Source organism: Centroberyx affinis, unplaced genomic scaffold (assembly GCF_046629955.1).
Source record: "Centroberyx affinis isolate AG114_WGS23_722 - 3 ecotype Tasmania unplaced genomic scaffold, CSIRO-AGI_Caff_v1 ptg004359l_1, whole genome shotgun sequence".
Lineage (NCBI taxonomy): Eukaryota > Metazoa > Chordata > Actinopteri > Beryciformes > Berycidae > Centroberyx > Centroberyx affinis.
In genome coordinates, this window is record NW_027282055.1 from 609,580 (window position 1) to 680,741 (window position 71,162).

The window sequence follows — 71,162 nt, forward strand, 5'->3', positions numbered from 1 at the left end:
AGTTTGCTAAGCATTACGTATTCTGAACAACACACATAAATGGCTTAGTCACAGAACTTGAATTAAATTAGACAACTAGAAAGTGACATTTTTTAGATTGCTTTAATGGAGAATCGGGCCAATACTGTAATTGAAACTGCCGAATAGATCTGATCTGCCCAGTCTGAGAAAACCGCAGTGTTCTGGTATATGCATTTGGCATCTGATACTGTTCTGTGGGTTGTATCACCAAGCAGCTCAATGTCTCCGTCACTGGTGTTTAAAACTGATTGATAACGGTCTGCTCTGTTTGTCTCAGGTGGATGAGCTGATGAGACAGGAGCTGACTAACTGGAAGCTAGCTGTGGATAAAGACAAGGGTGGCAAAACCAAAGCAATTGCCAAGGTATTAACACGTGAAAGAAAAATATCAAAAATCCACAACTTATCTTTTATAATGCTTGGCATGTTTGGTCATGTTTTACATTGATTACCTTGAGCTGTGTGCTGACGGTATTTATTTTACTTCCCAGAAAAAGAAAGGATCAAAGAGTGGGAAAAGGAAAAAAAAAGACAAAGATCTGACGGCTGATAGGTGAGGTTTGACTCACTTCACTAGCATATCACTTTAAGCAGAGCGTTGAGATGTATGCAATCCATTTCATTAGTTTCAGACTAATGTTTCATTAGTGAAATGCAAATGCTGGAGAACATGATCACATCATTTATTCACGTCTACTAGGACTCTTGAGTCTCTGTGTCAGGAGCTGGTGGAACAGGGCTTGTTGAAACAGACAAATAATGTTAAGCTGCAGGATTACTTGGGTAAGATACTGTATATTGCTTGTGCAGATTGGTGTGCCATCTTTCAGAGCTCCATTTGTCTTGTTATGTTCAGAATCATATGTGATATTTTGATCTGAATTTGATTTTCAGCACTATAAAAACAATTGAAATTGATTGTGTAGACACGCAGTGTAGAACTGTTACAAACAAGCGCTGTGTAACGCTCTTAAGGAGTCTGGACTTGATTTAGTAGTGATGTGCTGCCCTCTTCTGGTTGACAAAACACTATGAATGACCAATGTCATATGGCTGCAATAATCTCTTAGATCAGGACATAGATTTTAAAATCCTTTCTTGCAGTTTTCCCAAATCCTTTAGAGATGCTGATGAATAACTACTGGTCTCATAGTTGTTTCCTCCTGTTCCTAGGTGACTATAGCTACCTTGGGACCACACTGAGGCAAAATGACATTGAGCCCATGCCGTCGTTGTCCGATGTGCGGCAGGTCTTATCTCTGTATGCGGTTTTACCTTTAGGTATGAGGGCGATTCAGTTCCTACTGGGGCCTGACGGTGGCTCAGCAAGCTAAGGCATACACTATGTTGCTTGCATTGCCATCGGTTTGAATCAAGCTCTTGAGCTTTCTTGCACACCATCCTCTTTATCATTTCCTGTTGTTCTCCTCTGTATACTATATAATAAAACAGAAATGCAAATATATATACATATATATATATAAAAAACATCTATGGTTATTGGAATTCATGGAAATTCTGATTGATTTGATTGAGTTGATTTGCCTTATACGCTTTCCAATACAGAGCACCATAAGCAACGTTGTTGTTGATCATGAGATGTGTGCTGTTTGCAGGCTCCCAGATCATCCATGAGAAGGCTCCTCTGATCAAGGCCATCCTGCTGGCAGGGCCGGCAGGTGTGGGTAAGAAGATGTTGGTCCATACCATCTGCCAGGAGACAGGTGCCAACCTGTTTGATCTGTCTCCTCTGAATACAGCAGGAAAATACCCAGGCAAGAGTGGCCTCGCCATGATGCTTCACATGGTCTTTAAGGTAACACGCTGGTATCTAGGCAAAAACAACCCAATGCCACTGACATTTTGCATTCATCAAGCTTATGATGGAAGCAGTAACTCCAAGGTTCTTATCCCTCCAGCCACCCTTTTCATTTTGAGTGTCTCCTGAACTTCTATACCTCACCCTGCTTATAATTGTAACCTTAACCTCACTAGAGACCTTAGGACTAACCCTAACCTTAAGTAGACAAACAATTTGATCATTGATTTTTGAAGGCAAAGTGATTTTTTATGTTCCGCCACCATGGTACATGTAATCGGGACATTATGTTGTCATGGTGGCATCTCTGTGTGTGTCTTCGTCTGGCTGTGTGTAGACACATTCTTGTGAAGACACTAACTCAAAAACAATACATGACAGAAGCCTCATACTTACACCATACTTGCATCATACTTGCATAGGAAAAACAGATCTTCTTGCAACTGCTATAACTCCTTAATGCTTTCAGATATGGTGATCATATTGATACCACCCATGTGTTATGTGAAGACAAATACGTTGATAATATTTGCTAATTAATGCATTAATTAGCTTAAGTAATGACTATATTAGCATAACTGTTAATATATAATGGTGATTATGGCGGGACATTAGGCAGCTGAAGTGCCTCTTGTTTACTTTGTGGTTCGAAAGGAACACTGGAAACTCTCAAACTGCGCCTCAAACAATCCAAACGTTCAATCAAAAGTTACCTTGGGTGCGTCGGTTGAAAAGTAACAAGAACATCTAAAGGTAGAGCAACCCACACACCAACTATGCAGGGCCAGGCAGCCTCAAAGGACACTCAATATGCTGAGATCAATGTAAAAATGTCTTAATTTATTAGGTGACAAAAGTGGTAAAAAAAAAAAGCAGAAGGCGTTTCAGGCCACATTTAGATTTTCTTCACCAGAAAGTAAAAACTTTTCATAATCGTCTCTGTTCAGGTTGCGAGATTGATGCAACCTTCAGTGATATGGATTGGAGATGCAGAGAAAATGTTCTACAAGAAAGTTCCCAAGGAAGAAAAAGAGGTATTCCTGAACAGGATAAAGACTGAAAGCCAATTTTATCATGTTGTCTTTCAATTTTACAGTTATCAGAGTAGAACTGATAATTGAAAACATTTTGCGTTGTGTACCCAGTTAGATCCCAAACGCTTGAAGAAAGACTTGCCCAAGGTCCTCAAATTGATCAAAGGGGAGGATCGCGTTCTAGTGGTGGGAACAGCTGAGGACCCACTAAGTGCTGATATCAAGTCACTGTGTAAGGTGTACAGCAAAATCATCCTCATCCCGAGACCCGACTACGGCTCAAGATACGGTAAGAATAGACTCACTTTGAGGCAAAGTTTAGTTTTGATGCTTCGCATGACGATTCTGTTGGTATGCCAAATGACCTTTGACTCCGTTTGTCTTCAGTCATGTGGAAGCAACTGATCAAAAAGAACGGAGGTGAGGTAACCGAAGCCCTGGACCTCAGCTCCTTGGCCAAGATTTCGGACGGCTACACCCCAGGTCACATGGTCCAGGTGATCCACGGTATTCTGACCGAGCGCCGCATCCTGCAGCAGGCGAAGAGGCCACTGACTGCTGCTGAGTTTGTCGCTCCGCTGGCCAAGATCGAACCTGTGTTTCAGGATGAGGAAGAGGCCCTTAAAGTACAGTGGATATGTCCTATTTATGTCTTTGTTATTTTTTCATGTTTGTAACTGTTTTAGTGGTACTTGATTTTAATTAATGTGATTGAATTAATTTTGTAGTCACACTTTATTTGGATAGCCCAATGTTGATACTCAACTTAACGATCATCTGACTATAATGTATCACTAAAAAGTCTAGAGATTCAAGTGATACTCCTACTAACAATCTACTTTTTGTCACCTGATAGTTGAGTATCAACATTAGACTATCCAAATAAAGTGTTACCATTTTTTTGTGCTTTCATTGTTGATTTTGTCTGTTTTCATGTTTGTCACCAGAACTGGTATGCAAAGACTCCCCTGGGAAAGAAGCGGATTAAGGCCGCCACAGGAAAGGAAGAAGAGGAGGCAACGGTTAAAGGCAAGGACGCAAAGAAGAAAAAAGGGAAAAAATAATTGTGTCATCATATTTATACCACAACGGAATGAACTCGAACATTCAGATTAAAGCTTTTCGTTGAAGTGGCTTTGGGTGAAGTGTATGCGACCCTATTTATTCCCTACAAAAATAAATAAACTTGCAAAAATAAACTTTCTGTTGTGTGATTTGTTGCTATTTAATAGTGGTCGCCAGTTAGGTGTTGGTGGGGTTTTCCACCCCTAGAGAGCAGGGGCGTCATTCTTTATGGAGGATGCAGTCAGAGTGACAAGCTAGCACTAGTGCTGTGATGGTGGAAAATATGCTGACAAAAGCATCCTGGTCCTGTAACTAAAACCCCATTAGAGGAGATCTAAGGCCACAGCTCTCACATTCCATATGGGACTGGGGACAGTCTATATGGGATGGTGCTAACCCCTGTCTCGTGACCATCGTATATATATACACTACAGTTCTAACTTGGGCATCGTTATAATTTTTTCCAAAGAATGACAATTTGGTTGTGTTTTTCTCACCAAAACTAATTTCTCTCTGCATTGTGTTTAGTTTTCAAGTTATAATTTGAGGTTGTGGTGCTTTGAACCATGTCATATTTATGTACTACATCCTGCATTTATGTTTAGGGTTAGGGTTTGTTTGTTTTGTTTGTTTATTTGATAATCAAAAATAATGCACAGCCATAAGTCACACATTAATTAAAATCGTCAATTACTTTCAAAAACGTATTTCCAATGTGGTCCTCTTTTAGGGTTAGGGTTGATCTACTGGACTACTGATCGCTGCTGAAGTTTCTTACCCCAATAAGTTAACCCATCATAGACACCCATACACAGCCAGCCAAACAGTCTGAATATCAATTGATAGAAATTCAGTGGCCCGGCTCTGTTGCGCAGCCGACTCTTATGGGTACAGTTGTCTGACCCAAGGCCACACCGTAATTAGACTTGCCAAGACTGGCTGTTACATTGACTTCAGTCAAGGGTATCTAATCTTATTCCACTATAGGGCTATGGCTGCTTGGGTATGAATCTGGGTTGTGGTGATGGTGATGTTATTGACATATAAATTAAATAGTAGCTTGTTTTAGTTTACTCAATCTACCAAAAACCTTGATCAAGCTGCATTTTAGGTTACCTAGCCTGCATTATATCCTTAGGGCTCATAATCCTACGACTACTGTACGCACGGCATGGTTGTGATAGGATTTATGCGTTGAACAGACCTAGATTCCCTTGTTAAGACCGCTGTCAGGTGTGGAGGGCCTGGACCACAGGAAATGTGAGACACAGGGAGAGTGTTTCCAAACAAGGACCCAGAGGCTTAGGTGGAGTGTTCAGCTGTTTTGTCGAGTTCTAAATTCACTCAACACATCCTCACATTGCCTCGGTTCCTTTAGCATTACTCTATTTTTAGCCTTCTTGCACCATCAATAGGATGCTGCACACGTTAAGGTCCCACCTTTTAAGCAGGATCTGAAGTTGATCTGCTGGTCATCTTGATGATCCAGGGACATGGTTTTGGGCTTTTCTTAGGCTTTTCTCTTATCTGATTTGGCCCCCCGGAGATAGAACATCCTGTTTAGAAATTATCAGTCCAAAAAAAACATGCAACACTAAAAATATGATAGAATAAATTGTTATAAGTTTTGTTATACATAACCAAAGGTGTTAAGGTACCTAAATAGATTGTCTATCCCTTCCCACCCATATCCCCCAGAAAAATGTTTAAGGCTTTATAAGAAATGGGGTGATAGAAATCTGAAAAGTGAGATTGTTTTGCTGCTGTAGGCCGCCATTCCACTCTCAGTGATGATGGGTTGTTTTTTCTGCACCAGCAGGATGGCACAGAGATTATCCTGTTGCTAGAGTTTCACTGGACTTAGTGGGACTCAGTGGCACATGGCCCTGTCTGTCAAACAGAGGGGGAAACAATGCTGGGGAGCGCTGGCTTTGTCCCGTCTGGCTGTCTGGACCAGGGAACCTCCACAAATTAAAACCTGTATGAACTTCCAGTGCTACCTGAACACCTTAGCCCGAGGTATCTTGGAGTAGGAGGAGCAAGAGGGGGGTGGGTTGGCATTATCGGGCTCTTTAATGGAATGAACGTTTGCAATGCATGACTGCTGTGTTATTATTTAATGTTTTTGTATGTTTTTCAGCTGTTATCCTTTGAGCCCCTGTTATTGAGAGCTCGGTCATTATGGGTATACAATTGCGAACCAAATTATCACTGACTATAATACCTATAATAGAGCTGACAAGGGAATTCAGATCAGGTGTTACTGAAGAGAGAATATGTGTGTTTCTGTGTGCGTATATGTGTGAAGGGACAGATCCCATATGCTTTCATGTGTGAACTCATGGGTGATGGCCCAGTGAAACGGAGCTTAATATCACTTAATCTCTGGTGACCTTTCAACTGTGGCTGTAGTGGAAACTCCCTATGGAGGTCCATGGAGTTTGATCTCTCTAACATGAGGCTTAGGAGACTGACAGATATGGGTCAGCATTGCAAACAGCGCATGATTAAACCACATCAGTCATCTTTAGTGAGCAGAATGTGCTGCTGCTGTCTTGGCCGGGTCCTCTTGGTGAGAGAGATCTTTGATCTCAGTGGGATTAACCTGGTAGTAAAATAAAAAAGGTTTTCGAGATAATTGTGGGTCAAAGAACTGCAGTCAAAATACATCATAACACATTTAGCTGCAGATGACTCAAATTATTTAACGCACTCAGTTACATCCCTTGAATGTTTTATACCTGGGTCCAAATTGAAGGTCATTTGCAATAAAGTAAACTTTCACTGATTGCGACATTCTCATCAAACATGATAAAATGCCGTAGAGGTAGGCCTACACTTTGCACTGAGCCTGTCCCTAACTCATTCATACGAATTGGAAAATCATCAAAATATGTTTAGACTATTATATATAATTGTGTTGTCGGTGATAGTTCCATTGATGCTGGACATGAGTTACCTCACACCATTAAAGCCAAGGCTATCTTGGCCCTCATAATGACAGAAGGCTATTTTGGAGGCTAGTGTGCGTGGAGAGATATGTCAGCTGTTCAGCACCAGGCTTCAGGAAAAAAGAGAAAGCACTATAGGCTGTCTGCCTTGGGACCGGGACACAGCCCGCTAACCTGGGCATGCTCTCCTCTGGCCAAACTTTTGTTGCTAATCTTAAAGGATTTGTGAGAAACAAGACAAGGCTCGGACAGATCTGTTGCAATGGTGGATGTTTTTTCCAGCTTTTTGTCCAGGTGAAAGCGGTTTATCAATACGGAAAGAGGACATGCAAGGAGATAGCTTTCCTAGAATACAGCTGTCCAAGTTCAAGGTGGGTATATCGCTGCAGGTGGTGTAGTATGTTCCTGTATTATGTTGGTGTTATTGTTGGTGGTATTTTTGTATCTTTAATTGTTATTTCTTATGATTGTTTGTATACTTTAGCAGAACTGGTGGGACATAACTATAACTATGGAACATGGTATTTATGGAACATTCTTTAAATCAAATTTTGTACAATTTTATTTAAACATTTAGTTTGAAATATAAGTGAAAGGTCTTGATGTATGTATTTCACTTGTTGATTAGCTGTTTTGAGTTTGCTCAACTCATTGTAGATGGATTGTTTTACTGCGTGAGATTAAGTTATTTTACTGGCCTTGGAAATTATCTTATTGGACATGCATCACATCATATCATTCCTCTGGAGGTAATCTGGATAATTGTTTGCAAAATGCAGTGTTGCTGTATGACGCATGATGAAATGACACACAAGGTGAGGTAATGATGTAGGATGTCCCTCCCCTTTGAAGTACTTTAAAAAAACGTCATATCCCTGATGGTAGTGGGAGGAACCAGCCTCTCAAAAGTGTTTCATATTCTCAAATGTCATATCAACCAGTTCGGTGATTGGCAGTTCTCATTTAGCCTATTGTTTGCTTTTGGAAGCGTCCTCCTCCTCTGAGTTTGGTGCATGCAACCTGATGGAGGAGGAGGCACCACAGCTGAGTCTATATTGGTGGTGCTGAGCTGACAGAGATTACTCTGCTCTTCATTACGGAGGAGGACTGGCATGCCAAAACTGGGATCAACCAGATGAGAATGATGCATGTGTCTCCACCTTGATAGACCAAAGCATTTCCAAGTGCCCAAGATGCCATTTTGAAAGAGAGAGTTTGTAAGAATATATCATTATTACCCTGAGACAAATTTGTCTTGCCGTGCTCAAAACAAAAACAGGGCATACATTACTGACAACAGTTCATCCACAAAACACAATTTCTGAAGGACATTTGAAGAGAATTCTGCAGTTGAATGCTAATAAGTATGAATGAAGTATGAATAAATCATTGTTTTTAATTGCTGGAAGCTGGTAAGATTAGATATCCTTAATGACAGGGATGTGACAGGTCATTAGTGATCGTCTTAGCCAGAGACATTGCCTGATATATTTATATTTTATCATATTATAGTTCCAGCCCTAGTCTCATCCTAGAGAGTAACGTGGCGGAAAGCAAAAGAGATCCCACAATCACTGAGAGAAGAGGAACTTGTTGGCAAGAGCAGGTTAGGCCATTCAACCAACTCAGCCATGGGAGACAATAAAACCGGAGGAATAGTAGCGGCTGCAAGTAAGTGTTCTTCATACACACAGCTATGACTTCAATTCGATTATTGTAACATGAGTGAGAAGCTTTTGACTCTCTGACGCTGTGTATGTGTCTTTGCGTGTACGTGTGTCAGAGAACCGTCTGCAGGTGGTGAAGGGCTTGGAGGACATGGAGGTGTGTGAGTGTGAGAGCTGCTCCTTCGAGGTGAAGCTCAACCTGGCCTACATAGAGGGTGCGTGGACCCGGGACGGGGCTCAGCTCAAGTCCAAGCCCAACTGTCGCATCAGCACCCACGGGAAGAGACACACCCTCATCCTGACCAGGGTGGCTTTGGGAGACGCCGGCCTGTTCTCTTTTCAGGCCAACGGCATCCAGACCTCAGGCAGACTCATCGTCACAGGTAAGCAGGTACTGCAGACAAGGCTGCAGTCAGGACCTGGTCAGGTCCAGGTCCAAGACTAAGACTTGAGTAAATCGAGGCCACAGCATTCAATTGATGGGATAATTGCCAACTGATTCCATTTCAGTCATACTATTTCAGGTAAGGATTTTGTGCAATAACCAATTTAATATGTAAAATAGAGAATGGATTAAAAATAGGTCCTAGAGTCCTAAAGTCCAGTACCATCCAACACAGCAAAATCATCAGTGTTAATTTAATCAACACTATACTATACTATATGTTAAAAGATCCCACCCATCAGAGTTGATTTAACACTTTTCATAGTTTTGAACACCTGTCCCAGAGCCATATCAGCTCTATGAGTGAACAAACAACACTCCAATCAACACTTATCAACTCCAAATAATTGTCACTGAAAAATCAACATTTGTTAACACTGGAAAATTTGCTTTGAAGTTCCCAAAGTCTTAATCCAACAAGTCCAAGACCACTGAAATCTGGACTCGAGACCAGTCTCAAAATAAAGACCAGACTTGAATACTACAGCCCTTGATTGAGTTCACAGTCATGGTTTGGTCCCTTTTTTCTGTGTGTCCTCTTGTCATCCTCTGCCAGCCAGAGACATCCACATAGTGAAGGAGCTGGAGGATGTTGACACGATGGAGCGTCAGACCGTGAGCTTCCTGTGCGAGGTCAACCAGGTGGATTTGGACGGCCGTTGGTACAGAGACGACAGCAGGATCCGACCTGGGGACAACATCAAGATCAGACACCAGGGTCAGTCCACACCCACATGGGCTTTTCTGAAGCTAAAGTGTATAATATTAATATGATGAATGTTTTGGTGTCATTTTTCTTTTTTGGTGTTGATCTTATACCTATTATTTTCTTTACCATATTACCTCAAGCTTTGGGTAGTCGTCATGTTCTTAGTACATTCATCCTCTCCAAAGGCCTATGGTCAAGGTGCTCCTACGGAAGGCATTAAGTGTTTATTGGTTCAATGGAGCTGCTTAGTGGTCAGCAGTAGAAGAGTGTGGTTACACTAAAAATATTTTGCCTTGATCTGATTGCAGGTAAAACACACACCCTCTCCTTCAGGTCAGTCAGGCCAGAACATGCTGGAGAGATCAGATTCACTGCAGAACGAGTCTCATCCTATGCAACTCTCACAGTAAAAGGTGAGCCACCAGACTTTCTACTTTCTGACTTTCATCCACCAGTCGTTACCAAAGCTGTGTGACGTCCCACAAAATATGCTTAAAAAACAGAACCTACATTTACATTCAAGTCATTGAATTAGGCTAGCTCACATTATTCTGTCTTCTAACTGAAACTTTTAAGGGATAGCACACAGGTAATCAGCCTCTTGGTTAGCACAAATTGATTAAACTGAATTAACTGTAATTGCAAGATGCGAGAAAATTGCGAGAAGGTGATACATTAGACATTATTTTTGGCAATGTACTGTGGATGGGCAAAGGTCCAAGCAACTATCAACAAAGAGAGGCACAGGATCAAAAATCTGTTTAAATGTTTTCCTTGGAACAAAATGCCTATGTGCACAAAGTAAGTTCTGAGAAAAAAGTTCACATGTGTATCATTGCCATAAAGCCTGTTCCTTCCTTCTTCAGAGCTACCAGTCCAAATAGTGCGTCCTCTGAGGGTCAAGATAGCCATGTATCGCCACCGGGGTTTGCTGGAGTGCCAGGTATCGCGGCCCAACGCTCAGGTCAGATGGTTCAAGAACAGGAGGGAGCTCCTGCCTAGTAAGAAGTACCAACTAATCAGCCAGGACGTCTACAGGCAGCTGACCATCGATGACGTTTGCTCCTCAGACGAGGACACCTACACCTGCGATGCAGGGGATGACAAAACCACTTGTCAGCTTCTGGTGGAGGGTGAGATGCTCACTCTCATAGGAATTCCATCAATCACTATGTTAAATCTATTATTTTCAACATGTGCTTTAGATTTTCATGTAACCACACTTGAAAAATCCTTATACTATCATACATAACTCTAATAAGATGAGAGAAGATACTTGTAAAGCCCCAAATTTCTCACTAATATGCACAATATACATCAAATCAACAATGGTCCATTTTTGTTATCTAATGTCTAATATTATGAGTCAGTAGTTATGTCAGTGGTAGTAACATGTGTTCTGGCTGTGCATGCAGAGCAGGCTATCAGCATAGTGCGGGGGATGAGCTCGGTGGAGGTGATGGAGCCAGAGCCAGCTCAGTTCCAGGTGGAGACCAGCCTGAAGTCGGGGCGGCCTCCCAGGTGGACGCTGAGCGGGCAGGTGCTGGAGCCCGGCCCCGCAGTGACGATCGACAGGGAGGGCACCCTGCACAGCCTCGACCTCACCTCCACAGACAGCTCCATGTCCGGGCCCGTGCTCTTCATTGCTGGCAAGAGCCGCTCCACTGCTCAGCTTACTGTCAAGGGTGAGGGGCCAGCCGTCCTTTGAATATTAGAGGGGAACCCTGGGCAGTGTAATTTGATGATGTCATAGGATTGCATTTTTCTTAATCTTGTGCACTGTAACTTTAAAACTTATTAAACAACTGAAAAAGAACATTTTTTGGGGGGGAAATGTCTGTTTTTGTAGAATAACAAACACTGTCATCTCACGGCAAGAATGACCTGGGTTCGATTCCCTGCTCTCTCTGTGTGAAGTTTGCATGTTCTCCCTGTTTTTGTGGGGTCCAAAGACATGCAATTTAGGTGGACTGGAAGCTCTTAGTTCTTCTGTGGTGGTATAGAATAGGTAGAGTGAATGAATGTTGAACTTTTTTTAGTATTGTCTCATTAAGCCGGTTTTTGTATCTGCCCCCTCTAGAACGCCCTCTTCGGGTTGTCCACCACTTGGATGATGTGGAGGTGAAGGAGAACAGCTCAGTGACTCTGAGCTGTGAGTTTGCCCCCTCTCCCAGGGTGGTGCGCTGGTTTAAAGGCCGTACGGCTCTGAAGATCTCCAACAAGTACAGCATGAAGAGAGAGGGGAAGCGAGCAGAAATGACCATTCACGGGCTGACGGGGATGGACGGAGGGCAGTACCGCTGCATGGCTGGAGGGTCACAGAGCACGGCACAGGTTACGGTAGAAGGTGAGAAAAACCGAGTTGTACTAATACTTGCTGTATAAACACAAAGCTCAAAGTGGAATGCGGATATTGAGTATTTTTTTATATCTTTATGTTGGGTCAGCTGATTATCATGTTCAACCTTGGCATAATTAATCGTCTCTTTTTGTTGCAGTGCGAAGGCTGAAGTTAGTCAAACACCTTGAACCAGTGGAAATTGAGGAGGACGGCAATGCCACATTCTCATGTGAGCTGAACTATGTGGTAGCCAATGTGGAGTGGCTCCTTAACAACGTCCGCCTCTATTCCAACGCCATCAGCAGGATCCAACACATGGGCACCATGCACAGCCTCACCATCAAGAGTCTCCGCCCACAGGAGAGCAGGGTCACCTTCAAAGCGGGCCTTGTTACCGAGACCACCACCCTTAAGGTCAAAGGTCAGCCATGTTAAAATTACTTGGGAATAACCATTTTATGAAATAGGTTGATCCTGACGTGGATGCATTGGAATAGTTCTGATAATGAAGTTGTTCTTCTTCGATGTTTGGTTATTTTTATTTGTTTACGAGTGAGATACATGAAGATGTTTCTGAAACTGTTACTCTGTGCCTCCAGAGTGCCCGGCGGTGTTCCTCAGGTCTCTGGAGGATGCGGCAGGAGAAGAACAAGGGGAAGTCTGTCTGCAGTGTGAAGCTTCCAAGGAGACGGTGACTCCCGTCTGGAGGAAGGATGGTATGGTCCTGACCCCCAGTGACCAACATGAGCTGCTCCACTACGGGAAGTCCATGGCCCTGATCGTCCATTGTCTGAGCAAGGATGATGCTGGACAGTACACCTGTGATCTGGGCACCAGTCAGACCAAGGCTAAAGTTACTGTGCATGGTAGGTAGTAGGAAAAATAGATGTTGGCAGTTATTTGGGAAGAGTTCTAAACCAGCAGTTAACTTAAATCTTGGGTTAACAATGGAATAACACTTTTACATCCAGGATCTTCTACATCTTAGCGATATTTAATGATGAACTTCAGGTAATATTTTTTCCTAAAACTGACATATGGCGCTTTAGAATAGAAAAATGTATACAATTTTCCATCACTCTGTCTCAAAATATTGCATTAAATGGCCCTCAGTGTGTTTTTACTCATTAGCTTTGTGAGCTGCTGCATAGGTGGTACAATTGAGAAGTTTTATTTAATGATTTATCAATCTACAGACTTGCACATCACCATAGCCCAGCGTTTGAAGACAGCCTCTGTCCTGGAGGGCGAATGCTGCTCTTTTGAGTGCCTCCTCTCTCATGACCTCATTGACGAGCCTTCCTGGACCATCAATGGCCAGCTAATAGTCACCAACAGCCGTATGCAGGCCCTCACCAACGGCCGCAGGTACAAGATGACCATCAGAGACGCTATCCTGTCCGATGCTGGAGATGTGGTCTTCACAATCAGAGACCTCAGCTGCAGGACAATGCTCTTTGTTAAAGGTGAATAGCTGGCTCACCCAGGCTAAAGGGGTAGCTACCAATTCATATGTGTGTGTATGTGGGGATGTCTGTGTCTATATCTGTCTGTTCATTATGTAATATAACATTATTTGGTAGACACATTTAAATGGGCTTACGGTACCATGAGTGCCTAAATTTTTAGTTTGGGTGGCCCCAGTGGTGGTGGGATTCAGGTGAATGAATATGAACGAATGAGAACAATGTCAATGTATATTTCCCAACTGTAGAGAAGCCAGTGCATGTCTTCAGGGACCTGCTGAATGTCAAGGCGGTGCCGGGCGAGGACGCAGAGCTGAGCTGTGAGATCACCAAACCAGAAGCCACCATCCGTTGGCTGAAGAACGGCCATCTGATCAGGCAGAGCCCCAAGTATGAGATAAGTGTGGAGAAGAACCTGGTGCGGCTAGTAATCAAGAATACCACCATCAGAGACTCTGGGGAGTACTGCTGTGAGGCCGATGGCATCGCCACCCGTGCCAAACTAGAGATCAGAGGTAGGAGACTGTGAGAGGCCTTCAAAATAAAAGCCTCTTTAAAAAAAAACGTTTGAATATTTTGCCTCAATGTACTAATTTGCTGTCTTGTGGTAGATATTCTACCTTGATGTTAGCTCATAGCGGTTAACAATACAATATAGTGTGCTATGCTGTAGTCTGGTGTGATAGTACATTGTGCAAAATCAGTGCTGCTCGAGACTTTAGAGTGGGATATACTGCCCATATACCATTATACAGTGTGGATTGGTGACAGCAAAAGTAACTGTGCAGTTACCATTGTACGTTTTTTTTACTTTATCCCTTGCAGAGCTCCAGCACACATTTGCGCGGGAGTTACGAGACACGCGGGCGGAGGAAAAGGCTAAAGTGACCCTGGAGTGTGAGACCAGGCGGCCAGCCAAGCGGGTGACCTGGCTGAAGGGCATGGTGGAGCTGCGGTCTGGTAGGAAATATGTCACGAGGCAGAAGGGTGTGGTGCTGTCGCTGACCATCACCGGTCTGGAGAAATCAGACTCGGATGTTTACACATGTGACGTTGGCACCATGCAGAGCCGGGCGATGCTGACTATACAAGGTGAGGCTATGGTGCATGAAACATTGAGCATTGTAACACTGTGGTTTAGGGTTTGACCAATATGGGTTTTTGAAAGCTGATGTCAATACCAATATTTTGTATTGAAGGTGCTGATAGCTGATGTTTGTACTGATATTTGGTATCTTTAAATTTGATCATTTTCAGGCCAAACAATACAAGGATTCAGTGTTTCTACTAGAATTTTACTCTTGGCAGGAAGGAGAAGTCTCTTAAACAGCATTTACATCATCATGTGACACTAAAACTCTCAATTAAAACTCAGACTAATGAAATTCTGAATACCGATTCAATGGTAGGGAAACTTTGGGATGCATTAATGCCTTTAAATGAAGACTTAATTCACAAAAAACATAATTGAACAATTCAGTGAATAAATAAAAGTAAAATTGCATTGCAGGTTGCAGCTATGGTCAGGGAAGAATGTCCTTCCCTGATATCTGATATTCAACAGAAGGCCAATATCGGCTCAATATATTGGCAAACTGTTATCAAACCAATATACCAGTCTAACCTACTATGGTTATAAAGGCTAGAAAGATATTTGCCTAAACCTATAATGATGTGCAGTAATATTTCATAATTATTTTCTTTTTAAAGCATATCGAGGCTTCTGCTCAATATAATAAAGAAGTAACACATGCGTGGCTATTTAAAAATGACTTCTATATTGCAGATTTAATGATCCACCAACCACTTCTAAGTTTATGCTATTAATGTATATGAATTGATGCTGATTAATGTGTACAGTGACCGATAGGTGGTTTATGGGACCATTGACTTTTCCATCTTTTCCATGTGCCTCTCAGGCCAGAAGGTACTGATCCTCGATGAGCTGGAGGATGTTGAGTGTCTAGAGGGTGACACGGTCATGTTCAGGTGTCGGATCTGTCCCAGCGACTATACCGGGGTCAAGTGGTACCTGGACGAGACTCTGCTCTACACCAATCAGCTCAATGAGATCCAGATGGTCCCTGGAGGCTTCCACACCCTCACTTTCAGACAGCTGGCCCGCAAAGACACTGGCACTATCTCGTTTGAGGCAGGGGATAAGAGATCCTATGCCTCGCTGCTGGTTAGAGGTGAGGCTTTGTAAGATTGGTATTAGATTTTTTTATTACAGTTATCTGCAGATAGTACAGTACTTAGGCTTCTGATAGATCATATACAGCATTAGTATGTGCCCTTTAATTAAATAACTTTATTTATATAGCACTTTTCCTAAAAATGGTTAACAAAGTGCTTTACAGACCAGCATAAAATCAAACACGACGATACAGTGGCTATAAAACAAATAAATAGAAGCAATGACAAGTGTAAGAACAGTAAAAGAAGAAAACAGTAAATCAGTGGTTTACTACTTCAATGGTTCCCAAACTTTTTGGCTTGTGACCCCTTAAAACGAAACAGTGCCTACTTGCAACCCCCATCACAGGCTGTATTTTACAAAAAAAGCAAAAATCGAAAAACATCTGAAAAATGACATAGAAATATGTTGTTTTCCTATCCCATAAATCATCTCACAACCCCCCAAAATTATCACGCGACTTGAAGAGCCACTGATCTACATTATCAAAATGGAAACTTGATCGTTGTCGTGATTCAGTCTTGATTTGTCTCTTCATGCCACCAGAGAGGCGTCCCACCATTATCAAAGCACTGGAGGACTGTGAGGCCATTGAGGGAGGTGGTTTGGTTTTGTCCTGTGTGACCTCCAAGCCGTGTCACATCCTGTGGTACAAAGACTACTGCCTGATGTGGAACTCCTCAAAGTATTTCGCCAGTCGCTCCGGCTGCGAGGCGAGGCTGACCATCCGGGAGGTCTGCAGCAACGATGCCGGGGTGTACGAGTGCAGCGCCGGGTCTGTCACCACCAGGGCTGTGGTAACTGTCAAAGGTAAGAATGAGAATTTATTTGTCTGTTATTAGTGGAATGTTATTGCTCACTGTTGCCTAACCTTAAATGACATTGGGTTGTACATGACAGAGGGTTATGAGAGATATTATTCATCACGATAATCAGCTGTTTTGATAATATAAACAGGTGAAAATGCCTACCAGCCCACAGCTTCATACTCATAGCTCTGATGCACAAATGTGTAGTATGAGGACATTACAAAACAAATGTAGGAAAACTGGCCTCATTAGGACTGATCTAGTAGGTACCTTAAGAGTTGAAATAATGCTTCTGTAATATCCAAATATATTTGTGCATCTTTTTGTTTTTCTCTCTTATTCTACCTCCACCTTATGAGGATGACTATTCAATACCAAATGAAAAAAAATGTCAAAAACATTGGCTTGCTTGCTTATTATTGGTAAAACCCACAAAATGTTATACTTCTGTTGTTCAGGAATACTTTCCTCTCTTCCTGTTCTTCCTTTTCCAGCCATCCCAGCAGAGTTCACCCAGCCTCTAACGTCTGTGGAGGCCAAAGAGGGGGAGTCTGTGACCCTGACCTGTGAATACTCTCTGCCCGGGGTCCTGTTCCACTGGAGGAGAGGTCAGGAGAGCCTCAGGCTTGGAGACAAGTACGTGATGAAACAGAAGAAGACAACCATCTCTTTAACCATCACAGCCCTGAAGCCTGAGGACTCGGGGGAATACACCTGTCTGTGCCGAGACCACCGCACTACAGCAAGCCTCAAAGTCCAGGGTAACAGCCCTGCAAATCACTTTACTGTTCCTACTCATAAAATTGACTCATTTTACTTTACTTAATTTTACCATAGACCTGGGTCAAATAGTATTTACAAATCATTTTTCATTTTTATCTTAATCTGCCTGGAGTACATTGAGGGCTAGAAAGTTTCGACAAAGCAAACTTTGACAGGAAAGTATTTGAAAGTCAATGCATGATTTTCAGTGATTGATAACTTAATTTACACTGGTCCTGATGGAGTAAACATCAATCCATTTGGTACTCCAAGCAGTTAAAAATGCCAAGGATTATATGCAAATACTCTACGACCCAGGTCTGCTTTACCATTTCCACCATGTTTCTATCTGTATTTGTTAACAAATTGTCACCTCTTTCTCTCTAGCTATACCTATTACATTCAGACAACAGCTGAAGAACATGCAGGCAGAGGAAGGCAACAACATCACGTTGCGCTGTGAGCTGTCCAAACCTGGAATACCAGTAGAATGGTGGAAGGGAGACGAGCCGTTGAAGAACGGGATTAAGTACCAGATAAGGAAAAGAGAGACAACCCTGGAGCTCCTTATCTGGAGGCCTGTGCCAGAGGACAGCAGCGTCTACAGCTGTGTGTGTGCCGATCAGAAGACATCTGCCACTGTCAAAATCATTGGTAGGGAATTTATTTGATTGGAAACAAGGCAGGAAATTTCTTTGACTGGTTTTCAAGGCAGTAAACTAACTTTTGCATTCACCACAGCCACAGTGGCTGATGGATTCCAAAATTCACCACCTATGTTATGACTTTTAGAGCACAATAGAAAGAGACAAGTGTACAGTACTATAACACCAATATAATACATCTCAATCCACTGTCTCCCATGATTCCTCAGCTCTCCCAGTCACCTTCAAGCAGAAGCTGAGGAATGTGGTGATCGAGGAGGGCAACAGTGCGACTTTACGTTGTGAGCTGTCTAAACCTGGTCACACCGTAGAGTGGAGGAAGAGCGGGGATGAACTCATCAGGAATGGAGAGAAGTATCAGATGCGGCAGAGAGACATGCTAATTGAACTGAAGATCTTTGATGTGACGCCAGAGGACAGTGACATCTACACATGCATTTGTGGAAGCATCGAGACCACTGCAACTCTGACTGTGAATGGTAGGAGTTTATTTATTATTTAGTTTATTGTTGGTTTTTTATTATTTATGTCTTTACTTAACAGGGACAAGAATTTACATTAATCAGAAACAGAAGTTTTATTGGCCAAGTGATTTTGCACATACAAGGACTTGTGGGTTGCTGAACATTAAACCTTCACAGGTCACATTAAATTGAGAAAATAAACAGAAATATATAGAATTCCAGAGAAAAGAGTTTTTAATACCTGAACACCTTTTGAAAAGCTGCACACATGAGTTGGAATGGTATAAACAGAGTATAGATAGATATAAATATATAAATATACAGCCAGTGCAGACTTGATCATATAAGAGTTGACTATATGATGTTAGTTAACTCTCCATGAATATCATCGGTATTCCTTGGACTTGTGCAAAGGACAATCATTTAAAATTATAATAGTACAATAATATACACTGTGAGAGAAACAAAAGAAAAAATAAGATGCTAGTTGTCTGTTAAATTCTTGAGTTGGAGGACTTCAATGAAGGATTTAATTCTTTCTCATTAACGGTATGAAAGCAAGTACTGTGTCTAGACCTTTTCCAAAACGCTTTTGACTGAATTGAGCAAATCCGATGAACACCTCCATTGCCTTTTAGCTCTTCCCATCACTTTCAAGCAAAAGCTGAAGAACCTTCAGATTGCGGAAGGGAACAACATCACGCTGCACTGTGAGATCTCTAAGGCCGGCATCCCGGTGGAGTGGAGACTCGGAGGAGATCTGCTGGAGAACGGAGAGAAGTACCAGATCAAGCAGAGAGACTCGGTGCTGGAGCTGACCATCAGAGACGCTCTGCCAGAGGACAGCGGTGTCTACACCTGCGTCTGCAGAGAGCAGAGGACCAAGGCCACAGTCAAAGTTATTGGTAGGTTCAATAGGTTGTATCTTATATGTCTTTTGTATGAAGAACAGAAACACTGACTGATGAAGCTAAAATCAACCGCATTCTATACCTGCATTTTATACTCTCTTGTAGGGCTGCAACTAATTATTTTTTCATTATCGATTATTTTTTTCAACTAATCGATTAATCATTTAGTCTATAAAATGTCAGAAATAATGACAAATGCCCATCACAAGTTACCAGAGCCCAAAGTGATTCTTAAAATGACTTAACTTAGTCTGACCAGCAGCCACAAAAACCCCAAAGTATTATGAAATAATATGAAAAAGAGAAAAGCAAAGAAATCTTAGCATTTGTGAAGCTGTAACCAGCAAATGCTTGGTATTTTCACTTGATAAATGACTAAAAACGATAAATTGATTATCAAAATCATAATTGATTAATTTTGTGTCGATTGACTTATCGATTAATTGACTAATTGTTTCAGCACTTCTTGTTTCATTGTCCATTGATAATTGTCATCTTTAGTAACCTTTGTAATGTACATACAGTATGTTTTATGCTTTGTAGGAGCTCATCATTTTTTTCAGCAGTTTGCTTAGTCTCTCACTAGTCACTGCTTGCTACTCATAATATCCCAATGTGTTAGTTGAGTATAGTCTTTGTTTTTGGCTTTTTGTTTCTCAGTCTTTTCACCTGCGCTCTGCTTTGTGTGCATATATCTGTGTTTGGTTTACCAGCGGTTCCTGCCACGTTCAAAGTGAGCCTGAAGAGCCAGGAGGCCCAGGAAGGGAGCAGCCTAACTTTACACTGTGAGCTGTCGAAGAAGGGAGTCGCGGTGGAGTGGCAGAGAGACGGTCAGGTTCTGTCTGAGGAGGTTTCTCGAGGGAAGTATCAGATGAAGCTGGAAGGAAAGACAGCTGAGATGACTGTTCTCAACGTCCAACCAGAAGACGCAGGGAAGTACAGCTGTGTCATAGGAGATGAGAAGACCGCTGCTGAAGTCAAAGTGAAACGTGAGTTTGAAGAGTGGGATGTTCACAAAGAGGAATTTCATTTGTGCTGGCCATATCTACATTACAGCCCTGTCATGATTTGATATGGGCTCATAATCTTGTCATTTTTAATGATAATATTATACAAATACCTATGGTATTTGCTGAGTGTGCAGAATGTTAGGAACACCTTCCTAATATTGAGTTGCACCCCCTTTGTACAATCCATGTCTCAGTTGTCTCAAGATGTTGACTTCCTAGTTGTACCAGTCTCCTGCTGTTCATCTACATCTCCCCTTCAAGACTTAAGTGTATTCAATGGGTGAAATCAATAAGGGATCATAGCGCTTACCTAGATTCACCTGCTCAGTCTATTTTATGGAAAAAGTATGTGTCTCTACTATTTCAATCACTCACTGTACGCGAGTATAAAAGAACAGCTGTCTTCCTGGAATGCCTTTTGTCTTTATCTGAACAAGCCCACAGTGTTCCTTCCTTTCAAGGTTTCCTAGCAACACTTAACTAGAGATCTCCTAAGATTGTACTGTACATGTACACTCAGTATAATGCAAGAACAGAAATTCTGTGCCCATGACACAACAGTGTTGGGACCTATAAGATACTTTAAAGGAAAAGGCACACAGTGACTGAGAGAAAAAACAAAAGTTTATTATGGTTGTAGGAGAGAGAATCAGAACATGCAGGTCTCTCCCTACTGAAATAAACAGCCTAGATCAGCCAAGCTGGTTATGCTGGTGTCCAAGGTATGCTGGTCATACTCCTGTATCATGCTACTGTATTTTGGGCACTTTTATGCTGGTCTTAGCTGGTCTACCAGCATCAATGTTCCCATTTACCACCTTAACCAGCATCAGACCATCAAACAGCTTTAACTGGTGTAGGCTGTTTTTTCAACAGTTTGGCTGTTTTTCAAAGAATAGACTGGAGGTTTTCTACACATGAGAGGGGTTGTTTTCAATGGATAACTGGTTTGAGGCGTCTTTCCAATTGTGACGTCTCCTAGTGGCTTTTTTTTAATCCTTATCAGCCTATATTTGTATTTGTATTTGTATACTTTATTATCCCCTTGGGGAAATTTAGAAACTTTAAAACAATTTACAAATCAGAACCAAAGAAACCAATGATTGTGTAATAGTTAGATATTTTAACAGGATAAAGATGTCTGGTAAATAATGAAATAAATAAATGAAGATATTTCTTATACTCCCACAACAGCGCTTCCCATTACATTCAAGCGAGAGCTCCAGCGTCTGGTGGTGAAGGAAGGAGACAGTGGCGTTTTCTGCTGTGAGCTCTCCAAGCCTGGAGCTCCGGTGGACTGGAGGAGAGGCAGAGTCATCCTCAAGCCTGGAGGCAAATATGAGATGAAGCAGGAGGGACGTCTCACCAAACTGATCATCAACAACGTAGAGGAGAGCGACTCTGGCAAATACACCTGTAAGACTAAAGACAGCCAGTCAACTGCTGAGCTCATTGTCAAGGGTAAGACAAGTTTAATTCATTCATTTAGTAAAGCATATTTCATAGTTATGTATGAGTGATATACCGCAAGTCATGCATTTTTGTGAATTTTTCCCAATGTATTCAACAGAATCAGCTGAGCGCAGACGTGAAAGAGGTCAGCTTCAAAATAGTACCATAAAAACAAAATAGACTCAGTGGGTTTTCATACTGTGTGAGCTCCATGCGTAGTTTCACTAAACCATACTGGAGATTGTTGTTTCTAGTTACCCAGTCTAAATACTAAATGTCACAGTACTGCTTCTGTACTGTACATTACTTCTCAGGTGTTGGGTAAAATCTATATCTAATGCAGAAAGATCAACATGTTGAATGTTTAGGCAATGGATGTTTATGGCAATTATAAACATCCTTTACAGTTTTTCCCTAGCTAATGAACTCTAGCATTAGTATTAGCATTAGTATTATTTCATGTATGTATGCATTTCATGAGCTTGGGTTAGAAAAATACTTGTCTTGTGATGTGACATGGGATAGAAATTCACCACTTCCACTGGATTATCATGTAACATTGTGACTGTTCAACTTAAAGGGACTGGTTTGTTAGTCAAAAGTGATGTGAGCATGACGGTTTCTTTTGTGAGCATATCTGCCATGTTGCTCATATCATTGCTGCGATGTAACTTCCATGGTATATTTGTTGTTTTCCCTCCTGCACCGAAGAATATCTGAAACACCCTTTTCCATCAAATCCATTGAATCTGAAGAAATCTCTGGATGATTAGATTCTCTTTTAAATACACTGTTCCCCTATAGTTGTTTTGGAGCAGAGGTGGATAGCTGGGTAATGTTTTTGTCTTCAGTACCCATCCATCCTCATTTTGTCCCACATTTTATCCTTGTGCAAGCACTGAAACTATTCTCATTTGGATACTTTATTAAAATATGAGCATTAATTCAAAGCATAGGACCTATACTTGTTTATGCTTTTCAGGAAGATTCCACATTTTCTCTAGCAGGTAGTTTTTGTGCAGTGGTGGTGTGCCATGGATCATTTTTTCTGGTTCTCGGGTCTCCACAGGTTTACCCCCCAGTTTCAAGCTGCCGTTGGTCAACCAAGAAGTGATGGAGGGGAACAGTGTGGTTTTGCACTGTGAGCTGAACAAACCCGCTCCCTCAGTGGAGTGGAGGAGAGGAGCGGAGCTGCTGAGGAATGGAGACAAATACCAGATGAGGAAGAAAGACCTGCAGGTGGAGATGAAGATCATGGACGTCAGTCTGGAGGACATTGGAAATTATACCTGCATTTGTGGAGAGCAAAGGACAACAGCTTGTGTCATGGTGAATGGTGAGTACTATATGTATGTTACAGGTTACATTTTATTCCCATATGCTTTTCAGGGTGCTCAAAGATACTTTACATAAAAATCAGGAATACAAGGTATATAGCAAAGTAGAATCTGAGGATTTTTCCCAGGAAAGGCCTACCCGACACTGAGCAGCAAATGTAAAAGCTTTCATGAACTGGGTATAGATCAAATTGCTATCAGTCAGCGATAGAGAGTAACAAAACAAACATTTATTTATATGAAAATGTCTCGGATTATTACTTGAATCAGTTTGACATGTCTCTTATGGTGCTCTCCAGAACGTCCCGTCACATTCATCCAAGATCTAAAGAATATTCAGGTGGAGGAGGGCAACGGGGTGACGCTCCGCTGCGAGCTCTCTAAACCCGACGTCCCAGTACAGTGGAAGAAGGGAGACAGTGTGTTGACCAACGGAGAGAAATACCAGATGAAGGAGAGCGGCTCCATCCTGGAGCTCTGCATCAGGAAGAGCCAGCCTGAGGACAGCGGCGTCTACAGCTGTGTGTGTGATGACCTGAAATCTGCTGCCACTGTCATCATCACTGGTGAGCAGCACTGCAATTTGAATTACAGTACTGTACATTGATGAATGTTCTGACATCCAGAACACCTGACTGTCTTCCTACTGACTTAGGTTTGTTCATAAGTAGAGGTGTGACTCGTTGCACATTTGTTATTAAAGGGGCAATAAGTAAGATTTTTACTTTCCCATAGCACAAAGTGACCAGAATATATCTCCAGGGAGGTTGACAGAGTTGTTGATCAGTCCCAGTAACTCAATGATTACTGGTTTTCACAAAAATCTCTGTGCGTTCATGTGCTGGTTGGAAAGTCCGACATCCGGGACTTCCAAGTCAGCTCCTAAACTGCATTGCATTCAAGTGCTATTTCAAGGAAAACCATTCAAGGAAAATCAAACACGCAAGACAAACGACAAACAAACATGGACATCCTGCAGCTTAACAAGCTAATTTTATGAACATCATTTAAGCAAATATTAGTTATGATGGTTAGTTTGGCTAACAAAGGAATACGTGTATATATATTTGTAAGTATTTTCTTACCACTGACTGACACATAACTTGATTTTTCCACCATGTTGAGAGGGTTAAAGGTTATCACTGCTTACTCATTTCCACTATGAAAATGTGACTCAAGTGGATGGGAGGGATTGGTTTGGTAGGAGCTGTGCCAGAAATGTAAGATTTATCGATGTTACAATTCCTAGTACTAATAATGACTTGAATTTTAACAAACTTTGAACTTACACAGCTGATTCAGTATTTTGGGATCACTCTGCAGCTATCCCAGTGACTTTCAAGCAGAAGCTGAAGAACCAGGAGGCGGTGGAGGAAGGCAGCGTGACGCTACGCTGTGAGGTTTCTAAACCAGGAGTCCCGGTGGAGTGGAGGAAAGACGCCAAGCTCCTGAAGGAGGGAGACAAATACCAGATGAAGCAAGAGGGCAGGGTGGCTGAGATGCTGATCAGAACTGTTGCTCTGCCGGACGCTGGGGAGTACAGCTGTTTCGTCGGCACCGTCGTGACCTCAGCTGACATCAAAGTTAGAGGTAGGCTCCATTTCAGTTTCAGTGTAGACTTAAAAGAAGTTATTCACAGAACAAACAAGTGACTCTGTACTGCTTTATATCTTAAGCACATTGGGACAGAGCAGGTAATTTCCACAAAATAAACATGTTAGAAGTCTAAAAAAATCTCACCATAACTCAACATAAGCTCCATTTTGCTCCAATTTCGACAAACAGCAGCAGCAAAACATATTTAAAACTTGTGTTTAAATGTCACACACTTTTGGCCCTTGTATCATGAACTCAGTCAGTTAAGTGTTTGTGTGCTATGCAAACAGATTAATAGGGAACAAATAACTTAAGTGAGGAGAAGGGCTATCATGGTACCAAAGAGGGAACTATTTCTGATTCTGGATTGTGCATTTAATGTTTGTGTTTTTCCCAGCTCTCCCTATAACATTTAAGCAAGAAGTGGAGAATTTGGTGGTGAAGGAAGGAGACAGTGGCGTTTTCTGCTGTGAGCTCTCCAAGCCCGGAGCTCCGGTGGACTGGAGGAGAGGCAGAGTCATCCTCAAGCCTGGAGACAAATATGAGATGAAGCAGGTGGGACGTCTCACTAAACTGATCATCAACAACGTAGAGGAGAGCGACACTGGCAAATACACCTGTAAGACTAAAGACAGCCAGTCAACTGCTGAGCTCACCGTCAAGGGTAAGAAACAAATCCAATATTGCTTACAAGAACCTCTGAGAGTTGAACTTGTCATTTTTGCTTCTATTTCAAGTTTTGAAGACCGGCAAGGTGTTTCTCTGTCACCTTCTTAATGTTTCCTCTCTTATTATTTCTGAATTCATATATTCTGTCCTGTGTGCTTCCTATTTCCTGCCAGGGTTTTGATCAATTCAATCTCAACTCATTCACTCAATTAAAAATGTAAATTGCAGGTATAATTCGCATAATACTGATATAGCGCCGTAATTCTCAATAATTTCCTTGCAGATTGGATATAACAACCGTTTTATAGCATGGATTTCCAGTTTTTGAATTTTGAAAAAAAACAAAACAAATCCACTGCCTCAATTGATATACAATACAAAGAACTTAATAAAGTAAAATAATATAAAAAAATAAATATTATAACAAATAATGATAATTAAAACATAAAATAAAATAAAGTTAAGCTTCTTTAGTTATTACATTAATTAATGAAGTTCAAAGAAATTCTTACTTTGACCCTGATGTCTCTATTGTCCTCCTGTCAGCTCCGCCCATCACATTCAAGGTGAAGTTAAGGAACCAGCAGGTGGAGGAGGAGAACAGCGTGACGATGAGCTGCGAGCTGTCGAAGCCCGGCCTCGCTGTGGAGTGGAGGAAAGAAGAGGAGCTGCTGAAGAGCGGATTCAAGTACCAGATGAAGAAGAGAGACAGCATCATGGAGCTGACCGTCAGGAACGCCCAGCTGGAGGACAGCGGACTCTACAGCTGTAGCTACGGCGACACCAAGACTACAGCCAACATCACCATCACACGTAAGAGAAGAATGGATATGTGCGCACGTTTGTGGGTGTTTGCATTTTTGTGAGTAAATCACCGCTGTTCGGATCTCCATTATGTCAACTTTTCAGGAATTAGGAAAAGCAGCCATATTTTAGATTGGTGACTATGGGACAGTGTAATCTTTCATTTCAAGAAAAAAACATGAAAATCTGCAATTTTCTGTTAGTCTGCTTAACATGTGTTGAAATTGTTGGCAGAATTTTATTAGTCATGCTATTGATGATTTATTGCTTTTATTGTTTTCTTCTGTTTATGTATATCCTATCTGTGTGCTTATATCCTATTTTCTTTTTCCCTGTTGAACCTTATAACTTTTGCTACTGGAACAACCTAATTCTACAACAACAACCTAAATCTTATCTTAAAATTTAAGTTGATACGCAGTTTAACATGAAAAAACACAGCTTGAACTTTTGTTTGATTGTTGTTTTTTTTCTCTCCAAAACCCACAGCTATCCCCATCACCTTCAGGACGGGTCTGAAGAACCAGGAGGCCCGAGAAGGAGGCAACGTGTCCCTCCGCTGTGAGCTGTCCAAGGCCGGGGTCCCGGTGCAGTGGTGGAAGGGGGAGGACCAGCTGCATCATGGGGGCAGGTATCAGATGATGCTGGATGGGAAGATAGCTGAGATGCACATCAAAAACATCCAGCCAGAGGATGTAGGGGAGTACAGCTGCGTCTTCGAAGACCAGAAGACGACGGCTGAAGTGAACGTGAGAGGTATTGACATTATTATCTTACTATTTCTTCTTCTTCTTCTTAATTGGGATGTCTTTTTGCCCAGTTAGACTAGGCTTCCCACACTCCATAGAAATATAAAAAATAATGCAATCATGCAAACACATTTTCTAACATTTGTTGGTGCTGTTGTATGTTTTTGTCATGTTTTAATGGCTTTTAGTGGTGTCCTTGTTGTTGCTTGTGTTGTTGTTTATGCTGTCTGCTACCACCAAATCCTTATGTGTATCTGTCCAGCTAATGCCTGTGGTACTTTACTGTCTTTTTCAAAACTTTACCGTCTCTGTCAACATTGCTGTTTTTGTGTTTTCTGTTGCCTTCTGTGAACAGCTAGGTTTCTTGTCATTCCCTGTTTTTTTGTCCCCTTTCCCCTGAATTCCCCATCAAGAGGCCTTTTGCTTCTTGCCAAACATTGTCATTGTAATAAGATTTTTTTTCTTAATTAACCTGGTTAAACAAAGGTAAAAAAAATATATATATATATAGCGTAGGCTGCATAATAACCCCCCAACCCGTGGTGGTTAAAAGTATTGTATTAACCCAACACCCTTGTACACTTGTTAATTGGAGGACATCACTGTTCAGATCATGTTCATGTTGCTATTATAATCCAGTCACTATTTATTACTTTAGGTGTAAGTTCAAGTTATTATTGCTAACACTGTATCTCCCTCACCTCTTTTACCAGCGGCAGCATCAGTATTCTTTGAGAAGGAGCTGGAGAGCCAAGTGGTGATGGAGGGGAAATCAGTGCTGCTGTCCTGTGAAATCTCCAGCGCTAACGTCCCCGTCACTTGGAAGAAGGACAACACCCTGGTGGAAGAGGGAGGACGCTACATTGTAAAGAAGAGAGGCCCCACACACACCCTGGAGATCAAGAAACTGTGTCTGGAGGACGCTGGAGAGTACTGCTGTACCACCAGGGGCAAAAAGACCATTGCCAATCTGGTTATTAGGGGTAGGTGGATATTTCAGTAGATACTATCTTTTCTATGATCTATTTCAGTTTTTGAGTACAGACAACCTTCGTAAGGCTAACTCATAAAACCAACAGATTCTTCTCACCAAGGTAGCTGTTTCTTGCAATATATCAGTTTGCATTCTCTAAAAGGACAGCTGTATATAGCTCCTCCTTCCTCCACAGAGCGCGTGCGGATTATAACGGAGCTGCGGGACATGACGGTGACGGCGGGCGAGGACGCAGTGTTTGTGTGCGAGCTGAGCCATGCGGATGTGAGCGAGGGTGTGTGGTGGCTGGGCTCCAGCCCGCTGCAGAAGAACGAGATGAACCAGATGACGTGCCAGGGTCGCCAGCACCGCCTGGTCCTCACCATGACGACGCCCGAGGAGACGGGCACCGTGGCGTTTGTGGTTGGGGAGGAGAGGACCTCTGCATGCCTGCTGGTGGTGCCCAAGGCTAAAGGTGAGGAGAGACATGAGAGACAGAGAGCGCCAAGATTTATTTTCATTTACTTATATATCTATATCTATATCTATATCTATATCTATATCTATATCTATATATATGTATAGATAGATATATGTATAACTCTATGATTATTCACTTTCATTTCTAATTCGGCATATGATTTCAAATGAGCGAGATACCTGCCACTTCTTCAATACAACTGTGGTGTTCCAGGTATTAGAAGTGCAGTGCGTCTCCTTTATTATATTACATTTTAACAACTATATTATTATGATTTGTTATTCTAATGTGGCATGTGAATTTTAGTTTTATTTGAGGAGAAGCCTAAGGACGTTGTGATCATGGAGGGGGAGACGGCCACCTTGTCCTGCACCACCTCTGACCTCACCACCCCTGTTACCTGGAGACGCAACCACATCCCGCTCCTGCATGGTGATAAATATGGGATACGTAAGGAGGGCAAAGTCAACCTGCTGCTTATCCATGATGTGGAGCCTCTGGATACTGGCATATACTCCTGTGATACAGGAGATGTGCAGAGCAGTGCCAAACTTACTGTAACAGGTAAAAAAGAAAGCACTGCTGCTTTAAAGACAGTTTTCATTCTGATGGACACTGATGAACACAATGTAGCTATGAATTACCTACTTTTTAAGCATGTTCTTATTACTGGTTTGATACAGTAAAACACTTCTTAAAGCGCTTCTTCTTTCCTTTGAATATTAATTGTAATAAGTTAATTGCAATGCCTGCTGTCTTTGAAAATTAGTTAGATTTCTAACATTATACTATGCACTATGTACTATCCTATTACTAAACACATCCAATTCTGTCCTTCCCCTCCCACCTGTCCCAGAGCTCCCTCCATTCTTCCAGGAGGAGTTGCAGAGTGTGGAGGCTGAGGAGGGAAGTACAGCCTCCCTGTACTGTGAGCTGTCTAAGTCTGGATTGCCAGTGCAATGGAAGAAGAACAGGCTGCCACTGAGAGCCAGCAGGAAGTATGAGATAAAGCAGAATGGCTGCCTGCTGCAGCTCCTCATCAAGGAGCTCAAACCTGAGGACAGTGGCAGCTACTCATGTGAAGCAGGAAGTGCAGCGACTTCTGCAACTGTGTCAGTGAAAGGTGTGTGTATTCGCATGTGCATGGCAAGTTTGATTGTATCAGCCAGTTCAGATAGTGTTAGGAAGTGACCCATCACACAAAGTTTACAAAATTAACTTTCAGATACTTTCCTGTGATTGCCTGAGCTTTCCAGCACTCATTGTATTGTCCTATATGGCAACCACACTCATCCACCATGAAACAAACCATGATGACTATTTACAAATGCTATTTCGTCCTGATCTGGTAAAGTCTCAAACACTGTTCATGTACACTCAAGACGTATAATTCTGTCCTTCCCTACCCATTACCCCAGAGCCTCCTCCATTCTTCAAGGAGGAGTTGCAGAGTGTGGAGGCTGAGGAGGGAGGTACAGCCTCTCTGTACTGTGAGCTGTCTAAGTCTGGGGTGCCGGTGCAATGGAAGAAGAATAGGCTGCCACTGAGAGCCAGCAGGAAGTATGAGATGAAGCAAGATGGCTGCCTGCTGCAGCTTCTCATCAAGGAGCTCAAACCTGAGGACAGAGGCAGCTACTCGTGTCAAGTAGGAAGTGCAGCAACGACTGCAACTGTGTCAGTTAAAGGTGTGTGCATGTGGATGCATGTATGGCAAGTTTGAATGTATCAGACAGTTCAGATATTGTTAGTAAGTGGCCCATCACACAAAGTACCAAATCAACTTTCAAATACTTTCTACTTTCCTGTGATTGTCAAAACATTCTGGAACTCATTACATTGTTAAATGTAGCACCCATCCAGCACATAAGTAGGTTAAAACAAATCATAATAGTTATTTCCAAATCTTATTTGGCCGATATCTGGCAATGTCTCAAATGTTGTTTCAGTTACACTAAAGAAATCCTACTCCGTCCCTCCTTGCCCATTATCCAATTCTGTCCTTTCCCTCCCATCTTTCTCAGAGCTCCCCCCATTCTTCAAGGAAGACTTGCAGAGTGTGGAGGCTGAGGAGGGAGGTACAGCCTCTCTGTACTGTGAGCTGTCTAAGTCTGGATTGCCGGTGCAATGGAAGAAGAACAGGCTGCCACTGACAGCCAGCAGGAAGTATGACATGAAGCAAAATGGCTGCCTGCTGCAGCTCCTCATCAAGGAGCTCAAACCTGAGGACAGTGGCAGCTACTCATGTCAAGCAGGAAATGCAACCACCTCTGCAACTGTGTCAGTGAAAGGTGTGTGTATTTGGTACATGCATGGCAAATTTGACTGGATCAGGGCATTTCTGAGTGTTAGTATTGTCCGATGTCAGTCACACAAAGTATCATCAATTAACTTTCACATACTTTCCTGTGATTGACTGAACTTTCTGGTACTGAATGTATTATCCTACTGTATATGGCAACCTAAAAAAACATGATATGTATTTACAAAAAGTATTTTGTCCTCTTGTGGTGAGGTCTCAAACACTGTTCATGTTACTCTAAAAGTGTATAATTCTGTCCCTCCCTTCCCATTTCCCCAGAACCCCCTCCATTCTTCAAGGAAGACTTGCAGAGTGTGGAGGCTGAGGAGGGAGGTACAGCCTCCCTGTACTGTGAGCTGTCTAAATCTGGATTACCGGTGCAATGGAAGAAGAACAGGCTGCCACTGAGAGCCAGCAGGAAGTATGAGATGAAACAGGATGGCTGCCTGCTGCAGCTCCTCATCAAGGAGCTTAAACCTGAGGACAGTGGCAGCTACTCATGTGAATCAGGAGGTGCAGAGTCCACTGCAACTGTGTCAGTGAAAGGTGTGTGCATTTGGATGCATGCATGGCAAAGTTTGATTGTATCAGACACTTCAGATATTGTTAGCAAGCTCTCGTTCATGTGATTGTCTGAACTTTCTGGAACTCCTTGCATTGCCCAGTGTAGGAAATTCCAACCACCCAGTGCATAAGTAGGATAAAAAAAGACTATCATAGTTATTTCCAAGTCTTATTTGGTCCACGTCAGGTAATGTCTCAAACACTGTTTCAGTTACACTAAAGAAATCCTACTCCGTCCCTCCCTACCCATTATCCAATTCTGTCCTTTCACTCCCATCTGTCCCAGAGCTCCCTGCATTCTTCAAGGAGGAGTTGCAGAGTGTGGAGGCTGAGGAGGGAGGTACAGTCTCTCTGTACTGTAAGCTCTCAAAGTCTGGATTGCTGGTGCAATGGAAGAAGAACAGGCTGCCACTGAGAGCCAGCAGGAAGTATGAGATAAAGCAGGATGGCTGCCTGCTGCAGCTCCTCATCAAGGAGCTCAAACCTGAGGACAGTGGCAGCTACTCATGTCAGGCTGGAAGTGCAGCGACCTCTGCAACTGTGTCCGTGAAAGGTGTGTGCATAGGGATACATGCAGGGCAAAAGGTATACTAAAGTACTAAAAGACCACTGCAACTGTGTTGATGAAAGGTGTGTGTATGTGGATGCATGCGTGACAAGTTTGATTGTATCAGATAGTTCAGATATTGTTAGTAAGTGGCCCATCACACAAAGTACCAAATTAACTTTCAAATACTTTCCTGTGATTGTCTGAACTTTCTGGAACTCATTTTATCGTCCAATGTAGCAAACCCCACCCATCCAGCACATAAGTAGGTTAAAAGAAACCATAATAGTTATTTCCAAATCTTATTTGGCCCACATCTGGCAATGTCTCAAATGTTGTGTCAGTTACTCTAAAGAAATCCTATTTCCCCCCTTCCTTCCCATCTTTCTCAGAGCTGCCCCCATTCTTCAAGGAACACTTGCAGAGTGTGGAGGCTGAGGAGGGAGGTACAGCCTTTCTGTACTGTGAGCTCTCTAAGTCTGGAGTGCCGGTGCAATGGAAGAAGAACAGGCTGCCACTGAGAGCCAGCAGGAAGTATGAGATGAAGCAGGATGGCTGCCTGCTGCAGCTCCTCATCAAGGAGGTCAAACCTGAGGACAGTGGCAGCTACTCATGTCAAGCAGGAAGTGCAGCGACCTCTGCAACTGTGTCAGTGAAAGGTGTGTGTATTTGGTACATGCATGGCAAATTTGACTGGATCAGGACAATTCAGAATGTTAGTACTGTACATGGTCAATCATCAGCATACTGGTGCCTCAGTGGGCTAAGGCGCATACCAGATGAACGTAACATCCTGGGTTTGAATCCGGCCCGGGACCTTTGTCTCATGTCATCCCCCCTCTCTCTCCTAATCTTTCCTGTCTATCTCTACTGTAAAAACTATCAGAATGAAGGCAAAAAGCCCCAAAAATAATCTTTGAAAAAATACACACATATCATCAATTAACTTTCACATACCTTTCCTGTGATTGTCTGAACTTTCTGGTACTCATTGCATTGCCCAGTGTAGGAAATCCCCCCACCCAGCACATAACTAGGTTAAAACAAACTCCAATTGTTATTTCCAAGTCTTATTTGGTCTACATCTGGTAATGTCTCAAACACGGTTTCTGTTACACTAAAGAAATCCTACTTTGTCCCTCCCTACCCATCTTTCTCAGAGCTCCCTCCATTCTTCAAGGAAGACTTGCAGAGTGTGGAAGCTGAGGAGGGAGGTACAGCCTCTCTGTCCTGTGAGTTGTCTAAGTCTGGATTGCCGGTGCAATGGAAGAAGAACAGGCTGCCACTGAGAGCCAGCGGGAAGTTTGAGATGAAGCAAGATGGCTGCCTGTTGCAGCTCCTCATCAAGGAGCTCAAACCTGAGGACAGTGGCAGCTACACATGTCAAGCAGGAAGTACAGCGACCTCTGCAACTGTGTCAGTGAAAGGTGTGTGCATGTGGATGTTTGCATGGCAAATGTGACTATCAGGACAATTAAGATAGTTAGCAAGCCTTCAATCACAGAAAGGTATACTAAAGTAATTTTCAAATATTTTCCTGTGATTGTCTGAACTTTCTGGAACTCATTGTATTGTCGAATGTAGCAAACCCCACCCACCCAATACGTAAGTAGGCTAAAACAAACCATAAAAATTATTTTCAAATCCTATTTGGCCAACATCTGGTAATGTCTTAAACACTGTTTCAGTTGCACTAAAGAAATCCTACTTTGTCCCTCCCTCCCCATCTTTCTCAGAGCTCCCCCCATTCTTCAAGGAAGACTTGCAGAGTGTGGAGGCTGAGGAGGGAGGCACAGCCTCTCTGTACTGTGAGCTCTCTAAGTCTGGATTGCCGGTGCAATGGAAGAAGAACAGGCTGCCACTGAGAGCCAGCAGGAAGTATGAGATGAAGCAAGATGGCTGCCTGCTGCAGCTCCTCATCAAGGAGCTCAAACCTGAGGACAGTGGCAGCTACTCATGTCAGGCTGGAGGTGCAGAGTCCACTGCAACTCTGTCAGTGAAAGGTGTGTGCTACATATGTGTGTTACATATGTGTGTGCTACATATGTGCTACACATTGATACATTATTGGCAAATTTTGAAGAACAACACAAGTTTTTAAACTTCATTGCAGTGTTCTTTTTCTGTTCAACTTCCAACACTCATAAATCACAACAACAAAATACCAACAAAATAATTATTCTTATTCTCTTACCTAGCCCTGGAACCTGTTCCACCTAAGGCAGAGCCTCCCAAGATATTGCCTCGTGCAAAGGGAACTTTTGCCAAGCCTGGTCTCCCAGAGGCCCAACCTGCTCCTCCAGAGCCCAAGAGACGGGGTATGACACAAACACCTATTACAGAGTCAGAAGAAGACCTGGAGCCAAAGGTTGAGCCAAAACAACCAATAAAGACAGTGCTTAGAGACATTAAAGAAGACCAAAGAGGTCTCCATCCAGCCAGGTCTATGGAGAAAGAAATTGAAGCTGCACATAAAGTGAAAAAGCCAGAGAGGGATATGGAGAAAGAGAATGATGTTGGCAAGCAAGTTATCAAGTCAGCAAAATCTCTGGAGAAGGAGAATGAGGTTGACTGGAAGGTGAAACAGACGGCAGGGCCTCTGGAAAAGGAGAATGAAGTTGACCAGAAGGGGAGACAAACAGCAAGGCAGTCAGATAAATCAGTTGAAGTTGATCATAAGGTGAAACAGGCAGAAAGGCCTCTGGAGGAGTCACAAAAGTGGAAACTGCCATTAAGTTCTGTAGAGAAGGAGATTGAAGTTGACCAGAAATCAAAACAACCAGAAATGCCTTTGGAGAAAACAAGTGAAGTTGACAAGAAGGTGAACCAACCAGAAACACTGCTGCAGAGGGATAGTGAGGTTGAAAAACAAGTGAAACAGCCTGTGAAACCACCAGTGAGGTCTCTAGGGAAAGAAACAATGAAGGAACAAGAGGTGAAGTATGTAGTCAAGGAAAGTGAAATATACAAGACAGAAGAGGAGCCTTTGAAACCACCAGTAAGAACTAAAGGAAAGGTTACAGAGGGAAAAGAACCACTTAAGTCTATCCAAAAGGAAACTGGGGAGAAACAATCATTGGAGTCTATGGTTATTGATGCTGAACACCAGAAAGAGAAAGAGCGTGTGAAACAGCAACAAATATCTGTAGAGAAGAGGAGAGAGAAAAAGCCAGTGCCTTCAATAGATCAGCTGGACAAACAGTCAGTAGAACAGCCAGAAAAGCTGACAGAAAAAGAGGCTGAATTTGCCCCACCAAAGCCACCTGCGAGGACAAAAGGTAAGGCAAAGGGTGCAATGGAGAAACAATTATCAAGGGACACTGAGACAGATCAAGATGAGAAGCAGCCGGCAAGATCTATGGTGAAAAAGACTGAAGTAGATCAGCCAATTAAACAGTCAGTAAAGACTGTGGAAATAGGGCTTGCAGAAAAAACAAAAATTGAGAAGAAACAGCCAGTAGCAAAGGACAGTGAGATAGCTGAGACAATGAAACAACCTGTGAAGGCTACAGAGAACGAAGCGGAGGCTAAACAGCTAGTCAACCAGCCAGTAAAACCCTTGAGAAAAGAACCTGAATTGGACCAGGAGACAAAACAAGTAGTCAAGCCAATGGGGAAGGTGAATGAACAACCAAAGATGACAGAAGACATTCCTCTTCTCTACATCTCTGAAGACGAAACCTTCTCTGAGGCTCTGACTGAGCCCCTAGGCCCTTCTGTTGGTTCACCAACTCAACCCTCTGCCCTTCCTCCACCTGCGGTACTCCAGAAGCCACAGCCATCCACGGAAGCTGCACCAGACATAGGCATGAGCATTGAGGATGAACCAGAGATGCAGGAGGCCGCCATCAAGATCCAGGCTGCCTTCAAGGGCTACAAAACCCGCAGAGACATGCGGCCTGTCTTCAAAGAGGTGTTTAAGAATCAGAGCGCAGATCTTCATGGTAAAATCACTCTTGAGTGTATTGTAGAAGGGAAACCCAGCAAAGTACGCTGGCTGAAAGACGGACAGCAAATAACTGGTGACAAGCGACGCTGTATCAAGACTTCAGAGACTGGCGTCTGCGCACTGGTGGTCACCGACCTGACCACCAAGGACAGTGGTATCTATACATGTGAAGTTGTCAATAAGTTTGGTGTGAGCTCCTATAATGGAAACATAATAGTAGTACAGCCTCAGCAGACTGCTCCAACAGCCCCGAAGCCGGTACACCCACCTCTTGCAGCCATAACTCCACTGCAACCAGCCCCTCTGCAGCCTGAGGCCCGGGACAAGACACAGTCCCAGGCCCACATGCTGCCCCAGACTCAGGCCCAAGTATCCACTTCAGGGAATGAGGCCTTCGGCTATGTGGAGAGCGTGAGTGTCTCTCTGTGGGAAGCCTACAACCTGACAGAGCAGGATACTCAGATGAGCCTGCAAGAGAGGAGGAGATCATCGCTCATCGCTGCCAGCTCCAGTAAGTAACGTTATACTCCGGGAGTAATAACAACATAAAGGTATTTAATTTGCTTTTGCAATCATTTTCATTATTAAACCCCTGCTTTCAACAGTGTCCAGTCCCTCCGACTATGACACAGCCCCAGATATCATGGAACCTGTTGAGATCAGCCCAAAAGCACCCAGGTCAGATGTCAGAGGAATGTTTGTTCTCGGCCTCTGAATTTCAGTACTAATTTTGTGTCTTGTGCTCATACAGCATAACCAAAATATTCATTAATATTGTCACAGGGAAGTTGCAAAACCTGAGGATCAAGTGCCTCCAAAGGACGATAAAGAACAGATAGCTGCCCCACCACCATCTAAGAAACTTTTGAAGGTTAAAGGTCAGCAGTGCTATCATAGTTTCCTTCTGATTATCATTTCTCTACTACTTCATCTCAGTTTCATAACAGGTATAACTATCTTTGTCTCTGTTTTCCAGGGGCTTATGAAGGTAGAATGAGGACACCATCTCCTAAGCATCATCGTGCCCACACACCTTTAGCTGGTACAGCCTCTGGATCAGAGTCGGATGGAGAAGAGGGTAGAAGAGAGGTACATTATTTTGTAATTTGTTCTGTCTTGTATTTATGTATGTATCCTGGACCTGTTTTGTGCTCTGTAAATATTAATTTAATACATTTGATTTAATTCTGAAACAATCTGACAAAGTAAATCTCCAGCTTTGATTGTATATGCCTTAAATGATGTTGATGATATTTGCTTAATTTTTTTTATTCCCTTAGACATTTGAAATGTATGTGGCCAGAGCTGACTGCAGTCCTAACAGTGGAAATAAGGAGAGTTTTGTTCTGAAGGAGGGCCAGTATGTAGAGGTCCTGGACTCTGTCCATCCTGACAAATGGTTGGTTAGGACCAAACCCACCAAAACCAACCCTGCACGACAGGGATGGGTCTGTCCAGCTTACCTGGAGAAGAAGCGAAAGGTAGGGTGCACAAATCAGAGTCCAGATGTCATTTCCAATATTGAGTAAATGTAGCACATGCTGAAACAGTCAATATTCAAATTTGAAAAGCTGTGCTGTCAACAGAGACGTCAAATTAATCTAAAAGACTCAAAAGACATCAAATAATGAAAAGTAATGCTCTTGATAATAAATGCATGACTGTGTTTTTGACCAGGAGACCTTCCCACCAATGAGAGCGCCTCAAGAGGAGCTTGATGGAATAGGATCAACAGGAGAAGAGTACAGGAGAACTCTGAGGTCAGTCATTCTGCCATTATATACCAACAGGTTAAAAAAGTAGCATTTAAAGGTTAAAAAAAGTGGCACCACTAGTGCCAAGGGACTACTTAGCACTAGTGGTGTAGAGGCAGTTTTTTTTAATATCTTTTTTGTGCTCTAAGGGACTATTGAGAATATTACACATCTATTTATTATAGAAATATGGTACCCTCAATCCCACACACCCCCAAACCTGGGTTCTACTCCCCCTGATGTCATCCAAAATTGGATTTATATCTATGAATTTCTTATTTCCACTATTTTATTGTCTTTTGCACTTCTTCCTTAGTACTTCTTAAATACTTGGCTTTTGTAATGATGGAGAAATGACTGTTTGCTTATTTTACAATTTGTTCGTATTACAAGTCTCTCAGGAGTACGATAAAATAATAAATTGCTGCATTACATCCAGTCTGAATGAAATTCTCACTGTCTTTAGCCAACTGATCCAAGGTCTGATTGATGGGGAAGAGGAGTTTGTGAAGGAGATGAAGGTGTTCAACTCTCACCACCTGCATCATCTGGAGACTAGCCGCCACGTCCCCATTAATATCCTCAACCAGAAAGAGACCATTTTCAGGAACATCAGGGACATTGTGGTCCTACATGAGAGGTAATACAGTGGTCAGAGAGACTATCATGTAGTCTTTAGTTTGTAGTTTGTTTTAAGAAGTGAGATCATGTTGAATGTATACACATATGGAGATTTATGTAATCTGCTGTCCATCGTAAATCTAATGCTGATTCTAATAACTGTATCACCGTCTTCCAAGGTCCATCCTGCCCAGTCTGAGCGAGTGTGCCACAGACGATGATGTGGCGATGCATCTGATCAAGCACACTGAGGACTTTGAGAAGTATCTTCACTACATGGTGGGACAAACGCAAGCAGAGGCCTGCGTCACCGACAAGGCTATCCAACAGTATTTCAAAGTATTCAAAAAATCTGTTAGGATTTAAAATAACAATGAAGGTACTGAATAGCAGCTTTGTCACAGTGATCTAATGTTCTGTGTTTGTTTGATATTTTCCCTTTACACTTTAGGAATCCACAGAATCTGGTAACCTGGAGGCTCCAGTCATGGATGTCCTCACTTTCCTCCAGAGACCAGTGGAGAGGATTCAGACCTACCAGGCATTACTTAAGGTCAGGTTGAAATAATTTTACAAATATGATTCTATCGTAATAGATGAGTACAAAACCTTTATCGCTATGGAAACAAGAGTCAGCTAAAAGTGAAAATGTTATTTGCAGGAGTTAATCAAGAACAAAGCCAAGAGTGGGCAGAGCTGCTGTCTATTGGAGGATGCCTTCTCCATGGTGTCCTGTCTTCCCTGGAGGTCTGACAACATGCACCAGGTGTCCCTCATCGAGAACTACCCAGCCCCTCTAACGGCGCTGGGCGAGCCCGTCCGACAGGTAAATAAAGAGGAATGACATGTATTCATATCCAGTTTAGGCACTGGGTCCAGTGTGACCAAATCATTAAAACCTGTAATCCATTTCGAGGTTCTAACAAAAGACTCCCGCACACTGTCTTCACTTAACAAGAATTGAATAAACTAGTGCAGTGCCCGTACACAAAAAAAAAACACACAATAGGCGTAGGCTATCAGTCGCTTGCTTTAAGCCCCGCTGCTGCACAGAGCGCTGTTCGCTTGTTTATTCAAAGTTTATAAATATTGAATGTGTCGTGTGTCCAATCCGACACTGCGCGTCCTTGGGTCCCCAGCAATACACCCGCCAAGTGTGAAGTAGATCGGACGAATGGTTCTCAAGATATGCGAAGGACACACATACAGACAGAGATCCCTTGCTTTATAGTATGATCTCAGATCTCAGATATCTCAGATACCTGACGAAGGTCACTTGACCGTAACGTTGTGTCATTTATTAAATTCTTGTTAAAGACAGTGTGCGGGAGTGTACTGATTTTACTTTGTCCTGCTCCTCCGACGCACCCGGCACATATGGTAGTGCAAATATCACCTTTTTGTTTAATTGATGTTCTAACAAAAACAAACAATATTTCACTCCAAAATGGTTCTTTATCAGACCTGTTTTTGTCATATTAAATGGTGAAAAGGATTATATGATACAGGTTTTAGCAATGAACTCATAACTTTGTGGCACTCTGTTGTAATAGCAAAAGTTGAAAGCTGTTTTATCGTCAGGGTTTTAGGTCTCATTTGAGCTGAAACACATCAGTCAGTTTTAAGTTTTCAGACTGTACAATGTAAAATAAACGCTTTTGACTTTTGCTATCATCATGCCTCGGACCCTGTTTGGTTTCTAATTCATCCTGCAGAGGCATACTGCCTGTAAAAATACACAGAATATTTGAAGGTTAATCAGGCTCAAAGCATGACGGTATGTACTATGATGAAATAAAAATATAGTGTCATTGCTTTGGATTCATTTTACGGTTGAGGAAATAAATAATTATCTCTGTGTGATTAGATGAAAATAATATAACATGAATGAAAAGAATGTGAGTTCCAGGTGTCATTATGTCTTTGTTGGTCTTTTCCCTTGCAGGGTGTCTTCACAGTGTGGGAGGAATCTCCAGAAATCAAGACAGCCTCTAGAGGGCATCAGAGACAGGTCTTTCTCTTCAAGGACTGTATTATCCTGTGCAAGCTGAAAAAAGACCCAGGCATGAACACTGACACCTACACCTTCAAGAACAAAATGAAGGTAATGCTTGTGCTCAAGTTTCTTACATATTCTACTTTCCTGGGTAAATAAACGCTAAAAACAAACATGTATCAGTACCACCATTGGTCACTTGTGGTGACAGTTACTTCAAGACATTCTCACTTGGTTTCTCATCTTTATTCCTCTCTTTGACCGTACACTCTCCCTTTCACTCATCTTCCTTTTTCTGCTCCCCAGCTAAATGATGTGGAGGTGAAGGAGGCTGTGGATGGAGATGAAAAGTCTTGGGGGTTGTGGCACGAGCACAGGGGCTCAGTGAGGAGGTACACACTGCAGGGCCGCTCTACCCTGGTTAAACTGTCCTGGCTCAAGGACCTGAAGGAGCTTCAGCAGCGCTCCAGCTTGCCCACCAATAGTAAGTCTTTGTATGTTTCTGTCCCAGTACTGACATATTAGCAGGGAGGGAAATAAATACCACTAACCTTTGACTGCAGACTAAAGCTGTCAGTTGTCGTTGTCACTTTGGCAGATAAATAGCCTTTTTTTAAATCAATCTTTTCTAATCTACTTTGGCAGCTGAGGGAACCCACCAGCCAATGTGGCTTGTGGACTGAAAGTTTAGTTTCTTGTCAGAATATACCCCAAAAGTGTTTTGGGGTATATTTAACATTTTCATCATATGCTCTGTTTTTTCTGTGTTTGTGTGTATGTGTGTGTGTGTGTCAACAGGTCCACCAGTGTTTGAGTCACTTCTGTCTGACTGCACCACAAAGATAGGACAGACAATCAAACTGACCTGCAAGGTCTCAGGATCGCCCAAACCACTAGTCAGCTGGCTCAAAGGTAAACAAAAAAGAAACTGTACAAGTTTTCTTTTATGTCAGAGACAGACTGTACTGTTAAGTTACAGGGTAGTGCTTTTGTAGCAAACTACTATTACCCAATAACACAATTTTTTCACTTTCATTTATCCAGGGAAGTTTTACTGAGCATGCATGCTCCTGCTTCACATTCAAACAGTTACATGCATGCCTCTACGTTTGGTTTGATTATGATCATAGTTTCACAGTTAGAATATGATGTCCACTTCTCAGATGGTCTTCCTTTGGAGGATGACCCCCACCACATCATCACAGTGGACCGGACAGGCACTTGCAGTCTCATCCTGGACGGCCTCACTGCAGAAGACTCTGGACAGTATGTGTGTTATGCTACCAGCTCCATGGGCAACGCCAGCACACTGGCCAAGGTGGTGGTGGAGGGTGAGTCCGTGGGCCAGAGAGGTGTTAAGAGCCTCGTCTGTAACTGTAGGTGTACGCTGTGCATGTGAGTGCTGCCACAGAGGAACACGTGATAGTTATGGCACTATTGGTACTATTACTAGTGTAGTACTACTACACATTTTAAAATAAACACTGCTTTTTGCCAGTCTAATCTTTTCCAAAGTGTAGGGGCACAGACGGCAATAAATTTGTTCCTCTCTCCAGCTCCACCCAGATTTGTGAGTCGGCTGGAGAGTGCCTGTCTGATGGAAGGAGAGGATATCCAGTTCATCTGCTCCACACTCACTGCTCCTTTACCACGAATCAGGTATGGAAACACAGAGCGGATATCACAACAGAAGTTATTATAGGATTTACTTGGTCATTAAATGTGCCAAACATGTTCATCTTTGGGTCTGGCAGGTGGTTGAAAGACGGCAGAGAGTTGAATGACGAGCAGAAATACTACATACTGAACGACGCCCGCAGTGGAATCTTATCTTTGACGATAATCAATCCAACAGAGGCAGATATTGGACTGTATGAGTGTGAGGTATGAAACCCAGATCTATAAAGCCTGTAATGCATGTATCAAGATAATCAAGGTCATTTTCTTTTAAGATTCATCAAATATTTTTTTCTGTTTAAGCTTTGGAATGAGTTGGGCTGTGTCAAGTGCAAGGCAGGGCTGTGCCCCGCCTACGTGCCACCGATTGACATTGAGACTGACCAACCGCAGGACTTGTCTCCCAAAGGTAGGACAGCCCCACCGACTCAAGGTAAATATCCTACTCAGAGGATGGAAACCCACAAGTGGTTTCCATCCTCTGGGTTTTCATATGGATGCTCCACACTTGAAGTTAGTTTAGCATCTTTTGAGGAGGGATTAAAGAAGCACATGCCATGGTCATTGTTCAGTTTCACTTCAGTCCACTTCACTTCGAATCACTTCACTTCACCCTTTGTCACATCACATCATATCACAACACGTTGCAACAATTCACTTCAATTTCCACCTTCAACCATTGCCATTCTTCATTATTTCAAGTTTGTGTTGTCCCATTTTAAGATTTTACTCACTTTTCCATTTTACACACACTCACACCATCACTTCCAACCAGTACTTCCAACTACTGTACCATTCAACATAGACACCATACTGTAGTTCCCAACATCCACATCCATGAAAAGACATTGATACATTTATTGTATTGAATGTTTTTGTGTTTTTCATCATGTCTCCAATTTCCAGAGAGGGGATGGATTGGAATGGACTAAGTCATTTTTCTCCATTAAATTGATCTTGGTGGTCCAAAAGTCAGTCCAACCAGAGACATAAATACAGTATCTATTACTAAACACACTATAAATTACACAGTGATTTGCTATCTAAAAGCATTAGCAAAAACTCATCAATCTCACATTCACATAGGATATGCAATAGAATGGAATAGATTAATGAGACCATGTAGATCAGATCATAAGTTTAGCAGGCTACTGTAAAGGTTGTCTCATTCACATATATAGTTTTTCTTTGGCTTTTGGACACCAGTCGACCATTTAGTCCATCCATTCTCTTTAACCTGTTTTTCATCTTACTTCCCTCTACCAGTCCCAAAGCAGGAAGTTCCTCACATGGACCTTTCCATGTAAGTCATCATTGTCACGGTAACAAATAACCACTCCACATGCATTGATCCCCTTTTTCCTCCTGCCAACGCATGCCCAAATAACTCTTCACTCCTACCAACACAAGATGGTCATGTGCTGGGCAGGTGTCCCCGTTACCCCCCTGTGGGAATGGGGACGGTCCCATGTCCCGTTGATGTGGTGGGTTAGTGGGGTTACCCCCTCAAATCTCGAGGTAAGAAATGCATTATCTCCGTCCTTGGTCTGTAAAGGTACTGTACTATCTCAGCTTTTCTTTTCCTTGTTAAGCATTTTGGTCAGGCAGTATTGTATAACATTACAGGTCTAGGCAAAATGAAAATTCCTTTAACTATATTTCAAAAAAGAAAGATTTACATTCTGTCTGAGTGGTATTTTGGTTTTCCTAGATGCAGACTCAGAGGGCTGGTCCACTGCCCTTGTGAAGAAATGGTTACAGACAGACATCAGCCCCACCTCTATTGCTAAGATGCTCTTCTCTCCTGGATACCCTGAACAGTGAGTTCAACACAACTTGGGATACCACCAAAATTGTTGCTTGATGGAAATTGATTGAAATAGATGAAATTGAAGGAAATTGTGGCATCGAAGGAAATTGACACCAGACATAAGCCAAAGCCAAGTTTCAATTTAACAGCCATTTTGCCAGGTACCGTGTGTCACTGGGAGATTCTTTTTAGTTGAGAAATAAAAACTGGATGATAAAATAGTGACTTTTGGAATCCACCAGCTTGGCCAATGGATAAAAAGTTGGTTTCCTGCCCTTATCAATAGTATTTTTGATTTATCTTTTTCTCTATCTCATCTTTCTCTCCAGAACTGAATGTAGCCCTGAGGAGGCAGGTGCTACCACTGTATCCGTAGGGCAGGCGCTACAGGAGCCTCTGTATTACCCAGAGGAAGAGGAGGAAGAGCTCTACATCTCAGAGTCCATGCAGGAAATTCCAGATGGTATTCTGGTCACTTAAACATAAGAGCATGACTATTATCATACTCCAAATGGTCACTAAGTGATCTCATTTCCTGTCCAGCCCCTCCCTCCATCCAGGTGCCCACTGAGGACCTGTGTGTCGAGCCCGGCCAATCAGCTACCTTTACTGCCATCATCACAGGACGGCCCACCCCTCAGATACAGTGGTACAAGGTAGGAGCTCTGTAGATCAAATAGACATAGTGTTAAGCCTTGTTGTTAGCCTTTTTAAAGCATCACTCTTTCTTCTGCGATTGGAGGACGGGGAGGAACTTTGTGCCAATGAGAATGTGGAGATAGTGCAGCACGGCGCCCGCTGCTCAATGACCATAGTGTGCCCCGAGGGTGAGGACAGTGGCATATACACCTGCTTCTCCTACAGCGACTCTGGACATGCCTCATGCCAGGCTCAGCTTACGGTGGAGGAAGGTGAGACATAATAATAACTGTATTTATGTAACACTTTTCTAAAAATGGTTTACAAAGTGCTTTACAGACCAGCATAATATCAAACAAGATGACACAGATACATAAAACAGTAAATAGAAGCAATGACAACTGTAAGAACAGTAAAGAAGAAACAAGCAAAAGAAGAAAACAGTGGTAATAAAACATACATCAGTAAATAAAGGCAATGAGAACTGTAAGAACAGTAAGAAGAAGCTAAATAAAATAAAATCAATAAAACAGTATAGTGTAGTTATTAGCTAAATGTGCTCTGCAGTAAAGTGTATGCCTTACAAAGAGGTCGAAACAAAACCTGATAGTTGGATTAAAACGATTTATGTGCAAAACCTTAATTAATGCACCTTGGGAATGAAGCATGTCAGATGTCTAGATTGTTGTCATTCACTCCTTCTGGACAATCCCACTGTGCAATGCTCCACCCAGCATTCCCAGTTCAGAACAAGGTATCTGAACCGCCAATGTTGTGAGAATGGGATAGGAAGACTGAATGATGTCAATCTAGGTGGTTGACATGCTTTATGCACATGGACCATTTTTTGGGCATTGTTTCTCTTTAGGTCTACTGGAGTCTCAGGAGAGAGAGGTGGAGCTGGGGAAGAGGAGGAAGTTATTCTCTGTCTATGACGTCCATGAGGAAATTGGAAGGTGAACCTGTTAATCATATTCACATAGACCTCGTTGGCCATGATCTCTGCTGAGATTTGATATGACCTCCATCATCTGTCTGTATTTTAGGGGTACATTTGGGGTAGTGAAGCGTGTGGTCCACAGAAGGACGGGCGAAGGCTTTGCTGCCAAGTTTCTTCCTCTGAAGAGCAGCACCAGGACCAGGGCCTTCCAGGAGAGGGACTTGCTGTCCCGTCTAGCTCACCCCAGGGTGGCCTGTCTGCTGGACTTCTTCTGCACCAGACGCACTCTGGTCCTGGTCACAGAAGTGTATCCTCCTCATCACACGTTCACTACTCTTTTTTCCTCATACCGAATTTAGCTATCTGCATGTTTGACACAATACAGCACTTGACCAGTAAGAGATTGGTCTGTGTTCAATTCAGAATTCCATAACACCATTTCTAGCTGCTGCTCTCATGGACTTCTGGACCATTTACTGCTGAAGGGATCAGTCAGTGAGAGAGAGGTATAACGTTACATGTATCTTTTAGAAAATTAGAAGTTATTATTACTATTTTTGTGAGTCATACATTGAGTCTTGTGACTCAATGTATGACTCTTGACAAATATCCTGTATTTTCATTTCAGGTTCAGTTGTACATCCAGCAAATCCTAGAGGGAGTTGGTCACATTCACAGCATGAACATCTTGCATCTGGACATCAAAGTAAGGTTTTGGGCCTCTTCAACATTCTGTCATTGACTGCAGCAGTATTACTTTTTTTACATGCATTTCTTAATGCCATGTTCATTTATAATCTCTGCAGCCTGAGAATATCCTGATGGTGTATCCTCCCAGAGATGAGATCAAGATCTGTGACTTTGGCTTCTGCCAGGAAATAGACACATCCAGACACCAGTACAGCAAGTTTGGCACACCAGAGTTTGTTGCCCCTGAGATTGTTCACCTAGAACCAGTCACTATCGCCACTGATATTTGGTGAGTTGAACTAATGATCTGGCTCACTGCGCATTGCAGACCTGGGTCAGATAATATTTGCAAATTCGTTTTATGGTTTGCTTTAGGTACCATATGGGTGGGGTACCAAATTCTGGTACTAATAATAAAATAATAATTTGCATCTATTATTTCACTCAGGTCATCTTAGATTCAAGCCATATTCCCTTGTAAACTGGAGAGCAAAAATGAGATGATAGGGCATTACAGAAATATCTTTGTTCTTTCTGTCAGGTCTGTTGGTGTTATGGCCTATCTATGGTAAGTATCACTGTACTTTTGATAATAGACACCCTCAGAATCGGCAGTAGTATATGAAAGAGCTGTGCATTTGACTCATTAAGCTTCTGTTGACGATTTACACCATGCTGTGTCTTGACAGTCTGATGTGCCGGTGCCCGTTTGTGGGTGAGACGGACCGTGCTACACTGCTGAGGGTGGGGGAGGCCACCCTGAACTGGGACGCCCCTGATGTCATGTACAGGAGCCCTGAAGCCCAGAACTTCCTTCGCATGGTCCTGCAGCCAGATCCAGAGTAAGGAACCTGTTCCACTGTTAGTGTTACAGTGCCAATCACCAGTCCAGTCATATGCTTATGTGTAAAATCAGGTCTTTTTGCAGCGGTGATATAAATGTTCATTCTGTGACAATCAATCAATCATGACCTAACATTTATTGCCCAAAAATGCAAAAGACGCAATAGACAACTGTGAAATTGTTTTGTTTTGTATTTATTCATATTAAGAAGAATTAATTAGAGGTATTATTTTCTCTCTGCTCAGGAAGCGGCCATCCGCCTTTGAGTGCTTGAGCCATGCATGGTTCCAGGTGAGATAAAATACAGCACTACACAACCTAGGTGTTTTAATTAAGCTTTACTGTATTCAACAATTCATCAACTCATCATACACTCATCTCAACTAAATTAATAAATCATTTTGTTGTTGTCAGGACGAACATGCGGGTGAAGACACCGATGAAATCAACACGAGGAGTTTGAAAGTCTTCATCTCAAGAAGGAAATGGCAGGTAAGTCCCCTTCTCTTGCACTATAGCATTCATTGAAACCATACACCCCATGAAAAAAACATCAACAATGTCTACATCTTTTGTCTGGTGAGTTTAAGCTGATTCTACTGTTGAATGCACTGTACATCATTTCCGACTGAGAGCGTCACCTAAATGCCTAAAAAAAAAAACTTATTGTCTAATTCTCTCTTGACCAGTTTCTCTCCCATCTTTCTCCCCAGCGTTCTTTGACCTGCGTTGGTTCAGTGCTCACCCTGAGGCCCATCCCTGAGCTGCTGGACGCCCCGCTCAGAGAGACGGCAGTGACAGTCCCCCGGGAGCCGCAGGAGCACAGCAGTACTTCTTTGAGCAGTGGCTCATCGTCCGAGTACGATGAGGCTGACTCTTGGGACTTCTTCCAGCACTGCAGCCCAACTGAGGAGGAGGAGGAGGAGACCGAGGAGGACTATGACCCTCTAATGGAGAGAGCCCAGATCCCAGAACCTTTTGCCAAACTCCGCCTAGATGTAGAGGAGGAAGAGGAAGTGACAGTAGGGGAGGAAGAGGATGGAGAGATGGGTGGAAGGAGGAGTGTACTAGAGAGGAGTGTGAGCAGGCAGTCGGTCGCGTCGTCAGATGTGTCCTGCCAACACACACCTCAGAGGGAGCGTAGGGTCAGCAGGGACAGCAGTCCATCCCTCTACCTATCTGAAGGGGACGAGGGTTCAGGGAGTGAGGGGGGTCGTATCCCCCGTGGCAGCGTCATCCGAAGCACTTTCTACAGCACCTCTCAGCAGCTTTCGCCCATGTCTGCCAGACACATGACACTACGGGACAAATTCCAGGCCAAAAAGCAGGAGAGAGGCCGCAAGCCGCTCCGCAGAAGTCTTTCAGGGCGCCTCAACGAGCCGCTCATCGAATATGTGGAGGATGAGCCAGAAGCCACCCGTGGCCAGAGACGGGGGTCCGTACAGCCCACCATGCAGAAGTCCTGTTCCTTTGACAGCGGAGTTGGTCTCCCCCACTCCAACTTACCCCCTCACAGGAGGAGCAGGTCTCTTGATGAGTCTCGACGATCTCCCAGCTCACCGAAGCGCACAGCGGCAGGTGAGGAAGAAGGCACTCAAAGTCTGAAGGAGGATTTCACAGATGATGAAGTGGTGGGGAAAACCTTGTTGGCGCCTCCAAGTGCTGGACGGGCCACCAGAAGAAGGGGCTCTGTTGCTCCTGTACAGGGGAATCCCGTGCTTGGTGCAACATCTGTTGGCTCAAGCCTCCTTGCCGGAGACAGAAGAAGCCCCAGGTTGGATCAGGAACAGATGGAGGGGGACAACCTTGCTGGATCCCAGGGTTCCCTGTCTGAGTCGTTTATTATGGAGCATGGTGGCTCCGAGTCTTCCAGTAGACTTGGCTCCTGTGAGGAGCTGAGTCATGGTCATCTTACAGCCAGATACAGATCAGGAGCGAGAGGAGGGTTTGATGATCAGGAGGAGCCTCTGATCTCACCGTCCCCTTGTTCTTTCCAGCAGGTTGAGGAGGAATCTAAACCCAGGAGCCTGTTTCCCCAGGCACCGCCGCGGAACCGCACACGCTCCAACCCTAACTTATCCACAAGGAGCAACGGTCACCTGGAGAAGATCCTGTCGGTGACGCCCAGCCCCAGCCCCAGCCCCAGCCTCTCTTCTCTCCAGGCTCCGGAGAGGCCTCCCAGGGCCAGGGACAAGAAGGATAGCCATGGCCTCCAGAGGCACGCATCAGCTCCAGCCCTTGAAGTCAGACCACCCACAGGGAAGTCACCCAAGCTGGGACTGCTGAAGATCTTCCGCAGGCAGTCCTGGACTGGCCATTCCTACTCCCAGCTGGAGAACACAGGGTTGGGACCCACACTAGGAGAGATCATGAAGCCGGACACCCCCACCATGTCTCTGAGGAAGAAGATGAGAGCTTCAGCCTCCAGCCTGACCAAGCTCTTTACCAGGTCCTCTAGTAAGGAGGACTTGAGTAAAGGAGGTGAGCTATTGCAAGTCATGTTCATTTTATATTATCCTGAAGCAGGAAATTCTGTTTACCAGCATCCACATTGAGAGAAAAATTAACAACATGACCATTATCCTCCTTCCATTATTAGGACCATTATCAGCACTCCTTTACATACTGTGTAGAGTACATACTGTATAGGGTACATTTTGACAATTACTGTATCCAGTCTAATGTTTACTTGTTTTGGGGTTGTGTGTTGTTTGTCCTTTGTCACAGGGCCAATAGTGAAAGGATCAACTCCCATCCCACCTGAAAGAGAGCGTGGCACTGGTCTTGAGAGCCCGAAAAAGAAGGCCTCTAAACTCTTGTCCTCCTTCAAAATACCTGCATTCAAGAAGACTAAAGGTAAAAAATAAGCTACATTCTGTGCCTTATCTATTTCCACTCGGTCTGAAATCCTTCTGTCTTTATTTTGCTATAAGCCTGGTTGTGTCTGTGTCTATGTGCTGCTGTCGCCCCTCTTTCCAGACCAGCCAGTCCGTCCCAGCAGGCCTGATGGGATCCAGTTGGATGGAGGTGGAGTCCTGCTGGTGTGGAGGCCAGTCCAGTCCAGTGACCCTGCTGTTTACTGTGTACAGTACTGCACAGAAGGTGTGTGACAGAGATGATACAGCAGCATAGAAGTGACAAACACCTAAAATGTATCTTTAAAATGACGGCTTGTGTTAAGATAAGATTAATCAGATTTGCTGTGTATGTTAGACATATTAAAAGGGTCCTATTATTAGGAATTTATATTTTCCTTTATTACAGTTGAAGTTACTGCATTTTCAAAAATCCATCCTTTTTAACCGGCAGTTTTGGACAAAACCCAGTCAATGCATTACAACTGGACTTGGTCTTGATTGGCTCCCCTCACTAAACTATTGCTAAAATCACTCCAATCAGGCAAGTTTACAGCATCTGAACTGACAGAAAGCCTCCACTCAGCAGGTTTATATCATTTCAATTAGAGGAGCTGGTCTTGTCGACCAATCAGGCTCCAGTATTGACCCATTCTGCCTTGAATTTCATTCAATAAATACCCTTTTAACTAATCTACATTTAATTACAAGACATGAAGAACATTATTTTTTATCCTGAGACATAGTTTATTTGAAAACAAAACCATGAAAACTAAATAATATCGGACATTAAGGCTATGTTAAATTTACATATACTGTAGGTACATGAAAGAGACAAATGTTTGTGTGTTTTTCCCCCCCCTGTATGTTGTTTGTAGTAGGTCTTGAGTCAAGGGTGTAAACTTAAGTTAACCTTCAAATTTACATCAACAATCTTTTTGTATCCAACTATATCACTGCTAAGCCATATTTGAATATAATTTAAGAGCAACAGTACAGAAGAGATATTTCACAGGATTTCACAGTTAATCTTGTATGTGTTGTGCCTCCTCAGGTGAGGAATGGAGGGTCCTGTCAGAGGAGGTGACAGACAGCTGTTTTGTAGTGAAGGACTTACCCAGAGGAGCTTCTTACGTGTTCAGGGTGGGCTGCATCACCAAGACGGTAGCAGGACCTTTCAGTGATGCCTCACCACCTGTTGTCATGGCTACACATCCTGAAGGCAAGGAAAAATACTTTGTTTTTTGTTGTCTTGTATTTGTGATTGTTTCATACTCCTTGATGTGCTGTTTTTGATCAGTGACCAGACATAGTAAATCAGAATCAGATTCAGTTTAATCGTCACATTTCCATGTACTAGGAATTTGCCTTGGTAAGTTGGTGTATATAACATATATACTGTACAGAAATGATACAGACATTAACAGATACAGTGTATATAGTAAAACAAGAGATTTCACAATATGCACAATACAACACAGTACAATAGACAGTACAATACACAACAGCTACTATATGGATGGTTACAATATCCTCTATTGAATCTACTCTGTTATACAGAGACTCCCACTCCCCTCATCCAGACTGAGTCTCCAGGGTCAAAGGTCGGTGGGTCAGGACGACAGCCAACACACAAGACCTACAGCTTCCTCTCTGAGATCAACAGGTAGGATTCTCATGAATGAATGTTGCTCTAAAATTACAAGGTACAGCTTTCAAACAGGTTTGTAGCTATATTTTGTCTTTCCTTTTGCCTTAATGACCAAAAAAAGTGTAACTGCTATTGATTTATATGTATTTGTTTACTTGATATTATTTCCTTCCTTTATGTTTCCATTCAAACTCGGGTTTGACCAATATGGGTTTTTGAAGGCCGATACAGATACAGTTTATTGTATTGACGCTGCCAATACACGATTTTTTGTGCAGATATTCGATATCTCAAAACTTTTCCACTTTCATGCCAAAAACTGACAAGCATTCAGTGTTCCAACATAATTTTATTCTTGGCAGGGTGGAAAAACCTCTTAAACAGCATTTAAACAATCATGTGGCACTAAAACCTTCCAATGAAACCCTTAATATTGTCATACAACTTTTCTCTCTCCCTCTCTCTTTTTGTCTCTCCCAGGGGTCGTTTCAGTGTACTAATCCAGTGTAGTGATGTGCAGAGCAGGCAAGTGTTTGCTGCCAAGATCACTCCTTACCAGGCAGAGCAGAGGCAGATGGTGCTGAGGGAGTACCAGCTGCTGAAGAGGCTTCACCACCCCCACCTGGTCCAGCTGCACACCGCCTACATCACCCCCTGCTATCTGGTGTTGGTGGAGGAGCTCTGTCCCGGAAAGGAGCTGCTCTACAGCCTGGCTGGACGGTAAACAAAGACTCAAGAGACTGAGAAACTAAAACCTGGGTTTTCATATCCATAGGCACACAGAGGCATTTCCTGAGAAAAATCTTCTACAGAAGCATCAAAAACAAAACAAAATATGCAAAAGTGAACAACAGTGAGTGCTTGTAGCTTTTTTCTTTTGAAAGATAAATAGTATCAGGCATCATACAACTGCAGAAATTCACAGAAAATCACTTTAATACACATGTAAGATGTAGTAGATTTTATCAAAGCCTCCAAATTAAGTCTGTTTTTCATCCCCTTATTTCTCCTAAGGGGCCTTTAGGAGAAATAACCCAGACTGAACTCAAACACTGTATGATTCCAAAATGAGAAGCTGCAGTTAGTCTCAGGAGATCAGAAAAATATGGAAGTGGGCAACAAATTATTCCTATGGGATGCTGCCCAAATTAGCGCCCACAGGGCAAATCTGGCCACCCACAAAACACTTTTTGCCACTTTAAAGTGTTTCAGAGAATGATATAAGACAATGTATTTGGTCTATTTTGATACAATTTAATCACATTTGAGGAGTAATTTTGAGATAACTTGCATATTACAAGGTAAGTTAACAAACACTGTGATTACAAAGGGCCTAGAAGACGCTAATGGCCACTTGCTACGTTAATAATCAGATTGTTTTTGTCCCACAACCCATTATCTATATTACATTTCAGTCTTATGGAAAAAAAATTATGTTTGAGTAACCCTAAACCAGTTACTGGAGATAATTAAGCTTCACAAACATGCCTGTCTGTGTTCTTTCCCTCTCAGAGATCTGTATGCGGAGACGCACGTTGCAGAGCTGCTGGTTCAGATCCTGAGTGCCGTCGACTACCTTCACAGCCGGCGAGTCGTCCACCTGGACCTGAAGTCTGACAACATGCTGGTGAGCGATCGCAACCAGCTGAAGATCGTTGACCTGGGCTCGGCTCAGTCCTTCACACCTGGCCAGCCGCTCAACGTAGAGCACATCCAGGGCCTGTCTGAAAGCAAAGGTATTTACCAAATTATGTACTTCTCATTTGCATTTCAAATGACTTATTTTGATACTTTGATTTTGAACCTGTAGATTCCTTTAATGTACTAAACCGCTTTTTGGCTGTCATGACCTTCAACAGAATGCACCAGCAAAGGTACACTGTCTTCAACGGAGGATGGATTGATGGATGGAAATAGCTCAGCCTAACCTCACCACCACCTCATGCTCAGTTGATCCTAGCTACCATAGCCTAACAAACACCTAAGTCCAGTTTCTTATCATTTTTTTTTTACCCATTTCTTGCTGATTTTAATAATTTCCCTAGTGAATAAAATTCAGCATGTGAGTGAATATGGCATTGCCAGCAATAGCAGAACTCTTTATGAAGAATGTCCTCTGTCTGTCGGTTTCGTCAGGTTACATCGTCCTTCCCAAAGCTCCGGAAATCCTGGAAGGACAAGGTGTCGGGCCTGAGACTGACATCTGGGCTGTTGGAGTTCTGGCCTTCATCATGTGAGTTTAGAAATGCAGGGAGGGTTAGTTGAATACACTAAATATTATTAATGCTTGTTGGTGTAAAATCCTACAAAGATTAATTCCAAAATGAGATATCCGTGATTTGATAAAGGTGATGCATAGTCTTGAAAAATGTCAGACCAAATTATAGGACTTTTTTTTAAAAGATAGCAAAATTATAACACTTCTGCAGATTGAATCTTCCATAATTTAGAGATATTGAATGATGAACATTAGATAGTGATTGTTTTCTGCCGTTCATCGTGTAAGTTTAGGAATGCAGGTTGATTAGTTGAATACACAAAAATGTATTAATGCTTGTTGGTATAAAATCATGCTATTTAAATTTTCAAGTGTTAATAAATACATAAATAATAAATTGAGTTGGGGTTTTTTTGTTTTTTTTTAAATAATTTTACTGTTTAGCAGGTAGCTAGAGTCCTTGGTTGACTATATAAGTAACACTTATACAGAATGAATCCTCCATAATTTAGAGATATTGAATGATGAATTTTAGATGATTTTAGGTGATTTTTTTGGGGGGGAATTTAACTCTTTAACTCTTCTTTGTTGTCCAGGTTGAGCGCAGACAGCCCGTTCCACGCAGACCTCAGCTGGGAGCGAGACAGAAACATCAGGAAAGGGAAGATCCAGTTTGGACGCTGTTACCCCGGACTGTCAGAGGGAGCCATAAACTTCATGAAGAGTAGTCTCAATAACAAAGCCTGGTGAGCGTCTCTCTTTATATGATTATAGTCTGCCTGGCTGTTAACTAAATATACGCGCACACTGACTGGATTCAAGCTCCCATTACTTTATAAAGTTTCAACCAAACATTATAAGTGCAAAATGTTGTATTTATTAGTGGATTAGGAATCAGGAATTTTCCATTAGTCTAATTTTAGGCCTGAAAGTAGGACTAAAAGTGTTGGATGTGCACACTTCCACTCCTGAAATCTTAGCTATCCAGCACCAGATCAAAATGTTTGTTTTCTCCTCCTAGACGTTATGATAAAACAACTCAAATGTTTTATTGGGTTTTTTGTCCAGGGGGAGACCCACAGCAGCTGAGAGTCTCCAGAACCCATGGGTGCGTGGCCATCGCACCCCCACCAAACACAGAGACTCCATGGTGTGTTTCTCCACAGACAAGCTCAAAGCTTACCTCAAGGAGAGGGAGGCCAAACGAGGCCAGGTCTGCACCAAGCTTCAGGGTCCCTTCTTCCAGTGAGGTGAAGAAACCCAAAACAGTAGGATTTGCTTTCATCAGCAGAGTTTCCTGAAACTATGTTGGCCTTATAACCAGGAAATCTCATCTCAGCTGAATTCAGTTCAAATTGTTTCTATGTGGCTCTTTGCTGGCTAGCTGGAGCCGGGTCAGATAGTTAAAATTGTTATAATATTCTCTGATTATGAAGATGTGATGTGTCTTAATAATTGTTCAAAGTGTACATATACAGTTGGTTGTATATGTCCGAGTGTGCTGCATTTTCTTGCTTTGGTTTTTATGGAAACATATCAGGGACAAGATTTGATTTATGCAATGAGTGCATACTGCTGCATGAGTTGTAAAGTCTGATGCTGTGATACGAGAAACTATTTTGTTTTTGCTTCTTTGCTACAGTGCCAGACAGATGCACATGTTTGGCCTTATGCTGGCTGTGATATTACAAAGTGAAAAATGTTTGCAGCTTCTTTAGGTATAAACCAGATATTTCTGAGTGATTTATTATTTATAGATTGACATGTTCTGCCATATGGTTATAATGTATAAATGGAGAAAATAGCTTAGAAGAAAACTTACTTCTTATAGATTTTACGAACGTTTTAAAGTTTCATAATACTAATATTGGGTCGCCGACCCACCTGAAGGGCTTACTGAATGAGAGACTAATTAAACTGCACAGAAGTGATCGATCATTGTCCCCATATCTTTTATTCAACCCCAGTTGCATACAAACACACAAACATACATGCAAATCTTTTCAGTGCAACAAAAACAGGGATCTGATCTCAGGTGCACAGACTTCCTGCATGTGATCTTTGAATGAAATGCAGCATGTGAGCTTGAGTCCTTTCCCTTTCACTTACATATCATATTCATTCACAAATATTATTCAAATAGTATAATATTCAACAATACCCTTAACTATGTGTGTATTTATTTCTACAATGTCAGAAACTACTAGTAGGACAAATAATTTAAAGTGTGATGGAAATTTCACAGATGTACACAGATTTTACGCACAGTTTTATGAACAATCTTTGACTATTTTGCACTTTGTACTGTATATGACTGGTGATATCGCACATTCACAGTACAGCTTGACTACACTCCACACTTTAGGTTAGGACAATGCAACACAGAACCTTTGATTATAAAGACAAAATGTAGCATCAGTTTTGGCAGTGGTTCCTAGTGGGTTTTTTTTTACATGGCAGTTGAGCCAGTTGGCAGAAGTGTATGGGGTTTTCATTCCTAGATTTTGACCATTGATCGTACTACTTCTATCACGCGCCCCCATTCTCTTCGTCAAGAAAATAACCCTAGGATTCTGACACCCTCTTTTCCACCTGAGCATCATATATTTGAACATGTGACTGTGTTGAGCAAACCTCTGACCACATTACTTAGAGGGTAAGAGAAAAAAGAAACATCTCTGCGGATGAGAGTTTATTGCTGTGTATTCGTAATCTGTAAAGATGGAGTCGTTCAGGCCAGAGTCGAAGGCGTTGGTTCTCCTGGAAAGGATCTGGCAAGAGAAAGACTGGACTGCTGTTCACCTCTTATGACTTGGCCTCCTGAACTTTCTTAATTTCCTGTTGAAAGAGAGATGAGGAATACATTTTATATTTTAGGCATTTAATTAATGGTCTTGTCTAGACCAACTAATGATAGTTGCAACAATAGGGTATGTTTGAATTTGTGGACCATCAGCATTAGAATTAACCAGTAGTCAGAAGTGTGATGGTCTATGCAACAGTGGACAGACAATTAAAAATGTCCATATGTTTCTAAAATCTTCCATTATAGTAGAGAAGTGCTAAGTAAATACACTACCAGTCAAAAGTTTGGACACACCTGATTGTACTATGATTTTCATTATCTTAAAGCCATTTTGATCTAAAGGCTTATGCTTAAATGCTTGAAATTAGTTTCTTAGACAAATATAAATAGTGAAGTTGATGCCTACATATGAATTTCTTTCCAAAGCTTTTGCCTTTCCATTAAGGCAAAGGGCGACTACTTTAAAGAATCTAAAATATAAGATAGTTTTGATTTGTTTAACACTTTTTTGGTCACTGCATAATTCCATTTGTGTCATTTCATAGTTTTGATGTCTTTACTATTATTCTAAAATGTGGGAAATAGTAAAAATAAAGAAAAATGTGGTGTGTCCAAACTTTTGACTGGTAGTGTAAATAAGCACCAGAATACATAAGTGATCATCAATTCCAACATCAACTTGCATTACCAGTCAACCCAAACAGAGGATTCTGTTGTCTTGTGGTTTTACTCACATCATTAAGGATATCTTTCAGCTCCTTGTAGGCCTTGTCTAAGTCATCATTGATGATAACGATATCAAACACTCCTGGCTCTTTACCTAGAAAAGAGAGTTGAGTCAGCTGTTACCTTTAATCCAATATTCTTCCCTTCAGTAGATACTTTAGCAGAAGTGATGGGAAAAACTCACTGAGCTCCATGTCAATGCGCGCTGCCTCCAGGCGTTTCTGTAAACTTTCCTCTGTCTCTGTCTGCCTGTCCCTCAGACGCTTTTCCTGGGCAAGGGAAAGGAACAAGACATTACCTTTTGCACTAGAGCTGCACAATTAATTAAAAAAAAACATATATCAAAACATCAATAATGACTACTGCAATTGAATCATTCTAAGCGGCTGATTGATTTTTTTTCTTTGAGGAAAGATGTTAAAGACAGCTTTCTACACAAGGTGCCAAATCCCTGGCCTATAAATTAAGTTGCCCATCAAAGAACATTTATTCAAACGAAGATAATCATTAGCATCTCATCCTTTTACCCTCTCAATATTTATGAATATTTTTTAAGAAAAAGCTGTGTCCACATGTATCACAATTCATATTGTGATCACGATATTCTGCAAAAAGAACTCAAACTCTGATATACACTATTGTCTCAAATATCAAGTTGATACCAGAATCACAGTGAATTTGAACGCTACTGAAATGGAAATATTGAAATACATTGTGTAATGTTGGACTTTTACCAGGATCTCCATGGAGGGAGGCTGGATAGAGATGTAGATGGGGTTCAGGTCGGTCTCCTTAATCTTCTTCACCCCCTGGATGTCCACGTCTAGGATGCAGATGAGGTTCTGGGCCTGCACATCTTCTATGGCAGACTTACTAAATAGAGAGTCCATGCATTGTTACAATATAAAGTTATATATTTAAAAAAGCTGTCTAAATAACCAGGACTGTACATCTGATGGGGGTTGATAAAGGACCAACTAGCTACTGTGTAGTGTGTAATCGCGTAACTTTGTTCTCCTCACATGCGGCGGCTCAGGTAAGTGGATAGTAACATTGATCCAAGCCGCTCAGCATTCACTGACTCTTACTGCGGTGAGTGTGTTATCTTCAGAATAAGAGGAAGAGATTAAATGTGACACAGAAGGTGCTGAGCCGCAGCATTGCTCTTTTTGACCTAATAGAGGATAAAGCTCCATCTGTCACCAGACTATTATGTAGCCTCCTGATCCGAGCGGCCCAGCCTCAGGACGCTTTGTTATGCAAGAAGGCAACAGACTGAATTTCTACTGAATTACTACTTAGCGAACCTAAGTAGTAATTCAGGAGAAATTCAGTCTGTTGCTGTTACTGATATGGGTGATACTGATACTTGTGTACTGAAGCTGCTGATATTTTGTGGCAATATTCAATATCTTTAAATTTGACCATTACCATGCCACAATTTTACAAGGATTCAGCCTTTTCTCCAGAATGTTATTCTTGGCAGGATGGAAAAGACTCTGAAACAGTATTGAGACCATCAACATTAAAACTCTTCACTGAAACCCATATAAATTAGGGGTTAGCGGCTCTTTAAGGCAGGGTGACCCACATTACCCAGTCATGTTGGGGGAAATCTGGAATACATTAAGCCTTGAAAATGAAGAACTAATTTACAAAAAACTATTATTGAACAATTGCATGGATAAATCAAATGTGCAAATAAAGTACAATTTAATTTCTTCTTCTTCTTTCTTCTTCTTTATGTAGCAATTTTTATCTGTTTTTATCTTTAGCTGTGGTCAGGAAGGAGCCTCCATCATATCAGCAGTGGACAACATGACTGGCTGATATCTGATATTTACTAAAAGACCAATATCGGCCTGATATATTGGTCTAACCCTAATTACTAAAACATTTACAAGAATTTGTCTTAGTTTAGTTTGAAATATAAAATGAGAAGCATTAATATACAATACCTCTAAAAGATTTTCAAGGATGGCACATCAAAGTCAACACAATAGTGCCTCACATACAGTCATCACTTATATTCACATATCTCTTTTTCAAAGGAGAAATGTTTACCTTGTTCCATACATGTTGCCAGAAAACTCAGCGTTTTCAATGAACTCTCCTTTGTCAATGCCCTCCTGCATCGCCTCTTTGGTTGTGAAGTGGTAGTCTGGAAGATGCAACATTAATAATGAATCTAATTCTGCCATGAAAATAGGCACAATGGAAAGAAAATATTTAACAGAGAGGTGATGCAACAGAGAGGTGATGTTCACTACAGTTTAGTGAAGGATGACGCCATTTACACCACAGTGAGAAACAACATCAAGGTGAACACAGACAAAATGAAAGAAAATCCAGGCACAAACACTAATCTTGGTGTGTGTGTGATGCTTGCTGGATGCTGTTTTCAGTTATAAGACAGTATATTGATAAATAGCAGATAGTGTAAACAGATATGTGTGCAATCCTTTTCTATGGAAAAAGTACATGCAAAGATGAGAAATAGGTGTTTTTGAAAGATACTTTCTAAACATGCCATCATTATAACCGTCAGAAAGCATGTCAGCATGTTATGTTGTCCATACCAGATCCACAGGCCTACTCCTTCACAACATCAAAACCTCTGGGGATCTAAAACAGTGGAGTCTTAGAAATAACAAGTTACTACCACTAAGACCACATCCTAATGGGCACTGTGATAGCACACAATCATTAGCATGACAACATGAAAGAGTCTGCTCAGACCGAAGTAACAATCTGAAGAGAGAAGCGAGGGGTCTCGCTGGATAGGGACAGGCTGTGCTGTAAACAAATAGGTTTAAGCCTGAAAAAGTTGTTTTTAAAAATCACTCTGGCAACTCAACTGCAATGTTAGAAAAGTCCTATGTGTGAAGAAATGATTTCAAAAATACCTGCCAGAATCCAGCAAAATCCACTGTTGTGTTTCTGGTTTAAAAAAAACATTTATACACTGTCCACAATTTTCAGTTAACAAAACATGAATAGCTGCTATTATAAGATAGCTATCTGGAATAAATAGACTAGCCATGTACTCCTGGGCTCTTTGAAAGGAAATCACTGATGTAATCCTGTTTGTCTCTATACCTCCTCTCTGCATTGAAAGCAGGATTGAACCAGACCAGAGGATGAACATGATGAACTAATGTGATAAAATGTTGGATAAAGTCATATGGATCCTATAAAAAAAAAAAAGATGCACTTGTTGAATTATTCTCCTGTGATGCTAATGGTTGGTTGCAAATCACCAATGCTTCATCAGCCACTGTGGGAAATGGGCAGTAGAGATATTTTGTGGATACAAAGACGTCATGGGATTGGAAATGGGAATCACTACCTCGGCATCACAGGGGGCTATTTTCAAAAGCTTTTTACTCCAAAGTGTTGACTGTCGGATCTGAATTCCTGAGATCTTTGGAAGTTGTTCTGTTTTTTGCTACATGGCAAGATCCTATATATGTGGCAATGTGCCAGGATGATGAAAGTAACCCCCATCCCTCTGCCTTGAAACTGTGATCAGGAATCACACTGAGGTCACCTTTATCTGTGGTTTCTGATTCGTTAGGACACGAAAATGAGGTTGACATATCTATGTCTTCAGAGGATAAGACGTCTGCTACGGGCAGTAAAGCAGCCCCCAGAAGCATGGGGAGCTTGTTCAGCCCTATGGAGAAAACAAAAAAGGCACAGAAAAAGGTTGATCCCTCTATATAAAGGGAGTTCTACAGGGGACAAAACCATTTGTGCAGTTCACTTGGGAGTAAGAAGTATTGTGGGCATCATGTTGGTTGGGCAGGTAGGGGAGGCAGGTGGCTGGGAAACACATGTGCTAGGTTTTCCTGGCAACAAACAAATGCAAATATAGCTGAGTCTCCTGATTGGCCCGCAAGTCATTGTGGGTATTAGAGTCTTTGTTATTATCACACAACAAGTTCAAATGGCTGTATTTTCGTCAAATCTTAACATAACAACATGTGGCTTAGTAAACCTGTAAAATTCTAAGTGGATTGATTATTTTGTCAGGATTTTACAGAACTTTTGGGCAAATTTAAACGTTTTTTATATGTTAACAACTTGGCCAGTTTTGGACTGATCCCTTAGCTTTTCACAAACCAAGTAAAGGCAGACCCAAGTAATGTACTTGCCAAATTTCATGTCATTCTGACTGTGGTTCATGAGAAGATTTTTTAAAGTTTTTTGTTTTTTTTAAATCCTACATTTATGGTGGATATTATGGCTCCTACAGGCAAAAAAAGTTCAGCATGTGCAGATAAATATCAGATTGAAGGTGCTTTTTAGTTAGTTTTTAGTAATATTTTTGAGCCAATGCTACTGTACCTTTGCCATCTTCCTCTCCTGGTCGAGGGTTTCTTGTTGTGTCTGTAAGGAAAGATTTAATCATTAAAACCGCCCTACAGATACAGTAACAAATCGTCAGTGAAGTAAATATTAAAGTTGAACCCTGAGATGCAGCAAAAACTTCAGATTTGGATCAGGCAAGAACATTAAAACATACACTAGTGTAACAGAAAATAAACGAGCTGATGCAGAATTAAACAATTAAGCTGAGCATGTGGGACCACAGCTGACTCCTGCTCTACTTCCACCCCAGGCAGGATGTTGAAGCCAAAAGCCGGCTGGCACACAAACGTACGTGACACACTGAATCCAAAGACACCCTCATGATCCTTCAGCAGCCTCTTCATCAGAGTGCTCTTCCCTGCCCCTGAGGGGCCGCTCAGCACCACAGGCCTCGGTCCGGACATCGCTCTGAGAGAGAGAGAGAGAGACAGACAGACAGAGAGAGAGAGACAGAAAGAGAGAGAGAGAGAGCCGCTCAGGTCTGTGCCACAAGCAGATTAAAATCAGACCTTCTGTGCCAGTGTAAATCCAGCCTTAGAGGTGTAACAGACATTTTTAGAATAGGGCATAGGGCAGGATGAGTCACTTTATTGTCGTGCAATTTGAAAACAAAAGTGTGCAAATTACACAACAATAAAGTGACTCATCCTGCCCTATGCCCGATTCTAAAAATGTCTGTTACAACATTTTTGGCCCCCTGGTAAAAGTGGAGAAACCTTCCCAGTATCACACATGACACCAGAGACACATAACACATTGCTCCTCTCCAACCTTTAAAGCAACTTAGTTTTAACATGGGGTTATTTGGCACTTGACCGCCATGGAAACCATAATGGACTAATCACCAAGATCGGATGCAGCTGAACGAGTTTGTAGAGTTTATAGCGTTTGAATGAGGCCATGATAGCCTGAAAACTTTGTGAACAGATTCAACAACAGATCCTGCTTTTTAAAACAGTAAAGCAGTAACTGGTCCATCGTCATTTTGTGTTTCTTTTCTTGGTTTACACTAATTCATATTTAAAAATAAAAGTACATCCGGTCTCCCAAACAGGAAATATCTCTCCTAAATGGTATCCCGCCGCTATGTTCTCTTCTATCAATAAAAATGCTATTTGGTGAAAATTATGTTCTAAAACATTGGACCAACAGTCAGTTGAAAATCACAGTAGCAGGATCTGTTGTTGAATCTGTTCACCAACATGGTAAATGTCTGCTTTCAGGCTATTTTCATGGCCTCATTCAAATGAATGGGAAGTAAAAATCCAAACGCTACAAACTCGTCCAGCTGCATCCGATCTTGGTGATTAATTTATATTATGGTTTTAATGGTGGTAAAGTGCCGAATAACCCCCATGTTAAAACTAAGTGGAATATTGCTTTAAATTAGCACTCTGTGGCCAGATTAGGGCTAAATAAGTCATCTCACAAGACAACTTCAAAAGAACTCAGTGCTGGCGCTGTCACCAGCTAGCCTGTTAGCTGGTCTAAGGCTCCAGTGCTAATGCTAATCCTTTGATCCCGGGTATTAGCTACTCTTAACCACAACACTGGCAGGAGGAAACGTCCCGACACGCACAGAAAAAGGGTTAAATGTAGACTTACAGTCAACAGCAACCAGGGCAGTTTTGCTGCTCATGATTTTAATTGCCACTGCTAATTAATTAACACTTTAAAACATCTACTTCCTGTTTCCTTAATTAAAATATTATCCCCCCATCCATTGTCCTGATTGCTGACTGTTTGGTAGTGGCTAGTTAGACAACCAGAGGCTCTGAGGTTGCTTTTAAAAATGCCTGTTAATGAAGTCATGGCAGGTCAGTCAGGAGGATTAATTGGATGTGGTCCAGGACAGGTGACCCATCTACCTGCTCTGAGAGGGGATTGATGTTTCCGGCACACTGTTGAGTCAATTAAATTAGAATCTCCATTAACACAATTGCTTAGTAATCAGGACTAATGCACCAGTCAAAAAACATACTAACCATACTAAACCATACTACCAGGCTCTCAACATCTTAATTTTAATTCATCAACTTCGCCTGTACATTTACATTAGAACAGCTAAAGAGATCAAAAATATCCCAATCCATTGTTTATCAGCCCATTTTGTGTCTTTTCTTCATAATTTCTGTACTACCATTTATAAGCATTAAATTCTCATAACAACACATTTTTAAGCTGTTAGTAATTATGTAAATGTGTCAAATGACTAAGTTCCCAACTATCAAAGTTTTGCTACCCTTTACAAAATGCTGCCTCCAATTTAAGGTTTCTACAGTGATTTTGCAGGAATGATTAACAACACACAAGTTCAGTCACTGTTCTTGATGCAGACCACTTAAAACCAGTCAGCAGCATACATATACTAGTATACACACACAAAATCACTATATAATGAACTTACAATGAGCTGTATATTCAGCTATATGGCTCACAGTGCAATTATCATGCACCTTTTTTTTTGAGATGAGGTTTGTACAAGCGCTCTAGTTTTGTTTTTTTGTTTGTTTTGTTTTTTATCTCACCTGAAAATACATCATTGGATCTCTTCTGTTTTTTATAGGTAATATTTTATTATTGTTTTTATATACTTTGCTTTGTTTTAGTATTGTGCAAATTACTATTACAATATTTACTAATACACAACTATACTAATTACAACTATCATTACATTCCAAGCATTTAACAAGCCAAGTCAAAAGTTCCCCTTACCTTTTCTCGCAGTACCTGTACTGTGTTTGTGGTAGAGACGTCTCACAGTGATTGAATAGCAGATGAGTCTTTGGCCAGGCTGTAATGAACTGTGTACAGTGAGAGTGTGCTGTGTGTGTGTGTGTGTGTGTGTGTGTGTGTGTCACAGATTCACTGAGGCAGCTCAGTGTCAGTCTGAATTACCACCGCCTCCCATCAGCTCAGTGACCAATCACGTGTGTGCATGCTGCCTTGTTTTTATCCATACCATCCGGTCTGGGCCGACGTTTTACATAAACACTTGGTTCATGTCAGTGTTACGTCTATCTATCTATCTATCTATCTATCTATCTATCTATCTATCTATCTATCTATCTATCTATCTATCAGAGACCCTTTGATAAAGCCAAATCCATTAACACTAGAAAGGCCAGTGGATTTTGGCTGTGTAAGAGAAGGCCAACAAGCCATCAGTTTAAGGGGGGAAATATAATTATAGCCACTGTTTTCTTATGATTTTGAAAAAACAAAGCAAAAACAAAACTGTCCTGGCCTTTTTAGTGCAAATGAGGAAATAGATTAAATTAAGGGCAGTGTCAGGGCACACCATCATATACTATGGACTATTTAGGTATTATACAACACATTTTAAGACGCAGTCATGCACAATTCTGATATCATACGGTGGCTGGACCCTAATGACAAAGTCCTTCTGCTGACTGTAATGAATTCGTCCCTTGCATTACATTTTCTTTTCCTTCTCCTTTCTCCTTCTCTTTGCGGTGAGATTTAACCTCAGCTTAGAGTCGCAAGGCTTGGCAGGGCCTGAGTGGTCGAGCGTCCCGAGGCAGTAAAGGCTCAGAATAGCAGGGTTTAGTGTCCCTGGGCTCCATCTGAGCTGAGATGGGCTCGGCCCGGCTAATCCTGCGCCGACCCACTTCTTACAGGACGCATACAGCACATACATACTGTTCACCATAACAAGGCAGTGGACCGGCCTGAGCGACACGCTGCCTTGGGAAACCTGCTGTGTTTTGATCCTGGGAGTAAAAATGACCCCATGCACAAGGGCAACAGGTCAACCCTAATCCATATGAACTTCCATGGATTAGAACAACACTGGATGCTACTTTAGATTTACTAGCTACTAGAGCTGAACAATTAATCAGAAAAAGAGAGGGAGGGAGTTTCGTCCAAACTGGATTTCTGAACAAAGTGTTTTGGAGCTCCAGCTAATATTTGGTCCATGAATCAAAACCTTTCATCATAGTAAAACTCTAGAAAAACTTGTGATGAGATTAGATTTTTTGTCAATATCTTATCTATCTACCCTACTAGCTATTTTCCAAAACTACTCAACCAAGCTGAAACCAACTGAAGCATGAAATAGTTACATTACCCACACATTTAAAAGATTTTGTGAAGCGTCAGCTTTTTAGACACAAGTTTTATTGTAGTAACATTGATAAAATTAGATTTAATGATCCTATACAAAGAAACACATCAATGACAAAAGACAAAAAATGAGCCTGAATTTCATGAGACTACCGTTATGTTTCCAACCTACAGGAGCTAAACGAATAAGAAGATGATCTAAGCAAAGACAAAACTCTGTACAGTAAATACAGTCGGATTGTTCAACTAGTCCACATCATATACACACACACCATTCCAAACATACACAAAACTATGTACATGTGCTTTGCATGTGATTTTACTATTTGTTTTTCTTCATAAAACAGACAAAGGATTACAAAATTGATAAATATTGTCCCAAAGCGTTTTCCCATATGTTTTTTTTTTTTTTTTTCAGTGCCTGAGCTCTCGTTGTAGTTTAGTGTTAGATGCTTCTTCCAATCTGGGCTGAAGTTGCAGCAGGAACATGAATACCGCATAGGGCTCTAATGGAAGGTCAAAGGTCATGTGGGCAGGTCACACTTGCCGTGAGGTTGTCCAACTGTTGGGGATAGGAGTGGGGGAGTGGGGGGGGGGGGGGGGGTTAGGAGTACATTGACAAACGGGTAGGATCAGGAAGGTGTGAGGAGGACGAGGGTGGGATTCATGACAGGCCAGCTGCCCTCAGGTCCACCCCTGATAGGTTAAAACACCACAAGCCCCTCCCCTTCATCACTGTGAGTGGCTGTGTCACAGGTAGACCCGCCTCAGGTCTCCAGGTGAGGTGATGGTGTTGCACTGAGGACACAACTTCTTTGCTCCCTGAAAGAAAAAAACATACAATTTCACTTAAGTAACCCGTACTGAGCTGGGAATCGCATCTTATTTGCATGTTTATGAATGGATATTGTGCTGTTTGTCCTTATGTGATGTTTTACCAGTGTCCGAAGCCAACACTCCTCACAGTGGACGTGCCAGCACTGGATGGAGGTGAGGGGGGTGGTGTAGGTGTCCTGCAGAGAGAGAGAGAGAGAGAGAGAATACAGGTGACGATTCCTTACCTGTAGTACAAAAAGCTGCCACTAGATGGCGACATTAACCTACATTAAGAGCATTTAGAGGCGCTCCTTTTAAACAAATGTTAATAAAACATTCAGTAAAACCCGCAACAACAGGCAAGTGTCCAGCTGGTGCGTTCAGGGATTTATTGCACAAGTAGTGGAGGTCTGTTTTCAAATTTTATTTTTAATCTGTCATTTTAGTTCTGTAGGCCTATTGTGTTTGTATTGTTTTGTGGATTTCTCTACATAATTTCAGCAGGAAGTCTGGTTGAGAGAGTTACTCTGGTCCACGTTTACCTGTCTGAAATACCTATTTGTCATGGAGCAGTAATGCTGTGTGACAGCCTGAATGCCTACAACATATTTTTTGAACCAGAGCTAAGATGTGCAAAAAAGCTTTTTCGGGGAAAAACAAAAATCAATATGCTTGCAGAAAGTGCCAGAGACAGACGTGGCCTAGTGACAAAGAGCTATAGTAATCCTATGATACAATTTGAAAGGATATACACAAATATATAGTAAAACTATAAATCCATATAGGAATATTCTGATACCATAAAAGATAATAGATATCCTAAAGTACGATAAGGCTTCTATAAACTCACTGCTGAGTACCACAAACACAAGATAAATCCCTATAGGAATATCATAGGAATATTATAGCGATGTTTCAGCATTAATACGCTCTGTTCTCCCCAGGCTCCGTCTCTGCTCTGTTGATTCGTCCTCTTTAATACTCACCATGCAGATGAGGCATTTGAATCTGTCCCCTTTAGACAGCTGTTTCTCCAAATCCCGTATCCGAGCTTTAAGTGCATCCAGAGTTGTCAGCGTGGAATCCTCTGAGAGTCTGCACACACACACACACACACACACACACACACACACACACACGGACGGACGGTAACAGGAGGGGAGATGGGAGGGTTAGGCAGACACTGGAGAGTCATTTATAAATCGAAGACAGATTAAATTATTCGCTGGCCAACATGGACACTGAGCGTGAAATTTAGCAGCAATCACATTGCCTGCATTCGCTGTCTCATTTATCATAGGCAGAGGAGGAGGAGGGGGGGCAGGTGTCAGTGTCCTCACAGAGCTACACACACACACACACACACACACACTTACAGGATAGAGTAGGCTATATCCGCGCAAACATACTGTACGGCAAGGAAGACGGGATACAAGGCATTAACTGTGATGAAATGTGTGTACAGTGCACGCGTCGCCTCCTATCACCTTGATTGATGATATCATCACATTGATATAGTATTGTATTCTGCACCGGTGGCAGCGGGGCAGGTAGCCTACACTGATATGATACACACAAAATATATAATACGTCAGCTGGGAAGCCAAAACATACGTTAGAGAAACGGATAGGTCTGGTCCTCAGCGCTGATTGGCTGATTCACGCCTGAATCTGTCGTAAAATACCCAGTAAAGGCACACCTGTGACCGCAGAGCTGTCAATTTGCATATTAATGCCCTAACCGGAAATCTACGGAGACCGGGAGTGGCCATCCTGTGGGAAAGGACAATGTTTTTGTGGCAACTAAGCATTGATTGATGTTTAACTGACTTTTATTGTACTGAGCCTGGTGCTGAAAATGTTAAAAAGAAACAGAACTTATATCACAAAAAGACAAGATCTTAAAAGGTAAGTAAATACAGACTAAGACAGACTCGACAAAAAGAAAAGAAGCACTGTTTCACATAAACAGTGAAACTTATTTCACTTAGGACTAAAGGACTAACTCATGCACACGACATGCTATTGTGTGTGAACTACATATAAAACATGCACTCAAGTTCTATAAAAAGAGTTTGAATAGATATAAAAAATGTCTAAGTAATAATGCTTTGATAGACTAACTCATCCCCTGACGTTTTGCCTGCAGTAACATGTAAACAACAGTCGAGGAAGAATACACTGGATATCAACCTGACAAGGTGATGGGACAAAGTTGTAATAAACTTACGTCTCTATCTCAGTGTTTTTACAAGTTTTGGGTAGACCAGCTATGCTGCCGTCCACCTTGGTACTCTCTCCACTGCTGGTAGATGGACTCCCTGAATAAACAAAAAAACAAAACAAACAAGTAAATAAATAGATAAATAAGTGTGTAAATTTTATATTACAGAAGGATTTTACTCCAAAATAACCATCAAATCATTAATGTCTAGCCCAAGATCTGAGGTTATAAAATTCCCAAAAGCCCTTTTTATTTAATCAATCAAATATTCTAGTTTCAAAATACATTAATTTGCAATTAGTTTGACTCACCCTCATTTGACCATTTGGGAAATTCTAGGTTTACTCTGGAATCAGGCAATGTGCTGCTACTGCAAAACACAATAAAACACATTCAAAAGCTACATAAAGACAAAAAAGCAAGACAAATCATTCAGTATGACATATGAAATGCAATATATTGTATGATTAATTCATATCTAATTTTGTATCCAGTGTGAATGAATTTAGTCACAACAATGGTATTAAGTGGGACACATACTTCACTGTTGTCTCCTTGGAGCTTTCTCCTGAGCAGGGGATTACATCTGTCTCTGTGTATCTGAGAACAAAGCTTAGGAAACAGAACAGTATGGAGCTAACAACAAGTAAGCCATTTATCTAACCTGTAAAATGCAGAAAAATATTGTATATCATTGTTTTCTAAAGGTAAAGGAGTTTGTGTTTCAGTCAGTAAAGGCCAACTTTTCAAGGCAATAGAAACTTTTTAAGTCATCATTGTTTGGGTACAAAATGTGAAATCAAAAGCGAGATATAAGGAAGGAAAATATAATGGCATTTTTGTGCATCATTGCTTTAAAAGTTCACTTAGATTGTACCCGATTTGGCTCAGTCCACTATAAGCTTCAGTATGAAATGCTGTGTTGCTGTGTGTGCTCAGTCTAAAGGATACTGCGCTCTGCCGTACTCCAGAGTATCATCTCCATCCACGTCCAGGTCGGCATCGCTGTCCCGACACTCCTTAGAGGTAGTGCTCACCAGCACCGCACCTGATGGGACATTGATAGAGAAAACTTGTTCAATAAAGGAATTCAATTCTTCTTCCAAAAGGTTACTATTAGCATGCAGCATGGAGAGAAGCAATTCTCTGAATAGTGAGGCAAAAAAAGGATATAAGTATGATTTTCAGCACAAAGACAAGGAGTGGATAGGGGAGGGTGGAAAAGTGCAAAAACTGGGGTTCAATCTGTGAGTTTCACGTCTTTGACTGTCTGATAAAAACATGAATGGAGCACAAAGATCTGCTAAACAAGTTGCATGAAGGATTCACTTAATGATACACTTAATGCATATAATTGCTTAAAGCTTAATTTCTTGCACAGACATTTTCACATTAACATCTAAACTCTTAATACTTCAGGTGTCGTACAGTTAATTGTGTGGTAAGGCTGCTTGTTCAAGGATAAACCAGGAGAAGTGGTTTGTTCTCATTTCTTGTTCTTATTTCGATCAGGTGAATTTTGGATTCATGAAATGTTACGCTACCCCCTCTTTCTCTGTCTCCCCCTTCCTCTGTCTGTTTCCTTCTGTCGCTCTCTGTGTCTGAACAGGTTTGCAGGTCAGATCTTTCTTCTTGGGTAAAGGAAACCGTTACTTTTAACCTAACCTTCAAGGCATCCTGCCACGCTGTAATCGGGACTGAAAAGTTCAGTGATTTTTCAACTGCCACTCAGTCACATTATACACCCTCCACTGAACAAGATCATACACACGGGTACCTCGATGGCTTACACACACATATTTACACACACACACACACACACATTTACACATGAACAAGCACATGTGCACACACACAAACGCAGACAAACCACTTTATGCTTACCTTTGAACCCGCCCAGTATAGACGTCATCTGTATCCTTCTCCTCTCATTCCACTCATCCTCCAATGGTACCAGGTCCGCAGAACCCTCCTAACACACACACACACACACACACACACACACACATACACACACACACACACACATGAATATGTCCATATGTCTCCCATAGCCTTTGGCTACGTATCTGCTACTGTGTTTTCATAGCTGTGAACCAATGCCAGCAGTCTTTTCACATGGATACACACAGAGCTGACAGTGATCCTGATGTGAAGTGAACAAAGGCAGCGAACAACGTCAGCGGGTCGGACCACCAATGTTCTCTTAATCCAACGTCTCTTGGTAAAATGTACCGGCTACATCTCGTATATGTTCATCTCAGATTACAATAAAAATGCCAGGGATTCAACAATATCCACCTGTCATTTTCTCACTGAAAAACAAACACAGAACGTACCTGTCCCTCTTCTGGTTTCCTCCTCTTCAGCTTGCCAATCCTGACTGTGGACAGACAGAAAGTGACAGGGTCAAGAGAAACATGCAAAACCAATATGATGGAATAATGGAGATGCAGTTACTTTAAATGAGAGCTGTGCTGCATTTTGTAGTTGTAAATAGTGAAAAAGAGGACGTCCATGCCACAAGTGCATTGCAATAGAGTGTGTGCAGTATTTATTGCTGAGTTATCCACACTAAACACAGCAATAAATACACAAAGGTATTGCAATGCTAGTGTTGAGTTATTTTTTCACAGTTGATATTATTCTCTCCTGCTGCACCAGCAACTGACGATG

At 42.0% G+C, this 71,162-nt stretch overlaps 4 protein-coding genes across 4 annotated transcripts in view; 2 read left to right on the forward strand and 2 right to left on the reverse strand.

Annotated features, from left to right (window-relative positions):
• The window catches only part of LOC139664725 (dynein regulatory complex protein 11), a 9,432-nt gene extending 5,469 nt beyond the window's left edge, over positions 1–3,963 (forward strand). Inside the window, exons 11-19 of the mRNA XM_071543659.1 lie at positions 299–385; positions 513–574; positions 722–804; positions 1,195–1,302; positions 1,638–1,837; positions 2,788–2,874; positions 2,986–3,163; positions 3,262–3,500; positions 3,822–3,963. Coding sequence (XP_071399760.1) covers positions 299–385; positions 513–574; positions 722–804; positions 1,195–1,302; positions 1,638–1,837; positions 2,788–2,874; positions 2,986–3,163; positions 3,262–3,500; positions 3,822–3,938 — 1,161 coding nt within the window. The 3' untranslated portion in view covers positions 3,939–3,963. The remainder of the gene's footprint in view (positions 1–298; positions 386–512; positions 575–721; positions 805–1,194; positions 1,303–1,637; positions 1,838–2,787; positions 2,875–2,985; positions 3,164–3,261; positions 3,501–3,821) is intronic.
• A 4,558-nt stretch (positions 3,964–8,521) lies between these two features.
• obscna (obscurin, cytoskeletal calmodulin and titin-interacting RhoGEF a) lies at positions 8,522–54,700 on the forward strand. The gene is given in 81 exon segments (XM_071543641.1): positions 8,522–8,561; positions 8,674–8,940; positions 9,559–9,720; positions 10,020–10,124; positions 10,578–10,844; positions 11,127–11,396; positions 11,792–12,058; positions 12,210–12,473; positions 12,652–12,918; positions 13,249–13,518; positions 13,767–14,033; positions 14,344–14,610; positions 15,438–15,710; positions 16,262–16,525; positions 17,019–17,285; positions 17,674–17,940; positions 18,161–18,430; positions 19,054–19,320; positions 20,040–20,315; positions 21,531–21,797; positions 21,907–21,933; positions 22,858–23,124; positions 23,425–23,691; positions 24,449–24,715; positions 25,119–25,385; positions 25,937–26,203; positions 26,684–26,950; positions 27,657–27,926; positions 28,113–28,391; positions 28,704–28,961; positions 29,254–29,520; positions 29,816–30,100; positions 30,103–30,245; positions 30,355–30,685; positions 30,976–31,242; positions 31,547–31,813; positions 32,200–32,466; positions 32,968–33,234; positions 33,544–33,810; positions 34,006–35,306; positions 35,355–36,267; positions 36,362–36,434; positions 36,540–36,634; positions 36,733–36,845; positions 37,037–37,237; positions 37,434–37,516; positions 37,977–38,150; positions 38,311–38,470; positions 38,583–38,684; positions 38,793–38,957; positions 40,077–40,235; positions 40,434–40,611; positions 40,926–41,039; positions 41,291–41,458; positions 41,684–41,786; positions 41,882–42,011; positions 42,108–42,213; positions 43,516–43,628; positions 43,966–44,077; positions 44,158–44,270; positions 44,357–44,525; positions 45,122–45,209; positions 45,300–45,500; positions 45,639–45,699; positions 45,822–45,899; positions 46,000–46,172; positions 46,425–46,451; positions 46,573–46,725; positions 46,973–47,018; positions 47,142–47,219; positions 47,441–49,208; positions 49,455–49,583; positions 49,716–49,829; positions 50,637–50,804; positions 51,143–51,248; positions 51,714–51,953; positions 52,746–52,969; positions 53,093–53,107; positions 53,370–53,466; positions 54,048–54,197; positions 54,520–54,700. Coding segments are annotated over 81 exon segments (18,603 nt in total).
• A 1,038-nt stretch (positions 54,701–55,738) lies between these two features.
• Positions 55,739–66,338, reverse strand: guk1b (guanylate kinase 1b). Its single transcript, XM_071543650.1, has 8 exons — positions 66,305–66,338; positions 61,650–61,763; positions 61,334–61,375; positions 59,048–59,144; positions 57,718–57,856; positions 57,168–57,252; positions 56,992–57,077; positions 55,739–56,289 (listed from the first exon to the last, which is right to left on the reverse strand). Exons 1-8 carry the CDS (start codon positions 66,336–66,338, stop codon positions 56,257–56,259), a joined length of 630 nt encoding a protein of 209 aa, XP_071399751.1. The 3' UTR covers positions 55,739–56,256.
• A 2,150-nt stretch (positions 66,339–68,488) lies between these two features.
• rnf220b (ring finger protein 220b) overlaps positions 68,489–71,162 on the reverse strand; it is a 25,351-nt gene continuing 22,677 nt past the window's right edge. The window contains 6 exon segments of the mRNA XM_071543649.1: positions 68,489–68,583; positions 68,798–68,886; positions 69,027–69,086; positions 69,438–69,534; positions 70,371–70,458; positions 70,826–70,869. Coding sequence (XP_071399750.1) covers positions 68,489–68,583; positions 68,798–68,886; positions 69,027–69,086; positions 69,438–69,534; positions 70,371–70,458; positions 70,826–70,869 — 473 coding nt within the window.

Coding starts and splice junctions, on each gene's coding strand:
- guk1b (XM_071543650.1), bottom strand. CDS start 66,338: ATGCAAATAAGATGCGATTCCCAGCTCAGTACGG. Junction 61,764..66,304: donor CGATTCCCAGCTCAGTACGG/GTTACTTAAGTG, acceptor TCTCTCTCAGAG/CGATGTCCGGACCGAGGCCT. Junction 57,078..57,167: donor GCGCATTGACATGGAGCTCA/GTGAGTTTTTCC, acceptor TCTCTTTTCTAG/GTAAAGAGCCAGGAGTGTTT.